This window comes from Sphaeramia orbicularis, chromosome 1 (assembly GCF_902148855.1).
Source record: "Sphaeramia orbicularis chromosome 1, fSphaOr1.1, whole genome shotgun sequence".
Taxonomy (NCBI): Eukaryota; Metazoa; Chordata; class Actinopteri; order Kurtiformes; family Apogonidae; genus Sphaeramia; species Sphaeramia orbicularis.
In genome coordinates this window covers 39,123,519-39,194,572 of record NC_043957.1, presented here as the reverse complement: position 1 = coordinate 39,194,572, position 71,054 = coordinate 39,123,519, and the positions used below count along the sequence as shown (strand labels likewise).

General features: G+C 37.7%; 6 protein-coding genes across 9 annotated transcripts in view; 3 read left to right on the top strand and 3 right to left on the bottom strand.

Moving 5' to 3' along the window:
- Positions 1-12,632, top strand: part of ldlrb (low density lipoprotein receptor b) — a 14,681-nt gene extending 2,049 nt beyond the window's left edge. The window contains exons 2-18 of one of the 2 annotated variants that reach the window (XM_030145393.1): positions 2,111-2,236; positions 2,648-2,770; positions 2,992-3,369; positions 3,872-3,994; positions 4,121-4,243; positions 5,438-5,560; positions 5,690-5,818; positions 5,925-6,096; positions 7,575-7,802; positions 8,003-8,121; positions 8,253-8,392; positions 8,847-8,988; positions 9,083-9,235; positions 10,345-10,557; positions 10,649-10,726; positions 10,861-11,021; positions 11,128-12,632. In XM_030145393.1, coding sequence (XP_030001253.1) covers positions 2,111-2,236; positions 2,648-2,770; positions 2,992-3,369; positions 3,872-3,994; positions 4,121-4,243; positions 5,438-5,560; positions 5,690-5,818; positions 5,925-6,096; positions 7,575-7,802; positions 8,003-8,121; positions 8,253-8,392; positions 8,847-8,988; positions 9,083-9,235; positions 10,345-10,557; positions 10,649-10,726; positions 10,861-11,021; positions 11,128-11,166 — 2,570 coding nt within the window. In that variant the 3' untranslated portion in view covers positions 11,167-12,632. The remainder of the gene's footprint in view (positions 1-2,110; positions 2,237-2,647; positions 2,771-2,991; positions 3,370-3,871; positions 3,995-4,120; positions 4,244-5,437; positions 5,561-5,689; positions 5,819-5,924; positions 6,097-7,574; positions 7,803-8,002; positions 8,122-8,252; positions 8,393-8,846; positions 8,989-9,082; positions 9,236-10,344; positions 10,558-10,648; positions 10,727-10,860; positions 11,022-11,127) is intronic. The other variant, XM_030145400.1, reaches the window with a different exon arrangement.
- Positions 12,633-18,671: 6,039 nt separating this feature from the next.
- On the top strand, positions 18,672-26,608 carry ap1m2 (adaptor related protein complex 1 subunit mu 2). Its single transcript, XM_030146795.1, has 12 exons — positions 18,672-18,900; positions 21,768-21,924; positions 22,137-22,204; positions 22,366-22,496; positions 22,600-22,747; positions 24,273-24,399; positions 24,491-24,633; positions 25,015-25,086; positions 25,322-25,480; positions 25,624-25,749; positions 26,030-26,105; positions 26,221-26,608. Exons 1-12 carry the CDS (start codon positions 18,859-18,861, stop codon positions 26,244-26,246), a joined length of 1,275 nt encoding a protein of 424 aa, XP_030002655.1. The 5' UTR covers positions 18,672-18,858; the 3' UTR covers positions 26,247-26,608.
- A 144-nt stretch (positions 26,609-26,752) lies between these two features.
- Positions 26,753-29,728, top strand: cdkn2d (cyclin-dependent kinase inhibitor 2D (p19, inhibits CDK4)). The gene is made up of 3 exons (XM_030146807.1): positions 26,753-27,021; positions 27,394-27,552; positions 29,065-29,728. The coding sequence occupies exons 2-3, from the start codon at positions 27,412-27,414 to the stop codon at positions 29,416-29,418; spliced, it is 495 nt and encodes a 164-aa protein (XP_030002667.1). The 5' UTR covers positions 26,753-27,021; positions 27,394-27,411; the 3' UTR covers positions 29,419-29,728.
- Positions 29,729-32,761: 3,033 nt separating this feature from the next.
- Positions 32,762-40,404, bottom strand: LOC115421910 (volume-regulated anion channel subunit LRRC8E). Of its 2 annotated transcripts, none has more exons than XM_030137918.1 (3): positions 39,931-40,404; positions 39,191-39,367; positions 32,762-36,345 (listed from the first exon to the last, which is right to left on the bottom strand). In XM_030137918.1, the coding sequence occupies exons 1-3, from the start codon at positions 40,081-40,083 to the stop codon at positions 34,060-34,062; spliced, it is 2,616 nt and encodes an 871-aa protein (XP_029993778.1). In that variant the 5' UTR covers positions 40,084-40,404; the 3' UTR covers positions 32,762-34,059. The 2 variants fall into 2 exon arrangements, with proteins under 2 accessions (XP_029993778.1, XP_029993785.1); XM_030137925.1 differs by having other exon boundaries at positions 39,191-39,349.
- Positions 40,405-43,406: 3,002 nt separating this feature from the next.
- On the bottom strand, positions 43,407-59,803 carry keap1b (kelch-like ECH-associated protein 1b). 2 transcript variants are annotated; one of them, XM_030137935.1, is made up of 7 exons: positions 59,709-59,803; positions 54,864-56,190; positions 52,741-52,986; positions 50,401-51,077; positions 48,154-48,359; positions 47,489-47,665; positions 43,407-45,146 (listed from the first exon to the last, which is right to left on the bottom strand). In XM_030137935.1, exons 2-7 carry the CDS (start codon positions 55,167-55,169, stop codon positions 44,881-44,883), a joined length of 1,878 nt encoding a protein of 625 aa, XP_029993795.1. In that variant the 5' UTR covers positions 55,170-56,190; positions 59,709-59,803; the 3' UTR covers positions 43,407-44,880. The 2 variants fall into 2 exon arrangements, with proteins under 2 accessions (XP_029993795.1, XP_029993804.1); XM_030137944.1 differs by having other exon boundaries at positions 59,705-59,783.
- Positions 59,804-64,391: 4,588 nt separating this feature from the next.
- Positions 64,392-68,824, bottom strand: s1pr5b (sphingosine-1-phosphate receptor 5b). Its single transcript, XM_030142267.1, has 2 exons — positions 68,730-68,824; positions 64,392-67,359 (listed from the first exon to the last, which is right to left on the bottom strand). The coding sequence occupies exon 2, from the start codon at positions 67,131-67,133 to the stop codon at positions 65,916-65,918; it is 1,218 nt and encodes a 405-aa protein (XP_029998127.1). The 5' UTR covers positions 67,134-67,359; positions 68,730-68,824; the 3' UTR covers positions 64,392-65,915.
- Positions 68,825-71,054: the final 2,230 nt, after the last annotated feature.

Sequence of the window (71,054 nt, the reverse complement as noted above, 5' to 3'; positions counted from 1 at the left end):
ATACAGGTCTATTTACCTGCTGGAAAACAGCTTGTTCTGCTGTATTAATTAAAGCCCTTTGTAAAGTAAATAATATCTAAGAAAGACACACAACTATGATAACCATATTGAAGAGGCTTTTAACCATGTCTTGTGACGTTTTGCTACGAAAGATGTTCATACAAAAAAGTTATTGAGCATCAGTTATAATCGACTAACATGACCAACTTAAAAGTTCAGGACAGAACTGAGACTAATCTTAAGTTGAAAAGCTGCACCTAAACATTGCTCCACAGAAACAATCTGGTGCAAAGGATTAGAAGAAATCTCTTCTTGCTGAATAGTTTACTGTACTGTAAAGGCTGACCCACTTGTGGAAGAAGCAGAGACTATGAAAACATTTCTCTGTACAGTTTACAGTTTCCATCCTCAGACACAGGGTCAGGAGTTTGAAGGTCAGAAGGGGCCGGTGTTTGACCTACTTTCTTTGATCCTTCCCATATAAGCAGAATGAATATTTTTCGAGAAAGGAAAGTGAGTGGGAGTTGTAGAAAAAAAAGGCCTTAAATCAGTTGTAAATTTGTCATCACATATCTTTGGAAACAGCTGGAGTATAATTTGGAAACTCTATTCCTGGAACCCACGCTGGCTTCATGCCGGTTTAGTCTGCTCGCCACATGTGTGAGCATTTCTATGTCTCTGTGGTTGCTGTGAAAGCATTAGAGTATAATGTAAAGTATATAAAAGGGTGTTTTCATCAGTTCAAGTTTTTTTCTTTCTTTTTTTTTTTTTTTGACATAGCTGTCCAACGTCAGTTTTAGTTATTAGTCTAAACTATATAGTGTCTCCTTTTCATGTTTTTGGAATTGAAACAATTTTATTTGAAACCTGTAATTCCTGTAATCAGACAGTTTCTTTTTTTCAACTGCCATCACTCATTTTGACATTCAGACTTGCACACTTTGTTGTATTTTGTCTCCGCCTCTGTCTGTGGGTCACTGTGGGGATGCTGTTATGAGGAATGCCACTCAGGGACCAATCAGCAAATGGTGGTGTGATTGTTCAACTCCTCCCATGCTATTGTCTTAAAGGGATAGTCTGACATGTCCCCAACCACAGGAAGAAGTGACAATGTAAAGGTGATGGAGAATGTCACTAAGCTGCTCTTCAGGCTGCCATCTTGTCACCTGAGGAGTATGAATGTGTTACTTTCACATAGAGATTCACTCCTTGGGATATTTCCCCCTCTGCAGATTCACTGTGATGTGATGGTCTGGGGGCAAGACCCTGCATGCTACAGTAAACCAGGGTCAAAATGAGGTCACAAGACTTCAAACGTAACAGTTTTGCCGCTTAGATGAGAAACAGAATTGTTTGAACTGTTTCAGTTTCTGAAAAGTGTTAACCGAAAGTTGCAGAGGTGTGTGTGCTGTGCTACTAAATGGCAGCAGTGAGTGACGAAGCAAAGAGGAAATTACTTGCGAGTATTTCTATTGTATATTAAAACACACAATTAAACTTATTATATGATTTCTTGTAGTTGTAAACATCATTTTCTATCATTATGAGTAGTTTTTCTTATCTTATTTATATCTGTTTTATATCTTGCTGTATTGATTTAATAAGAATCACTTTTAAGCTCTGATGTCGAAGTATGTTATAAAAATACATTTGTGTTCTTGTTTTGAAAAAGGTAAATGAAGTGAACATTAATTTGTGTCTTTGGGAGTTGATAAAAGGCAGGGAAGGCTTTCGCTGGTTCGGCCATTTTACACTGAAGTTTGACTACCTCACTTCTTGTTCCTACATGGGTTGAAAAAACACAAGGTCTCGTTATCTTAATTTGGTAATCTACCAGGTTAAGCAATGACCAAAAGGTGTGGTTTTCACAGTAAATTTCAGAGGCCTTTGATTGTAAGTTTTTCCTATGTGTAATTTTCAGTCAAACATTAACCCTGCAAGGATATCAAGTTTTTCATGTTGACACCAGCTCACCTTCCTATGAGCCATTCATGAGCAGCAAAGTGTGAACGGAGCAGCCAAAGCAGACTGCACATCACTGGACTATCACATGTTGTCATTAAACCTTAACAGACAGTTGTCATCATGCGACACTTTTCATCATTTCCAGATGCAGCATACACATGCAGTCCCCTTCAGTTTGAGTGTGGAAACAAGAGGTGCATCACTCGCAGGTGGATCTGTGATGGAGCCGATGACTGCGGTGATGGAACTGATGAACTGAATACAACCTGTGGTATGGTCATGAACACTCAACACACTCTGGGCCTAATAGCTTAACAGATTAAACTGTGAATTTTCATGTAAAGAATTAATCCTTCTGTGATATTTTTGCTTCCTGGAGCCTCTTGTGACATCCTTAAGTTACTTTGCATCAAATCCTCATGTTTGAGAAGCATCAACAAACCAATATTTGGCTTTTTGCTTGATGAACATTCAGAATAAAAACGATTCATCTAAATGTCAGTCTTCTCATAAACTGATAAATATCAATAACAAATATGTAATAAACACATCAATGTCTTATTGTAAACCTACTGTCTGCAGATAAGAACATTTATTACAATACAATAAATCATTTTATGGTATGGTTCTAGGCTTAACTTCCTTGTCAATGAGTTCCACATCCTTCTTCTTCTGTCCTCAGCTGCTAAAACATGTAGGCAGTCAGACTTCAACTGTGGCCTTCCCATGAACCAGTGTATACCAGGTGGCTGGCACTGTGATGGCAAAGCTGACTGTAACAATGGAGCTGATGAGAAAAACTGCAGTAAGTTAATAACACCTAAACAAGAGTTTATTCCCTTCATTAATAACAATACATTATTTTGCACATACAACTATAAAACTTTCTTTGAATCTGCTTCCTAAATTTAAATGAATTAATGTAGTATAAGTTGAATGATTGCAGTAACTTTACTCCAGTGATGTATTTTTGTTTTGTTTTTTAGCAGTATTACTCTATCTCCTGTGTTTCCTTTCTCAATACAGCTGCCAAAACATGCAAGGATGGCGAGTTTCGTTGTGCGAATGGCCAGTGTATATCCGCCGTCTTTGTTTGTGACGGCGATGATGACTGTTCAGATGGTTCTGATGAGCGCACCTGCCCCAAACCCACCTGCGGCTCTAATTCCTTCCAGTGTAAAAACTTAGTGTGTGTGCCAGCGCTTTGGCGATGTGATGGAGATGCAGATTGTGCAGATGGTTCTGATGAGTCACCTGAGACCTGTGGAGAACAGACGTCGAACAAGAAACAGACACACTGCAGCGCCCATGAGTTCCAGTGTGCAAATGGAGAATGCATCCATGGCAGCTGGAGGTGTGATGGAGGCATAGACTGTCCAGACCGATCAGATGAAGTCAACTGCAGTGAGTTTGCTTCCTTTAAATATTATTCATTTTTGACTGGTTCCATCCTCTAAGCCAGCCAGGGGTGTCCAATTCCGGTCCTCGAGGCCCGGTATCCTACATATTTTAGATGTTTCTCTCTTCCATCACACCTGGAAGCTATTACATCATTACCAGGCTTCTGCAGAGCTGGATGATGAGCTGATCATTAATTGAACCAGGTGTGGCTGGAAGAGGGAAATATCTAAAACATGCAGGATATCGGCCCTCGAGGATCATGTTTGGACACCCCTGCTCTAAACCAAGCTGATCCTTCCTTCTTTCCCTTTTGATTCCTTTTGGGTGTTACATAGAAACCTGAGCTCAGCAGATGCAGTCTATCCATGCACGCACACACACACAAAATAAACACCCACACCTATTCACCAGCTCCCTTCTGTTATCTGATCTCATTTGACTTTCTGTTTCTTCCTGTGTCTCCTTTTCCTCTCTTTGTCCCCCTTCATTCGTCTTCTTTTCCTAGGTCGTCCTACTTGCCGTCCAGATGAGTTCCAGTGTAATGACGGTGTCTGTATCCATGGCAGCCGCCAGTGTGACAGAGAGTACGACTGCAGGGACTTCAGTGATGAGGTTGGCTGCCACAAAGGTGAATTTATTAAAACTCTTTACATCTGTCTGTACTCCTCATTCAGAAACATTCAGACATTTAAGAGGTGATTCATAGTAGTCATATATGATTAGATTACACTGAAACACATATTATTCTTAATAGAAAATGTTTGTGAGGGCCCCACCATGTTCAAGTGCCGTAGTGGGGAGTGTATCAGCATGGAGAAGGTGTGTGACCAACAAAAAGACTGCAGGGACTGGTCAGATGAGCCCATCAAGGAGTGTGGTAAGTGAAATTCCATTCACATATTGGGTTTTTTTCATTATTATTAATAATTTTCATTTTTACTTACAAAATCACAACAAGAACAAGAAACTACAAGTCGCCAGAAGAAAAAAAAAAACAATAGGCAAAAACAAGAAAAAGACAATAGCCACTAAGGAAAAAAAAAACGAAACAAAAAACTGATAGATGACAACAGACAAAAACTAAGACAATAAAGAAAAATCATGATATTCAGATATTGTTTGCCTCATAATGACACTATGTATCTGCCTGTATCTGAGATCTGCGCTTTGTTTGTTATGATGTGCACCTACACTCACCATACAAAATATCATGAGGTTACTCTGGGTATAAAAAAAAATAAAAATAAGGTCCGCACAACCTGTGAGCTCCCAAGAAGATATTTATTAACCACAGTGACGTTTCAGGGATCGGCCCTTCATCAGATATAGGACAGGTCATGACACACAGCTGCTTATATAGAATACTAATTGCAGTATCATGTGACAGGCAATGCAAATAATGTCATGTTAACAGTAACTTTTAATTTAGATGTACGTGTCTTTAAATTCATAATAATTCTTACAAGTACAATGATCGAGTTTCTTTAAATGAATATAAATACAGTGATCAGGTTTCTTTAAGTTCATGCAAATTCAGACAAATACAATGATCAAATTTCTTTGAATTCATGCAAAATTATACAAATACAGTGGTCAAGTGACTTTAAATTCAAACAAATTTATACAAATATAATGAGCAAGTTTCTTTAATTACATATAATTAAATAAACAAGTGTCTTTAAATTCATATAAATTCCTGCATATAAGACTGTCAAGGAGCAATAAATAAAGTACAGTGTTCTGTGTGTGTATTTTTCTGCCCATTTGAGTGTGGTGACAGAACCACAGCAGTAGTGCAATGTTTGCATATTTATAAAATATATGTTTGAAGCAGCGTTGAAGTACGTCCAAATGGATGGGTATACTCTGGGTATACGGACAGCTCCTTTGGTCTAAGAAAAATTTAAAAAAAATTAAACCACATAATAGTTTGGAAAATGTGATTGGGCCAGTTTTCATCGTAGCAGGTTGGCCTACATAGTTTGTGGTTTGAATGAAATAGCGAGGAACCATTAGGAAAATGGTTGCAAAGAAGTGCATTTGTGAGCTTTGTTTATCTTGGTTTCCACAGGCAACAATGAATGTTTGACTGGAAATGGCGGCTGCTCTCACATTTGCAATGATCTAAATTTTGGCTACAACTGCTCCTGTCCAGCTGGATACAGCCTGAAGATGGATAAAAAGACCTGTGAAGGTAAAGAGTCACAGACATTGATAATATCTCCAGTTAAACCTTGAGATATGAGATACTGAGAATCTTTTGTTCTGATATTCATTTTCTGGTTGCTGTGTGTCTTACTTTCTCCCGTTTCTCCATCTGTAGACATTAATGAATGCGCTGATCCAGACATTTGCAGCCAGATATGCATCAACCTGCCAGGCAGCTACAAGTGTGACTGTGAGAAAGGCTATGAAATTGACCCTGTGACCAAGACGTGCAAGGCTGAATCAGGTAATGTTTGGAAGAAAGTCTATCCCTATTCACTGTGACGCACAAGATTTACTGTTCAGTCTGAAAACCAGCCCTTATTGGTTTGTACCACTTGTGCCTCCTCCAGGTTCTGTGCCCACCCTGTACTTCACCAACAGGCATGAGGTGAGGAAGATGACGGTGGACCGCAGCGAGTATGTCCGTCTGATCCCGCTGCTGAAAAATGCAGTGGCTATAGACATGGACATGCCCAATAAGATGATCTTCTGGTCTGACCTCTTCCTGAAGAAAATATACAGGTTAGAAATACTCTGAAGTATAAGCTGTCTCGAGTCAAAAACAGTACATGACATTTGACCTCTAGACATGTTCTTAAGCACTTATTTATTTATTTACTTTGGTGCCCCATTAGTTATTACCAACAGGTATTCTTGCCAGGGTCCACACAAAAATCAAGCAAAACATTCAAACATTATTATTTACAACTGCCAATAAATGAAAAAAGTGTGATACTTAGTTCATCCTGCAACTTATGTCACAAAAAAAACAAAAAAAAAAAACCCCAAGACATTCAAACAGTTCATCATCAACAATAGGCAGTAATAAGTAAACTAACCTAAGAGTGGACAATCTAGTTCATGCACAATTTAGTATCATGTCAAAACAAGCCAAACAATAACTAAATTTAATGATATAATTGATACTAGATGCAGTGTTTACGCACTAAAATCACTTTTCTGCCATGATCATATGAAGCCTAAACTGATTTCATTCTGGCCCACTTTTAATTTCTTTTTGAAGCTGGTCTCACTTTTAATATGAGTTAAATTAGGTCATGGGCTGTTCCAGTTAGCATGGCTCTATAGAGTACTTTTTTCTTTAAAGTAACATAACCAATTTGTCTTGTATGAAGCAAGAAAATTTGCTACTGAAGTACTCTGCTGAGGTACAAATTAAACTAAAATAGAAGACAAAAATGTTGAAAATGGCAAGCAAGGGAAACACAGTTATTTAAAGAGAAAGTTAAGTTGAGAAATTTTATCAGTATTCTCACTTTCTTCTTCTTCTTCTTCCTCTTTTTCTTCGTAGTATTAGTAGCAGTAGTGGTAGTAGTAGTAGGAGTAGTAGTAGTAGTAGTAGTAGTAGTAGTAGTAGTAGTATTTGTACAATAAAACAAAAGAAAAAGATGAGGATTAAAATCACTTATAATCAAGAGGTTCATAGAATGATCTCACCTGAAGAAGGATAAATTAATCTAAGAGGATCACAAATAAGCATTAGGAAATAAAAGACATAATAGATGCAGTGAGTGCTATTTAACACTTAATAGACACACACATATCTATATCTATATCTATATATCTATATATCTATCTATCTATCTATCTATCTATCTATCTATCTATCTCTCTCTCTCTCTCTCTCTCTCTCTCTCTCTCTCTCTCTCTCTCTCTCTCTCTCTCTATATATATATATATATATATATATATATATATATATATATATACATACTATAAAACACAGATGTAGTTTCCAAAAAATTAGAGGATGCTTTAATGAAAAACATGTTTAGCATTATTATTTAAAAAAAAAAAAAGAAAGACAGAACAGAACAGAAAAAAAGAAAAGATAAATTCTTGGTTTTCTGGAAGGCTTTTTTTTTTCTATACTGGAAGTCTTCTTTTGCAGTGTGCTGTTTATTACTGACTAGTGACAGACTGTGAGGCAGACTGACTTATCTCTTCTTCAAATTAAACCCCCGTCTGCCTCCCACCAGCTCCAAGCTCAACGTCGCTGGTAACTCGTCTCACCACACAGTGGTCATTGGCAGTGGGATCGAGGCCCCGGAGGGCATAGCAGTCGACTGGCTTCATGGCAACATTTACTGGACTGACAGTGTTATGAAAACGATCTCCGTTGCTACAACAGATGGAGCCAAGAGGAAGACCCTGATCACAGAAAACCTAGAGAAACCAAGAGCCATCACAGTAGATCCAGTAAATAAGTAAGTGAATGAATGACATGTTATTTTTGGTTACATACATCATACAGTAAACATCATTTCACACTAATGTTCTCACAATCAATACCTGAAAAAAGGAGTAGGCTGAGGCACAAGGCCTATTATTGTCTGTTAGTAATAGCAGAGTGTCAGACAGACTGAACTGCAGCTTGTAGTGACAGTTTTTTTTTTGTTTGTTTTAGCTTCATGTACTGGACAGACTGGGGTGAAGAGGCTAAGATCGAGAAGAGTGGGCTGAATGGAGCTGACCGCATCGCCTTGGTGACAGATAACATCCTGTGGCCAAATGGCATCACTCTGGGTAAGGAGCAGAACCATGTGGATGCATTAAGTAGAAACAGCTGAATCACTCAAGCTGAATCATGAGCAGACCACCATGTTAAAAAATCTGATACCCTTGTCATGGTTGTGTTTCATCCTTTCTCTGGACAGACATGGTTAGCCAGCGGTTGTACTGGGTGGACTCTAAGATGCACACTCTCTCCAGTGTTGATGTCAATGGAGGGACTCGACACACTCTCATTATGAATGAAGAAAAGCTCGCACACCCTCTGTCTTTGACAGTCTTTGAGGTTGGTAATGAAATGATCAAATCAAAATTTCTCATTTCTTATCAATAAAATGTAATTTTATTAATTTGTTTTAAAACAGGCTGCTCAGAAATGTTTAGATAATAAAGTTTTAGATTACAGAATAATTAGAAGGAAATGGACAATATTGAAACCAAGATGAAATGCACTCCTTCCTGGTTTCACAACACATTTTGCAATTTTGGAAAGTTATAATATCTGATTCATTTGTAACTAGTTTGTAATCTAATTGCTGTGTTGTGAGGATTATATACCTGAAAGTGGTTTAAACAACTGAGCTGGATCTTTAACTGCTGCATGTGAACTTTATTTCTCCTAATTTTGGATAAATTGGACTCATCCTTAATCAGTCTACATGATTCATTATCTATTTGTGTATTACGAAACAGCAAATAGAATTAATCAAACACAGTAACTTTGTTGAATTTGTTTCCAGGAAAAAGTGTATTGGACGGACATGAGCAACAACGCTGTTTTTAGTGCAAACCGTCTGATGGGAAATGACATCACAGAGTTGGCAGGGGACTTAAATCAGCCAGAGGACATTGTATTGCACCACAATCTTAAGCAACCCAACGGTACATCAACTACTTCAGATCTGACAAGAAGTATTAAGATCATACACCTTTTTCTTCGGCTGTCTTTGAACTTACATGTCTCCCTCTTTTGTAGGTACCAACTGGTGTGAACAGAGTGGTCATGTAAATGGAGGTTGTGAGTTTCTGTGCCTCCCTGCCCCTGTGATCAACGAACACTCACCTAAATACACCTGTGTTTGTCCTGACAACACCACCATGGGACATGACATGAGGACATGTGTGACAGGTAGTCTCCTGCACCTGCCGCTACTTAAAAAAACAAGCACCTCATGAATAGAACAGTCTGGATTTCATAGTTTTTACATAGTCGTGAAACAGTTTTTAGTAGTGCAAGCAGTAATATTTTTATTCTAAGGAAATCCACTGTTTTTTTTTTTTGTGTGTGTGTGTGTTTTAGAGCTATATTTAGTTCACTTTCATCTATATATACACATTATATATACATTTATATAGAAAAAGTCTGACTCCTGATGGCAAAATGGTAGCAAGAAACACAAAACACACTAGATCAGTGGTTCCTGAACTTCTTTAGCTTGAAAATATATGTCTCTTCTGGACCCAAATCTACAATATTACGTCATCAATTATATGATGAATTCTGTCTGTTATGCCATTTTTATCTTGTATGTTATAGTCGTCTTGTTGTCTACATCAGAGTCCTCTCCATTATATTTCTCACAGCTTTATTAAGGTCAATATTCATTAAATATTTCCACAAAACACTCTTCTTCTAGATCTTAATTAGGAATATGAGTTCCAGTTTCATATTGTTCTCATGTATTTTGCTCGCTAAAAACAGCCTTTTGGGTCCTGATCCTACATTTGGAAAGATAGCACCACATACAAGCAGGACAAAAAATAGAATGATAAGAATAAAAAGAAGAATTAAGGAGAAGTAAAGGAAACAGATCATACCAATAATATCCATAACTCAGATTAATCTACAGAGGTTTATGAAAAGCACCATGTATCTTTCATACCAGTACATATAGTTCCTTTAAAAGTATGCACTTAAAGAAATTGTTCTTCATGTATTGTAACGAAACTGAAAAAGTTTGGAAGAAAGAATGCTCAACATCAAATGTGATTTTCAAAACCAGTGTTTATTAAATGTGAAAAATAGAGAATAGTGCGTGAATGTTGCAGACTCACTTTATTCATACACTCCAGGCCAATGAAAACAAAGCTGATACTATTTCTTTTTAGTTCATGTTGTATTGTCCTAGTTTTAGTTTGTTTTTATTCTAATTTCAGTCACCAAAATGACTACTTTCAGTGTTAACTATAATAACCCAGATCTTTAACTGACTGTGTGTAATTTCATTACTGTTACAGTTCCTGCTGAAAATAAAACGGCTGCACCTGTCCCACCTAAAGTTCCCACCAAACCTCCAGCACCCCAACAGCCTGTAACTACCACAACCACTACTACAGTCAAAACCACCCCCAGAGCTACCAAAAAACCTGCAACTACAGCCTTTGTCCAACCCAGAAAGCCTGAAGACTTTTCTACCCAGATTCTACAGCACCCTCAGGCCACTGCCCAAGGTATAAAAAGGATACGTTTGATGTCTTTTTGGAAATATCAAGAGTAAACCAACAAATAATTATCAATTTATTTTCTAATTATCTTTTTCAGGGAACACTGGTTTGGCATCCATGCCCAGAGACGACCAGCCCTCCCATTCCATCGCTCTCTACATCATTCTGCCCATAAGTAAGATCCGCTTTTCAGCTTCTGCCCCTGTCTGGATCTTTAATCTGCTTTTATTTTCAGCGCTTCCTCTGACGTTTAGCACTTCCTCTGACGTTTCCAAATGACCTTCAACTCTTCTCTCTTTCTCTCTGTAGTGGTTATGTCTCTGCTGGTCTTTGGGGCAGTGTTGCTATGGAGACACTGGCGTCTGAAGAATACCAACACAATCCATTTTGACAATCCTGTGTACCAGAAAACCACCGAAGATGAGGTACATATCTGCAGAAACAGCTCTGAGGGCTACATTTATCCTCAGGTATCACCACATCTGCCACATGCCACATCTCTTTATTATTGTTATTACTCTGATCTTTTATTAAAAACACAAAACGAAGCTGATTCAGTTTTACTGTTTTTTGCAGAGACAAATGCTGAGTATGGAGGACATGGACACTGCATGACCTAAACATGAAGAAGACACTAGATCTATTTGAAGCAATTTTTTTCTGGTGTAAAGTTGAAGAAACAAAGCCATTCTCTTTTACCGCTGCTGCTTGAAAACCTCCTCCCCTCCTCCAGTGACCTCATTTTGTGGCTTATGTTTCTGACCTCAGTACTGTGCCGTCCAAGTCCGAAATAAGAATAAGAATAAGAAAAAAGAAAACCAATCTTTGACAGCCTTGTTTAAAGTAGCAGATCAGAACAGATGAGCGGGAAGTCATTATATAATGAAGGACAGCTTCTGAAGACCATGTTCCTCTAAATCGTACAGCCTCGGCTCTTTTGAAGCAATCTGAAAATATAGTATCAACATGATGCACCTGCCTGCTTACTCTGCTACCAAGCATGTTCTGACTTTGCCCTGGTATGTAGATTTCATCACATAGTCTAGTTTTTGTTCAGCAAGTTTAACTTGAAAATCCTGACCTATAGCCTATCACTGATGTGTGCCTTCCATCCATACGCTGATGTTTGCTGACGTTTATTTTCAGAACATAAATGCCTTATTGACCCTGTTGCCTTCCAAACCAATTTTCATGGTAATTATCACCATGATTATAAATATAATGTGGCCTGCTTTTCTCTTAGATACACAGCATCACATTCTGCTGGGACTGACATCTGAGGAATTTTTTATTTACTATGATTCATCAAAGTAAATAATGTTTAAATCAGTACTTTAATATTTATTCTTTTATGACCAGTCTCCAAATAAGACACCGGGAGTGAGAAATGGTTTACATTGTGAGTGTAATGCTGCTGAATTATCCAAAAACAACCAAAATGAAGAAAATGTTTTTGAGATGAAGATAGTTGAGGTACTGAAGATACTGTGGGTGTGTCATTATTATAATATTGTACATAGTTTGTAAATACTTTGTAAACACTGGTTTGCATTTGTTACCTTTTTACATGTAAATTTTAATCAAGAAATATTGTAAATATAAGAGATTTTTTTTAAAATTTATTTATGAAGGTATATGTCAGGTTTTGGTTGTCATCTGGCTGTAAACATAACACATACATCACTTCCTATTGATGAGTTGTTTTGTTGCAGTCGAGCCAGTCTGACTTTTAGATTGTGCAGCTGTTATTTAACTTAAGTTCAATCAAACCTTGAGTTTTATGCGTTCGAGGTCCTGTATTAGTCCATGCTGCAGGGTTGTGCTTGATATTTGCAAGTGTTTCTAAATATTACAGAGAGAAACTTAATACCTTTACACCATGTTTCATTTTTAGACATAACTTGACACATAATTTATTTAGTTTCTGCCTTTCTGTTATTTTCACTGTCAGATTATTGTCAGAGGCACATAGTGTACAAAGCACAATGCTCTCCATCACATCAGAATGTATGAATACCTGCTTGTTTGTGTTCGCTGTTGCTCTTCTTTATTTTTTTTTTTAAATAAATACTTTAATTGTTTTCCTTTGTCTCTCTCTTCAGTCACTTTTATAGTCAAGGCAAATTATAATGAAGTAGGGCCTAGGGGAATGTGATGTTGGATAAATTACATACATGGCATGTAAATGTGTTTTTGACAAGCTCTGGACTGAAAAAGCTCCTGTGTGCAGATACAATACATGTCCATGAAACCTGTAAATGTTGTATGTTGCCAGGTTACGTTGTCATTATTCTGCAGCTTTAACACAATGCTAGCCTTTTCACAAAGTGAGTGGACAAGTACTCACAGTGCGATCACAATCGTGCTCTTGTCTTTCCTCTTCGCCTTTTGTCCAAGGATTTGTTATCATGTGACTGGAAATTTTACATCCTTGTGCTTTAGCCAACCTAAACAAATCTTCCTCTCATTTGAATACTGCATCGATTTCACTGTGACCTGTTGTTGTAGCTTCAGCACTTTAACACATAAATCAGCTTGCATTTGCTCCCAGTTGCAGTTAATGTTTTACTTAAAGCTTTTCATTTGGAAGTACGTGCCCCATTTCTGCATTCTGGCTGCTTCCATTTTGGTCATGTCATTTTATAGCCTTAGAGTGTACTTCATATCTGTGTTCTCATTTTCTCAAATCAAATAAGGCTGAATGCAGTGCTGTTTGTAGGGATGGTCCGACATGCCTACAAAAGCAAACAACAGCAGTCATCCTCTCACTAATGTAATAAACCTCCTCCATATTTCATGCATCTCTACAGTGAAATCCCCAGCAGAGCTCTGTTTGAGAACATCAGAGAGCAGCCGTATAAATCCATGAGGTGAAACTGTAGCATCTGTACTGTTTAACAACTGTAGCAAATAGGAAGTAATAGACTTATTTATTTAACCAGGTAGCAGAAGTAAAGGAAGGAACATTGATTTTATGTTGTTTTTAATGTACAACCCAGTAAAACAGTGCCCTTCCATAGAGTTACTAAAGATAAAAACAGGTTTCCAAATCATATAAGTAAATTCTTGACTGAAACAAGAGAAAGTGAATTCTCATGCCATTGTTTATTGTAGTTATTCTCACCGAAGAGGTTATGTTTTCACCTGCTTCTATTTATTGGTTTATGAATTATGTTCAGTTCACATCAGTTCAGTTCAGTTCAGTTCAGTTCAGTTCAGTTTAGTTTAGTTTAGTTTAGTTTAGTTACCTCCGCCAAGGACAACAAAACAAACAAAATAATCCAACCTTAGTGCTTTGAAATAAAACACATTTCAAGAAAACATGAAAACTTATAACATGTAAAATTTCATTTGAAAAGAAGTGGGAGGAAGTGTAAAATGCAAATCTACTGAGTTTTCATGAAACTTGACGTAAAGGTAGGGCACAGGTCAATGATGAACCTGTTAATTTTGGAGCTAAGTTTTTTGTTTTTGTTTGTTTTTCTAACAGTACAAAGTAAGTTGTAAGTATTTACTCCACAGAATGATCTCCAAGTTGTATGCATGGATCTGTGTGTGTTTGTGTGTGAGACACATAACATCAGGGACACACTGAACCATCATCGGCTCATTTGAGTGGGAAGCTGTGGTATGTTGTCTGTCAGGAACTGGTAACCACATTCCACTTTAAAAATGAACTCCACACCCAAGAGTATCACATACAGATCAATATCTGTCTTTGTATGCATCCACTTAAAGTTCACTCTGTCAATGACAAATTGAGTATATGGACATTTTTAACCTGTAATGGACCAAACTGTGCAAACTGAAAATACTATGTTTACATCAACACCAGCAACTGCTAATGCCACTACTGTACTTAAAGCAAATTAACCTGAGTAGCATCGTGTGCTAATATATAATACGCATGAGGGAATAGATACACCTGAGGCTCAGGTGACAATTGACACCTGTTCCTTGCAATGCTGTCCACCATTCCCTTCCTCTCCTCACTTAACATTTTCGCCATCATCCCATTGGCCAGATGGCAACCGAAGGGTGGAGTTGTACCTCACACCACTGAAACGTAAGAGAAGAGGAGTGTCCTCAACAATTGTCAGTGGAGAAGAGGAAGGAGGGTGGATGGAGGATAGATATTCCCCTGCCAGGGGCAAAAAGGGCACCAACTGTCCTGATGATAAGGTAACAACGATAGTCTGTTTGGTCTCTGCTTGACAACATGGCAACCAAACAAACAGAACCACAGTATCTCACACTGTAGGAGGAAAGAGGATGCAACTGAAACCTTCCTTAAAGCCAATCACTGCTATTATAAAAAATAAAGCAGTATATTAACACTACACGTGTATAAACAGTGGAGGATCTGTATCAGTAAAAGCTGATGGTGAAATTCAAAAGCATCTCTGTTGGATGTCCTGTATCAGCCTGAAAGAGAGCATCTGTAGTGGTTATCAGGGTATGTTATCTCAAGGAATCTCACTAGTATCTCTTTCACTCTGATGCACCATGCTGTGCTCAACTCCACTGACCCTGACAGTATCTTTTCAGTCTCAGCAGATCAATCATAGAACACAAACTGTAGGAAGATTACTGTAACCAATGACACCGTAACATTGCTCTCACACGGTTTTACATTTTTTTTGTCCTATTATGTTTAACACGTCCAGTTCACCTCATCACCTGAGTAAATTCCCTTCATCCTCCATTTATCCAACGAATCTGGAAACTTCAGTTGTTGATGAATTGGTTTGCCATTGGTTGACCATTTCTGAATATACTTCCTTTAGTCTAGAATCAACTTCTCTTAAACCCCTTCACATTTTCTCACTGGTATGACTTTATATATTGTGTCTATAAAATGTCATACTGCTGTGTCTTCATACCCTTGTTTTGTTTAATCATTAGATATGTATGTAGATAACTTTTCACATATTCTGCAAAAGGTTGTAAAAAGGTGGGGCAAAAATAATAAGACCATAATCTAAATAATTCCCATGTGGTAACTCTTTTGGAAAGGAAATATGTAGTGGCTGATTTACCTATGGTAAGGGGATTTTTTATGCATAAGTTCAGTTATAATCTAATTCAGTTGGAAGTGCAGGGTAAAAGAAAAGAAAAGGCAGTTGTTTTCATCTTGTCTGACTGTGAAGTGTTTCCATATGTTTGAATTGGACCATAGCCGAAACAGGGGAAAGTAGTTTGCCTGCATTTAGCCATGTTCTTGAATGGTGCAGATCACATACACCAAGAAATGAATGAAAAAACAATAATGCAAATATATTAATCTAAATCATTAAGGCTTACTGAAACAAAAGGCTCTGACAAAAAGCATGCTGACAAATTGAGGTAGGAAGCTTTGGCCAAATAAGGTGAAATTGTCAGTGATGAACTTCCCGTCCCTCTGTTTATGATACTTATATCCTCTGTGATCACTAGATGCTTAAGGTGTGTCCTTGTCATTTACAACCCAGACATGGTCATGTATCATTAGATAAACATTCTCTGGATAAGAAGAGCCAAACCTTTATAGATGAAGGAGAGGGATCCTGGAAAACACCGATCTCCATCTGGTCACCAAATACATTCATTCGTATGCCATGTTGTGGCAGGTTTGTTATTCTCTGGCACTGCCTTCTTACACATGGTTGATAAGAAGTAGACAGGAATATGGATGGAGGCTTAGATCAGAGGATAATACCAGAGAGGCCCAAAGGGGCTGCTGGAAATACATGGAGATCATGCAGAGTAAGGCTTATGTCTTAAGAAGTTCATAAAGCATGTGATCAGTCACTGTTCATGTAGCCTGAACTCAGAGTCTGCTGGAGTTAGAAAATATAGAAATATACAAGGAAATATAGAAAGTATTCAGTAAGAAAATATAGTAATATACAGGGAAATATAGAAGGTATTCAGTAAGAAAATATAGAAATATACAAGGAAATATAGAAGGTATTCAGTAAGAAAATATAGTAATATACAAGGAAATACAGAAGGTATTCAGTAAGAAAATATAGAAATATACAAGGAAATATAGAAGGTATTCAGTTAGAAAATATGGAAATATACAAGGAAATATAGAAGGTATTCAGTAAGAAAATATAGAAATATACAAGGAAATATAGAAGGTATTCAGTAAGAAAATATAGAAATATACAAGGAAATATAGAAGGTATTCAGTTAGAAACTATAGAAATATACAAGGAAATATAGAAGGTATTCAGTAAGAAAATATGGAAATATACAAGGAAATATAGAAGGTATTCAGTAAGAGAATATAGAAATATACAAGGAAATATAGAAGGTATTCAGTAAGAAAATATAGAAATATACAAGGAAATATAGAAGGTATTCAGTAAGAAAATATAGAAATATACAAGGAAATATGAAAGGTATTCATGTTTCTGAACTCACGCCATTGTGTAAAGTTTTACCTTTAAATACTAACATAATAATAACCATCATGACATGTTTAAAAAGAAATTTTCTACTGCACTGTTCATCTCAAAAGGAATATATAACACTGATTATAATAACGCATGAGAAACAGTGAAACAAAATGCACTCTTACCCCTTAACTGTTTCAAAGAAGTCGTACCATAAGTCAAGGCTATCACGCTCTAAAAGTCTGTTAAGGTCACTGATATCTTTTTTTTTCTTTTTTAATAAAGATTTGTTTTTATTAACAGAAGCTCTTACAGGATGTTTATGGTGTTTAGCAAACAGTTACAGTTCGTTATAATGAGATAAGGCACATTTTACAGAAGGAACATACATAAAGAAGGTCACTGGTATCTTTAACATATGTGTTTACAAGGTCTTTAACAGTATTCAAACTGATAGATAATGGACATTTCTAGTATTATTCTTTCCTTTATTATAATCCTGTTAAGATCAGACAGTAATTTTAAGTGGTAATTTTCTAATCAGAACACTGTGAACACTATCTAAAAGGTAGGCAACATTGTTTTCCATATTAATTTATTCAGACAGTCAGATAGAGTTGGACTATGAACTGAATATGTGTGTGAAGTCTTCATAGTCATTTGCTTCAAGAATCTGTTACATAAAGTTGTCTTTTATTAGTGTATTCAGGTTTGCTTTATTTTCAACTGAGGATGACTATATTTCATATTTGTGGGATTTGCATCGTAGTTTAAAGGTTAAACTTGAGGATAAATATGTACTTTTTACTCAAAAATTCTCAGAAACCTTAGCAGTGCATTGTGATGAATGTTCCAGCATGAATTACAGATTCTGCTCCTGATTTGTCATGTACGTGACCTGTAGCATTCAGCAGACATTATCTGATGTGTACATGGATATGAATGAAGAACAGGAATCTACTACTCCTTGATAAATGAGCTGAAGTAGATGGTGTGAGACATGTTCACATTTTAACAGCAGGAACTATGGAACCATGTGGGAGATTTTTCACAGTCATATTTTAGAAAGTCAGTTGTGAGATGAATGGAAAGCAAATCCTTGAAAGAGGATTTTGAGTCAATGCACCGAAATGTCACTGAATGTACCCTAGCATGTGTATGTTTTGAATGAAAGTAAAGAGTCTGTTCTATTTCATATATTTTTAATTTTTTTTTATTACTTCTTGCCTTGTGTGTCTAATGTTGGTTGTCTGTTGAAGTGGGTCTGTGTGTTTTTTTGTTGTTACTGCTGTCGTAACCAAATAATTTCCTGCAAAGGATCAATAAAGTATCTATCTGTCTATCTATCTATCTATCTATCTATCTATCTATCTATCTATCTATCTATCTATCTATCTATCTATCTATCTATCTATCTATCTATCTATCTATCTATCTATCTATCTATCTATCTATCTATCTATCTATCTATCCTATTCTATTCTATTCTATTCTATTCTATTCTATGTGAATTTAACTATCCCCTGGTATGTTTCAGAAAGCACCTGAGTGTCCTTGAAAACTAAAACCTGAATGATGTTACAGCCTTTATGAACTAATATTAATACCAGGACCACCAGGGCTCAGTAGACATCCAGTCCATGCTGTAATGTATGCGTCTCTTGCTCCCTCTAGTGGATTATCTGAGTATCACGTCCTCCTCCTGCTCCTCCGTTCAGGTGAGCTGGAGTCTGTGAATGTTTTACCTGGACGTGATGACGTCACGACACCTTCAGGAAAAGAAACGGCGGATCCGCGATCACCTTAGGCTGATGAATATCTGTAGTTTGGATGAAAAGAGTCTAGATATAAGAGCGGAGAGTCCTGAATTTTAAAGTGTTAGATTGTTTTGCACTGGGGACTGGACACTCTGGGTCCAAACATAATGTCTGCCTCCGCTGTTTTTGTGTTGGATCTAAAGGGAAAGGTAAGATCAGCTCAGGAACGCACTCACAGATAATGTCTTCCTTTTATTACCAGGCTTTCACTGCGACACTTCAGAAAGAGGCGCACAAATTCAGCTTTTTTGAGTGGCATGGTTGAATTCTTTAACTGTAGCTTTAACTGTTAAACATTAACAGACCTTGCGTCGTTAAAAATTGATAAGCTTGCGACAGACTCATTCATTGGACTATTTATCTTCTACTTCCGGATGCATGGATATACCACAGGTCCCAAAAAACACTTAAGAAAGGAGACAGAGAGTGTGTTTAGGTATTTTACTAACACTGTGTAGCTTTCAGTCTTCTCATTTTGTTGATCATCCTTTTCTTTCTTTTCTCACTTAAAGACAGAAAAGTAACCTGACACACTAGTCAAGTTGTCGCAGCAGACAAACAGGTGGACACATGGTTTCAGGTGTCTGCTTTGAGATGCAGTGTGTGTTCAAGGGGTGTGTGAGCTGAACATCAACACATGACAGTTTAGAGCAAGTGTCAAACTCATTTGGGTTCAGGGGCCTCATGCAGCCAAACTTGATCTCAAGTGGGTCAGACCAGTGAAATGATATCATAATTTTTGTCTGTTAAATGAGTTAAAGTCAAATTAAAGTATGAGAGTTTTTACATTTACAAACTTTATCCTTTCACAAAAGTGCCTGACAAACCTGAAATTTCTAAAGAAAAGGGGTGCAATATTATGCCTCAAGTTATCATGTATACATTTTGATCACAGGGGATCTACAAAGGTACAAAACATTTAGTAACAGACACAATGTTGTTGGAATTTTGAGTTTAAAAATAAAAATGAGTTTGACACACTTGACTGTGTCATTTTCTTTTGCTCAAATTCATCCTGTGGGTCAGATTGGAACCTTTAGCAGGCCAGTTATGGCCCACAGGCCATATGTTTGTCACCCATGTTTTAGAGCACAGGTGTCAAACATATGACCCACAGGCTACAACCAGCCCACCGAAGGGTCTAATCCAGCCCATGGGATGAATTTGTGAAATGCAAAATTCAGCCCAAGTTGACCTCAAATGGATCAGATCAGTAAAATGCTATCAAAATAACCTATAAATAATGACAACTCCAAATTTCTCTTTTTTTAGTGTTAAAAAAGCACAAGCACATTACATGAAAATGTTTATATTTCACAAAAAATGTGAATAACCTGAAAAAATATGAACAACCTGAAATGTCTTAAGATAAATAAGAGCAATTTTTTTTATAAAATTCTGCCTGTTACTAAATGCTTAGCACCATTGTAGATCCACTGTGATCTGTACGTAATAATGTATGTGTGTAAATAAGAAGCTGAGGCACGATATTGATAAAATTGCACTTTAAAAAAAAGTTTGTTCATGTTATTAGCATTTTTTTAAAGGATAGTTTGTAGACACAAACGTTTTATTGATGTAATTTTGCTTTTTTCACTCTGAAACATTGCGAAAAGTTTTCAGTTGACATTTTTTACATATTATTATGTCATTATTTTACTGCTCTGGCTCACTTCAGACCACACTGTGCTATTTGTGGCCCCTGAGCTAAAATGACTTTGACCCCCTTGTTTTAGAGGATCCAGTCTAACCAAACTGCTGCTTTTGTGACTAGAATCAGATTTGCATCCTGAACAGGTGACATGTGTGGCCCTCATCTACCTTGAAAATCTTATCTTTCTGCTGAAACATAGTGCGTCATTGTTTTTCCAGCAGCACGGATCTGCATACTCCATGTTCCAGGGAAAGAAGGAGCAAAGACACAGTTTTCAACTTTGTTGTGTAACAGTCTGCTATAACCTAAGTATCACTCTTTAGGGAGTATTTTGTCAAACTGAACCTTCATTTTTAATGTGACTGACCATGTCATTTTTAATAGTTTGTTGTGTCTGTGAGCCATATCTATATTGTAATATGTATTGTGTATATATTACATATGTTAAAGTTACACATGTTTTTATTTATTTTTAAATTATTCTGCTTTGCTGATATACTTTGTATTAGTAGAACTTGGCCAATAGTTAATATTAGGCTTCTCAACCAAAATTACTGAGTTTGACGGAAAGCAATGGCTAAAATAAATAAATGGATAGATAAATAAATAATAATTATAAAAATAGAATTACCTCAATTTCTATAGTTGGTTTGACATTTGCTTCTAGATTTATGTATCAGTTATTCTGGGTTTGATGTTCAATGATTCATATTTGTTAATTCTTTAATGTGTATATTGATTCCCTGGACTTACATGTCCATTTCAACAGCTGTCCACTGTAAACTGTTGTCAGTTTTACTTTTCAAGAGTCAGCTACACAACATGGAATAAAATGGGACACATCACATCTATAGCTTGTAGGACTTCCCCTTCCCACTGATTTGTGATATAGTATAAAAAATGTCCATGTCAGTTGTCAATAGTTACAACAACAAATGTCAAATCAGTATTTCTTTTACAGCTAAAGGCCGATTTATCTCCCCAAGTGAGAGTTATTTTTAGTTTAAAATTATTATTTGTGGTCAGAACATGATAAATAGGCCTATTTCATAAATCTAGAGGAAGAACATTGAAAAATACTTAATGATTTAAAAAAGAGGAAGAAAATTCTGTAATAAACTCATACATGTTTACACATACATGACAATGCAAACAAAACAAACCCTAAAAACATGTATTGCAATCTATTTATCATGATGTAAAATAAAATGACATTTGCTCTTTTGTAATGCTATTGGCCCTTAGAAGTTCACAACTGACATTTATTATTTAATTTGTTTTTATTTTATAACCTGAGTGCCGTATTGAGTTTAATATTTCACCATTCAGTCAACATCATTATTATTTATTTGCCTTGTTTAGGTGTTGATTTGTCGGAACTACAAAGGAGATGTGGACATGGCGGAGATTGACCACTTCATGCCTTTACTCATGCAACATGAAGAAGAAGGACTCATCTGTCCTGTGATATCGCATGGAAATGTTCATTTTTTGTGGATCAAACACAGCAACCTTTACTGTATCCTTATTGTTTGTAATGTATGTTAAGTCTGTTAAACTGTTAAACAAGGCCAGCCATTCATGGACATTTACCAACACAGATGTAAGAAATAAATTGGGAAATAGTGATTGAAACAAGATGAAACCCTGAAACGCAAATTAAAGTAAATGTAAGGAAGTAAACAATAGCAGTGATCTCAAGAATATCTCCTTAACCGGATCTCTACTTAGTGGTGGCCATGACAAACAAAAACTCCAATGCTTCACTTGTGTACTCGTTTCTCTACAAACTGGTTGAGGTAAGCATGGCACCTGATGTAATTTCACACCACAATGACTTATTATTCATGTATTTGTTTAGGGATGAAATTTCTACACAAGCAATCTGTGTTGATATAAAAATCAGAGAACAATGACATAAAAAAGAGATAATAGATGTTTGTTGGTGTGTAATTTGTAGGTGTTCACAGAGTACTTCAAAGAGCTCGAGGAGGAGAGCATTCAGGACAATTTTGTGGTTGTGTATGAGCTGCTGGATGAGCTGATGGATTTTGGATTCCCTCAGACCACCGACAGCAAGATCTTACAGGAGTGAGATTCAGCAAAACACACACATGCAAATGTTGACGTGGAGAGTTTTAACGTTAATGAAATTGTGGGTTTGAGTCATCGCATGTCCTCTTATGTTTTACAGATACATTACTCAGGAAGGCGCCAAACTTGAGGTGGCAAAATCCAAAGTGCCGACCACAGTCACCAACGCTGTGTCCTGGAGGTCAGAGGGCATAAAGTACAAAAAGAACGAGGTCTTTATTGATGTCATCGAATCCATCAACGTACTGGTAAGATGTTAAAACAGGAGAAAGCGGACTTAACCTGAGTAGATTTTGAATAGAGACTGAGAAACAGACAGGTGAAGTGGTATTCATTTTGATATTCTCATTCCAATGGGATCTGTCAGTGGGTGGAATATATTAGGCAGGAAGTGAACATGTAGACCTCAGAGTTGATGTGTTAGAAACAGAAAAATGGGCAACAGAAGGATCTGAGCAACTTTGACAAGAGAGAAATTGTGATAGTCAAATCACTGTGTCAGAGCATCTCTAGATTGTGTGGTTCATTCCCAGTGTAAAGTGGTTAGTACCTACCAAAAGTGGTCTATAAAACAACAATCGGATATCAACCAATCAAACATCTAGGGGAGTAGAACACTATTACCACCTGTCTAAGTATTTAGAGTAGTTTTAGACTCTAAACCTAAATTTGACAAACATGTTGAAAAGGTAACAAAGACAGTAAAGAGCAACCTGAACCACTTCAAAATAATTAGTCATCCTAAACCAGTCAAAGCAGCACAGTTGTACATGCATGCGATGATTTTTTCACTCATGCTGGTGTGATTTGTTGGGTTTGGCCTCTGGTTTTTACATCCCTACTTCTGCTCAATGAATTTCATCCTCGGGGGGGAAAACCAACCAACTGAAATAACAGGCAGGTTGCGACTGAGTTTTCTTCCACCTATATCCTACATTACTGGCACTAACGTTCACATGAACCAAACTGTCGGCAGTCTCAGAATTCATGAATGTCCCCATGCACTGGGGCACCGTAAAAAGAGGTGAACGTGACAAATTCATGCAGCCCAGCATGTGTCAGGGGGCCATAGAGCAGTGGAGGGGGTCCAGTGGATAAAGGTTAGAAGTTGTGAACATTTCGTGGAAGATCCGCTGTATAAGAGAGGAATAGAACCGGGAGTTGGACGTTGAAAGCATTAGTTACATTAGTTATGGACCGCATCCCCACGAATATAACTGCCCCCGACAAAAAAAACAAAACAAAACAAAAAAACACAAAAACATCCCCCCAAATTGCACCCTGCACTTATGTGGCACAGTGTGGAGCCAAGCCTCATTGACTGTGGTTCAACCTGTCGCTTCTCTGTATAACCAAGCCTTGAAAATAATGGCTAAAAACCCCAGGAGATGGCACCACTGTTACATACTTTAGCAGTATCATTTGCTCAGTTTTGATAATTTTATAAAATTCTCAAACCTGAAACTCATTTTTAAATGTTTACAGAACTTAGCACCAGAGATTTTATGCAAATTTATCATGAGACAGAATACTGGCAGGAACACCAGAGGTGCAGCCAGTGGTAATTGTCAAATCACACATTGAAAGACCTTCATAGGACAGTCAAGTTTCTCTATAAAAGGCTCTCAAATGTGGAACACGTTGCCGAGAGAAATAAAATTAACACAAGATATAAAAACTTTTAACAAAAGCGTTAAAGGCTGGCTAAAGCAAAATCAGAGATGCAAGCATTTTTCACGATTCTGATTTGTTCACCACTCTGTGTCTGTTCAGGTGAATGCAAATGGCAGTGTGATGAGTAGCGACATCGTGGGCAGCATTAAGCTGAAGACCATGCTGTCTGGGATGCCTGAGCTACGACTGGGCCTCAACGATCGAGTGCTTTTTGCCCTCACAGGACGTAAGAAAGAGACTTCTGTCCTTCCGTGTCTGTCAGAGTTTATTTACTGTTATTTGTATGACTCCCAGGGATGGTTGTGTTGTGTGTTCAGGTGACAAAGGGAAGACAGTGGTGATGGAAGATGTCAAGTTCCACCAGTGTGTCCGTCTGTCACGTTTTGAAAGCGATCGTACAATCTCCTTCATCCCTCCAGACGGCGAGTCTGAACTCATGTCCTACCGCATCAATACTCATGTTAGTTTAATGTATCACTGTCTTTTTATACTAGATGTGTTATTGCTCTCATTTGTTCCATATTTATGCCTCACACTTTACATGTAATGAAGGTTTTGTTTGTTTATAAGTATTGTTGTTGTAGGTCAGAGTATGAAAGCTTCTGATAGTTCCTTTTATGTACTGGAAATGGCACAATTTACATTACTGCAGCTTAACCAGTAGGGAAAAAAGTATTTATTTTAAGTATAATGGCACTCAGAATACCTTAAATGAAAATGTAACACCGTCATTGAAATGAATAGTGATCTGCTTAATGCATATGAATTTATGAATATATGTCAGCTTTATTGTGTGATAATTAATTTGCATGATGAAAACCTCTTTACTCAATTCTTTTAGGTGAAGCCGCTGATATGGATTGAATCAGTCATCGAAAAATTCTCTCACAGTAGAGTGGAAATCATGGTTAAGGTACAGAGAAACCAGCATTTTTACTGTTTTACTGTTTATTTGAATGTATTAGTAAAAGACAAGGAATTTGTTCAGACATAAATGGAAAAGTAAAAGCAGTTTCTGTTTGATTCATGCAGTAACTTGTGTCCCCATAGTTAGATTTTTCATGCCTGGTGGTTGTTGTCTTTAAACAAGAGCAAAGATGAATGCACATTATCCTACCTAATGTTTCAGTGTATTTTTTTTTTTTTAGGCAAAGGGACAATTTAAGAAGCAATCTGTGGCAAATAATGTGGAGGTGAGGGTCCCTGTCCCTAGTGATGCTGACTCACCCAAGTTTAAAACCAGCACAGGACACGCCAAATATGTGCCTGAGAAAAACCTGGTGGTCTGGACCATCAAGTCCTTCCCGGTAAGAAGTTTATAAATCAAAGTTACAATAATTGTTTAAACCGCATTATTCTTTTTTATTTATGTTCTGCTCTAACATTTCAATGTGTGTTGAATATGTCTGTCTGTGTCTGTTTAATTGGTTTGTGTTTCCACCTCTGGCAGGGAGGTAAAGAGTTTCTAATGAGAGCTCACTTTGGTCTGCCCAGCGTGGAGAATGATGAGCTGGAGGGAAAGCCCCCCATTACAGTCAAATTTGAAATCCCATACTTCACAGTCTCAGGAATACAGGTGTGTACATGCATGGTTTTGTGTCCTGATGTGAATGCCAAATATGCCCAAAATATAGCCTGTAGTAATGCAAGTCATTTTGGAGCAACCTGCATGCGAAATTTGTGAAGCTTGTCATAACATGCTTGTCATAATTGGGGGAAAAAGTATATATAAATATTATTCCTTCACCTGCTTTAGGGAGTAAATCAACTTGTCATGAATGATATGATGTGTTTAGACTGGGAAACGAGATTCAATTAGATTTTTTTGCCTCAACAAGTTTCTGCCTTTTCACTAGGTGCGATACATGAAGATCATCGAGAAAAGTGGTTACCAAGCTTTACCATGGGTCCGATACATCACACAGAGTGGAGGTACATCAGTCCATTATCTTTAGATGTCAATATAATTAGTTTTGTATAAGCAGTGCACCAGAAATCCACCGATAACTCAGTCATTTGCCTTTACATCTGTTCTCTTTTTATGTAGATTATCAGCTTCGGACCAATGTGTAACATCTGGAGGTTACTCTACAAAATTGCCACTTCAAGGATTTTTGTGAACATCAAAAGATAACTTTCATGGACTCAAATAATGCATTAATATTTCCCACCTGTTTTATTTAATGCCAGTGATATTACTTGATGAAATCTGTGTGCAACTTTATTTTAATGTGCTGGATGAATTGTCACTGTAAAATATTTAATTGCTTAATCAAGCTTTCTTTAATATTATAACACTTGGGACTGTATTGTGGCAGTTATTTCCTATGAGGATCCATCACCTTATAAGTGCTAGTGTTGTCTTGATATTGTATTAATGCTTGTGCAGTCACAGACACTAAATTCCGCCTAAAATAAAAAAAACTTACACCCGCCTTTTTTCTACTCTTGCCTTGGAGATCTACAACCAAAGGTCAGAAATGTGAATGGACTGCCTTCGAACACATCAACGTATACGAATCGCCCGCTTTCTTCGGTGCGTGCTCTGATTGGTGGACTCCTGCTGTTACCACAGTGATAGTGTAGTAACACAGTTGTAGCCCCGCCTCTATTGCCATATATGGAAGAGCGACACCCTCCAGGGGAGCTGTGATTGGACAACGCGTGTTCTCCCCAATGTTTGTAAATTGTAGTCTGGAGACGCCGCTGTGTGGATCTCAGCGCGCAAATGTATTTTCTAATATTGATAAACTTTCCCTGTTTAGATTTTATTTGAAAGTTACCGGCTTTCAGAAGCAGCGGGCTACGAAATATCGGCAACGTTGTGGATCCTAACAGGGCGAACAAGGTATTATTACAAGCTAACAGTTGGCTCCGTTTTGATGCTAGCAGTTAGCATGGCTGCTCATTTTCTGTAGCATTCAGTTGACGCAGCCAGTTTCTGTCTGAAAAAGTAGAAACTGTATTTCCTCGGAGTTCCTTGTTTGAATATACCGACGGACTGACATAACATTGCGCTAGCACAGTCTGTTAACATGGCGTCAACAAAACTGTGGTTAACGTTAGCTGGATGCTTTCGTAGTTAGCTATAGCCAGAGTTTTTCTTCCTGAATCCCGGTGTTCCTTCTTCGCTGCTAATCGTAACGTTCATTGTTATTGTTAGCGTGAGATGCCGGACTTCTGGTTTCGCTTCAACTATTGTGCGTTTCTCACTGAACAGGTTGAAGTAAAGACTAGGATGGTCCTAAGGCAGATGGATGCCGGCAAAGCTTTGACGGCGGCAGCAGCCAAAGGGAGTACCAGCGAGGTGCAGCGGATCCTGGAGGAATGCCGGGTGCATCCAGATACTCTTAATGAGTTTGGCAGGACTGCGCTACAGGTGAGGACGAATCCGCACAGATGTTGACATATAATACACATAATCAGCTTCTCTCTCGGATATGAAAAGCTTTCTATAAACACCTCTCGAATACTTGTACATAATGTTTTTTTTTTTTTACTAACCATGACAAATCCTAGCATCTGAAATTGATATATTCGTAAAGTAACTCACTACCAATGAATAAAAACAGGTTATACTGGATTCATGAGCTACCAAGTGGCCATCTTATTTAAGAATGCAGTACTGTACTATAGACTTGCTATAAATCCCAGGTTCATGATATAGTTTTAGGTGATTCAGTTTTACAGAGCAGTGAATTCACTTTTACTGAATTTTGAAACTGCATAACACTAACAAGTCTGACCCAGTTTTCTTTACTGTATTAAGGTTAAGCCAGGTTTTTTTATTGACTCATCTGTTTACTTTGTGTGTCATTTATTAAACATTTAATCAATAAAGTGTCAGAAAATAGTATTGAGTATAATGAGTATTAACTATACTCCAAATCACATGTTGTTCTAGGACAGGGGTGTCAAACATAAGGCCCATGGGCTAAAACTGGCCCACCAACTGGTCCAATCCAGCAGGATGAATTTGCAAAGTGCAAAATTATACCAAAAATATTAACAGTCAAGGATGTTCAGGGGTCACAAACAGCTCAATGTGATATGAAGTAAAATAACATAACCTATAAATAATGACCACTCTCATTTTTATCCTTGGTTTAATGTGAAAAAATTAAAGTTACATTATGAAAATATTTACATTTATAAACTATCTTGTCATAATAAAATGTGAATAACCTGAACAAATGTAAATAACATAAAATTTCTCAAGAAAAATAAGTGCAATTTTAATAATATAATGCTTATGTTCCTCATTTTAGATCCATTGTCATCTGTAAACTTAATAAACTGAGGTGTAGTATTGTTGAAATTGCACTTATGTTTTTTCATAGATATTTCAGGGTGTACATGGTTGTTCAGGTTATTCACATTTTCATAATGTAATTTAACTTTTACACTAAAACTAAGGGAGAATTTTGGATTATTATTCGTAGGTTATTATGTTATTATTTTAATCTAAAAATTGCCCATAGATGTTAATGTGAGAGTGATTGGTTGTTCGTCTCTATATGTCAACCTTGCGATGAACTGGCGACTCGTCCAGGGTGTACAGCGCCTTTGCCCATAGGAAGCTGGGATAGGCTCCAGCACCCCCCATGACCCTAGTGAAGATAAAGCAGGTTGAGAGGATGAATGAATGCTATTATTTTACTGGTCTGGCCCACTTGAGATCAAATTGAGCTGAATGTGGCCCCTGAACTAAAATGAGTTTGACACCCCTGTTCTAGAAGATTAATATTGACTGAGGATTATTTGTCTCAACACAGATCCCTGACTTGAAACTTGAAATCCTTTGTAAATATGAGAATACACAGAATAATTTACACAGAAGTGATGAATGCAGTGTGTGGTCTCTTCACCTCTATTTTAATTTCACCTACAGGTGATGATGATGGGGAACTCCAAAGTTGCCAGTTTACTGTTGGAAAAAGGAGCGGATCCCAACGTCCAGGACAAACATGGAATAGCGCCTGTTCATGATGCAGCCCGTACAGGATTCCTCGACACTGTGCAGGTTCTGGTGGAGTATGGCGCTGCAGTCAACATCCCAGACCAGACTGGTGCCCTGCCGATCCACATTGCCATCCGGGAAGGGCACAGGGACGTTGTGGAGTTCTTAGCACCGAGGTCTGACCTGAAGCACGCCAACATCAGCGGTCAGACAGCGATAGACGTGGCCAGAGCTTCATGTGTGCCTGATATGATTGATTTGCTTTTCGCTCACATTCATAGTTAATGGGAGTTGTAGGTGCTGGGTGCCTCCCGGTAACTCAAACCTAACATTTTCTGCTTCAGACCTGGTGACTTGAATTCATTGCTGTGTAAAGGATTTTTTTTGTTGATAGTGGCTCTGCATTAATATGTGAAACAGAACATATTGTCTTGGCAGCTTATTTTCAGTGGATGGGTGTCTATATACAGTAGACACCTCTTTTGCACAGTGCAATTTAGGCACCTTATCTGTTTTCCCTACTAATTGGGAGTGCACATTTGTAGATAGGTTTATCCCCCAGTGTTTTGTAATTATTACATTATTTTCTTTGTGTAAGTAACAGTTGATCCATTGTATGTGTTTTTAAAAATTTGACAAAACTTGACATGGTGCACCCTGATTGCTTTGCATAGTTGTGTTTCTCTTAATTAGATGTACTTAGACTTGGAATTTACACTTATTTATTGTTGGAATAGACTGAATATTCCTGTAAATAGCAACATTTATTGTGATTTGTTGAAATGTTATTTATACAAATACTTTTAAAACAAAAGTGAAATTATTCACTTAACTATTTGAAGATAAAAACACAAAATAAAGTGTTAAATGTTTTGTGAATTGGTGAAGTCTTCATTTTGGGTTTGAGTGGTGTATTATATTCACTTACAAAGAGGTTGGTTGTATTCATGGCTGCAGGGGCTAATGAGGACACAGGAGGGTTACTTAGCATTGTAATGAGAATTAACTAGATTCCTATTCACATTTTGTTCTGGGAGCTTAATATTGTCAGGATTATTTATCTCAGTGCAGATCCTTGACATGAAACTTATAATGCCTGTGAAAATATGACAATACTAAGTCATTTTATTAATTGCTTTTTTAAGGGATTGTTGACTAGGAGTTTGCTCAGTTACACAAATAACATTATCACTTCATTTTTAGAGATAGAGGTAAAACATTTGGGGGTATAAAAACAAGGGATATCTTTATATGCCTACAGTCTCAACTATTTCATGTTAAAGTTTTAGAAACTGAGTTCTGATGACGCACTAATTTAATAGTTTCAATTGCCTGGTGATTATGTACACTGGTTTGGCTAAAGTCACAACAGTATTTTCCTTAAGATTCATATATTTATCAATATTACAAATAACTTCAATATTACCTTACACACACACATATATATACTGAGAGCTCTAAACATACAAATACCTAAATATACATATAACTCTAAGAACACAATATAATAAAAACACTATTAGAACAAGACTTGACATGATGCTTAGAAACTGTTGTATATAATGCCTAAAGTGACAGATCAGTTTGGTTTGTGGGCTTCTGTGTCAAATACATGTTACGTTTATCACTCCACCAAGGTGATTCATCAAGGACATTCATAATGACTCCAGAGTGGAATGCACTACACAGCAAAAAGTGCCTGAAAGGTCAAGCAGATAGCTGGATTGAAACTGAAAATGAATAAGAGCCCTGTTTTCTTGAGGCTTGTAGGTAACAGTGGCACAGTTTGCTCATGTTTGTGCTCAGGGCTCTTACGGCACAATGGGTATTTTGTCTGCTTGTGTGCCACAGGCCAATTTCAGAAGAAAGGAAAGGAGATACAGTTCAACTACTGTGCCACCAGTTCACTGTGTGGAGACTTCTGCAGTCACAAAAAGACACAAATGCTACATCGTGTTTCAGGAAAGTCAACAAAAATATATTTTGAATTAAGATTTCTTTATTGGTCACAGAAACTTTTATTTTACTATTCTTAATGTACAAATCGCTAGTTAACCCTTTAAGCACCAAAGTTGCAATATTGTAACAAGCAACATAACAGAATGAGACCGCTTATTGAAATCTTGATATCAAAAGTGAATATTAAAAAAAAACCCTCTGGCATATAAAGGCTTAACAACCTCTATTTATGGGTGTATGTTGTTTCAACTTTTATATTTCAGATTAATACAGTCCCCCTTTCAAGCATCTTCTGGGAGCTGCAATTTTGCCATATTAACAGGAACCACCCAAGGTCAAATGCCTCCTTCAAGGGTGCCTCAAGCCTAACTATTTAGCAGAGGATAGTTATTCAGTTTCCTCTCAAATATTTTATGAGTCTCAAGTTTTGAAACTAAAACCTTCCGGTCAGAGGTCTGCTTCTCTATCTTTTTGCTACCACTCCCTTGACTTGTGCAATAAAGACACAGATGAAAATTCATGTTTAGTTTTTCACTCTACCAACTATACAAGCCACAAAAGACTTGTAAGCATGACAGTTCAAAAATGCAGCACCAGAAGGACCTTCAGTCAACCACTAGGTTGAGCTCAATGACTTCCCAACACACAAATGTGGGTGTGTTGCTCACTGTGCAAATACTCCCTTGATAAACACTTGTCAAGACATAGCATGAGCTGACAAAGCAAACAGTATAAGGTTACTACTCCCCTACCCACAAAAAGAAGTAAACATATGATATCTGTGAATTTACAAGAATTAATATTGTATGAGTCAATTGTGAGATTTAAAAATAGCAAATCCATGAACACACTCTTTACATATTTACAGCTTTTTTTTAGCCACATCAGTGTTCTTAATGCATTGGGCAACTTGTCAGAAATCTCAGGCTGGACTTAAATGTGGTACCTTTACATGTTTAGTGTTGAACCCTTGAGATAAACAGATAGCTTATGTCTTTAAAAAAAAAAAAAAAAAATTATGACCTTTAAAGACAAATCACTTCCATTTGATGGACTATCAAAAGAGCATTCTACAACAATCAAAAAAATATTTCCATCATGATAACTTGTGTTATCATGATGTAAATGCAAGATATCATGATAAATTGATATCATGTATAAACTCTGATAACAGTCTACGGTGCACACAGGAGGAACTTGTAGAAGGATTCTTATAATCTCAAAACAATGTTCCTTGTACAACAGGATTTACAGTAGTAAATCTCTATGGACTTTGATACCATTTTGCCGTTTGTCATACCGATAAATTGTGAAATCACTGTGATGATTCACAGTAAACTGTCAGCCATCTGACTTATTTAACCAGAAGCAGCTATGGTTTGTCCACAGAGGAAGTGAATCCTAAAGTTGAATAGTAGGAAATCCGATTCCCACAGTGAATTCCTTACTCCAAAGTAAAGATATCATCAGGACAAACAGGTCTAGTGTCATACAGAGATAAAACCCACAGCATGTTAAGGCTGTTGAGGCTATCAACAGGACACAACAGGCTGCTAGTTATGTCCAACCAGCCCTTTGCCACCCTCATGCATTTGCATCGGTTTTGGTTAATGCTGATGACACACCTGAGTGGCACTCTCTGTAAAAGGATGAAGCACAAGACACTGAATACAATTGTAAATGTGCCTTTGGAATTTTCCACAGCACCTTTTCCCTGTTTATTAGTGTTTGACATTTGTAGCCATGCAAGCCAGGGCATGACTGCACCGTCATGCAGGAAGAAAAGTGGTAGGACTAAAATATACAGCTGTGCGCTTGTATGTGGAGGGAACAGAGAGGAAGACATAGAAAAAACATTTATAGTATTTGTTTGTACATCATAATGAATCCATCCATGTTAAAAGTATTTTTTAATACCTTGCTGCAAAAACAAAACAAAAGCGAATGCCACTTCCAGAATTCCTTGTGAATTTTTTTCAAAAGGCACTTTTACAGCTTTGTGTTTAAAATTTACAAAGATAAAATGTCAGAAAAACAAGATATTTGCATGTCTCACAACATTACTAAACTGAATTCTGTAACACAGCCAGTTTTCCCCTAAATAACATTAAACTGTGCTGATGAGGTAGTAAAATAAGATAAGACAGGTTATATTTAACCTTTGCAATTACTAATTTGTTGAAACAATAAGAAAATGTCCCACACCATTCAGTGCATCTGAAAGGCAACAGACAGTGGTTTTATAGTCCATTCTTGTGTTGAGTGATTAATCATTGTCTGCTTTTACAGCGCCTGAATTTGTTGACTTGAGTTTCATAACACCATGCATGAAGTGAGTGTTTTCTCCATTTAGCTCAATATGTAAAGAGAGAGATATCCAACCATAATACTGCAACTGAAAGGCTTTGTCTCCCTTCATTTGTTTCGTGCCTCAAAGGGAGCAACATGAGCCAGTGCACTGTGGGAAACCCTTCTTCATTCTGTATAAACCTGTCCAACAGGTTACAATGCAGGTTAAAGTCCCCAGACCTATGATGTGATAAATCAACAAAATGTTCAGTAAACCAACACCAATCTAAATAAAAATGTTTTAAAAATATTAATTTAAGTATCAAGCCTTGTTCTTGTCCCCATCAGCGACACTGATAAGAGACATTTAACATTGATTTCATTCCTTTCATGACAAGGTCAACAGAATGGGAGGATCTGTCTTTTACAACCTGCTCCAGAGAAATCTGTATTTGTAAAAAATAAATATATCTAGGGTATTCACAGAACACATGTTAATATATGAAAATATAGATGAAAAAGGACTATAAAAAATTACAAATGGTTTTACATAGTAATAAACATATTTCAGAATGAGAGATTTGGTCATCCTTTTGTGGTCAGCTATAGTTCTCATTATATACTGTTTTAAATTAAAGTAAATGTTGTCAGTAAAGCTGCACTGAGAACAGATAAGCCTCAGCTATCATTCAGCCTGTTTCGTACATCTGATGACAGCTGATCCAGGAGGTTGTCTTCTGCTATGATGCCACTGAGAGTCAGCAAGGGGCAGTCACCAATCTCCACAGGAAGAGACTCAAAACGGTTCCCTTTAATCTCCAGTCGGACCAGCTGTGCCAGATTAGCAACTCTGGGGCTAAGAAACGACAAACAGTTGTTTCCAACAGCTAGCGTTTTCAGTCTTTTGCAGGAGAAAAGCTCCTCTGGCAGAGACTCTAAAGAGTTGAAAGCAGCAGAGAAGACCTGTAGACCCTGAAGAATGCCCACCTCAGGAGGCAGTGAGGTGAGCTGGTTGTGAGACACATCGAGGTGCCTGAGTTTGGTGCAGTAGAAAAGGCGAGAGGGAAGCTTTCGTAATTTGTTCCAGCTAAGGTCCAGTGTCTCCAGGGAGTGCAGTTTACTGATGTGATCAGGGATGTAAGTGATTTTGTTGTGCCACAGTCTGAGTGTTGCTAAACGCTGGCAGTGCTGCAAGCTCAAAATCTCCTCCACAGTTGTAAGCTTGTTTTCTCTAAGGTCCAACTCAAGGAGATTGTTCAAGCTGAAGATAGCACTTGGGATCCGTTCCAACTCACAGCCCACCAACTCCAGTGAGACTAAACTTGTCAACTTTTTCAGGCTGCTGAAAGCTTGAAGCTTGCCACCTTCATTATAGATGCATAAACGATGTAGCTGCAAAGCAACGTCTCCTACACTGGTTGGGATCTTGGAAAGGTTGGAACGGAGTGTGAGGACTCTCAGAGCTTTAAGCTCTCTGAGAGACTCTAGAGAGGTGCTTCGGGACACCTCATTGGTTAATGGACCATTTAGATGTAACTCTTCTAGTCCATGCAAAGAATACATCCACAAAGGCACTTCTTCCAAACTTTCAAAAGCTAAACGTAAGACCTTTAAATGCTCCTTGAGGTGGCTCAGGGCAGCCACCTGGAGTTTAGCGGGGCAGTAAATCAGTGACAACTCCTGAAGTGATTCCAGCTTTGCCACACTAGGTGGGATTGTGACGTTATTTACTTGCTCGAGTTTGAGTGATTCCACTTCAGTAACATCAAAAACTGTGTCAGGAAGCCCAGGCAGCATTAACAGGTGGAGCTCAAGCCGGTTACTGGGGTTTCTGGAAAGACGGCTGCGCAGCTTCTTGGCCGTCCACTCATGGTTGAGGTTGAGCTGGTGTAGACGGCTCTCACTGACCTCAGACAGAAACACAGCAAATCTTTTAGAGTAAAGAGGGTCATACTGGTCAACGAGGTGCAGCAGGAATGCAAAGTCATTTTTCACATCGGGTATGTCATTTATACCAGTCTCAAGTCTGACTTGCTCAAATGAGTACTCCTTCAGTGGGCGGTGAAACAGCCAATAGAGGGTGTAGATGCACAAAAGGCCGTATACTCCTACAAACGAAATATAGCAATAGGCCAGCTTAGAGAAAAGATGTGCTTTATTGTGGTTACAGCAGTAAATGTCAAACCCAGTCAGTTCAGGGGGAACCAAACATCGCACCACAATCTCAATGTTCGGAGCCAGGACTGCAGTGTAGATAATGATTAGAAGGAACTTCAAGACTTTCAGTGACGTTTGTAACACATACATGACATTCAAGATATCGGCCTCCTCTACATGAGTCCTAAACTTCTTCACTTTTTCAAACAGAGCTTTGGCCTGTTCTCCTTCCTTCTTATCCAGGAGTGAGGGGGTTGACTGAGGCTCCTGTGTCTTCTTTTCTGTGTTAGACTTGACGGACGAGGACCGAAGGAGTCCAACAGTCTCCTCTTCATCTGCTCGTGCTGTGGGATCTTTGGACATGGTGTTTCTCCTCAGACTCACCAATTTCTCCTCCCCTCTTTCCTCAGAAACTTCACTCAGAGCTCTTGTGGTCCATGGGGAGTCAAAGCACTTCCCGAGGATGGTGACAAACAGGTCGATTTTTGAAGAAGTGCCAGGGAACTTAAACCAGAAGCTGCTCGCCACCATGAAGATCATTGTGTGGATGACAACAAGGTAGGGGAAATACTTAGCATACCAGTGAACAAACCTCTCATAGCAGTAGTGGTTGACAAACACATACTGGTGGATGTCCAGGTTATTCTTGCGGCCAAACACCTCCCGAATGACAGGGTTCACAGGTTTGACAAGTGTTCGCTCCCACGTTTCATTCTCAGCATAATTCCTGATGTGGCTGCAGTCGATGGCCTCTGGTGTCGGGCTGGTGAAGTGGCTGGGCAGACACGCGATCTTGTCTTGGGTGAGCTGTGGGAAAAGAAAGAAATCAATGAGTGAATAAACAGAGAAAAAAAGAATAGCTACTAAAAAATTGCAATGTGTGAGAATGCGTTTTAATAAAATGTACTAAGTTTTAGAGTTAGAGTTTTATTACTTTGTGAAAGCATGACAAATTAATAAAAAATAAACTTTACAAAAGGAAAAATACTAAAAAAATAAGTTACACAATTTAAAAAAAAATAAAACCAAATAAATACAGTGTACATTACATATGTACCTCTGTGTTCCTTTTACATTCTTAATGTGCATTATAAGTGTTATACCGACAAGAGGTAAAAACATGAATGAATGAGCGAAGAAAACAAAACAAATGCAGATGTTTAGATATTCAAACTCTAGACACAAATTAGACATAAATTCAAGTGTCTTATTCACCATAACAGCAGAATGTTAAGTGCACAGCGTAGTACACAATTATTCACATTTTTTGGGCCAAGTATTATTGAGGAAAAAAAGTGTAATTGGGTGTTGGATGAACAGATCATTTGTAAACAGCATCAATACTGTCACCAGTCACCAGTGTCTGCTCCTGGAGGATTCTGTTGGGTTTCTATAAATTGGCTTGAGAGTCTGGTTTCGACCGGCTCGATATGTAAAGTGTCATGAGATAACTTTTGTTATGATTTGATGCTATATAAATAAAATTTGATTGATTGACTGATTGATTGAATACATTGTTAGTTTTGGTCTTTTGTCAGTAGCTTAATCAATCAGTTGATTGATTATCCAGAAAATACATGTACACATTTTTTAAAAAAAATGACATTCCAAACTCATAGTCTTAGACAAAAATTGATTACCTGTCATGACCTGTCAGATCTGCTTAATTATACTCATGGATGTGATCTGACTCACACAAATTCAATGTTCCACATGCTCAGTCTGAATTTGATAAATCTGCTTTTAATTTTAGTGCACCTGCATCATGGAACAAAATACAAGGTAAAATAACACTTTTACCCATTTTAATATCTGATCTCAAACCTCCGCTCCTTTACTTGTAATGATTTTATATAAAAGTATTCTGTATTTTATTTATTTATTAATCTATTTTAACTCTATTTTACACTCTTATCGTTTTGTACAATTCCTTGTTTGTGTGATGCATCATTGTTTTATTGTGACTCGATATTATTGCAAATTATGGTTACCCCTCAAGTATGAATAAATTGTTGTTAATGATGATATCACAATACACGGTAATATCATGACATAATACTGTACAGCTCTGGAAAAAAATAAGAGACCACTGCCATGTGTTTGAGTAAAATTAACATTTTTGTTTAATTCTCTAAACTACCAACAACATTTCTCCCAAACTCCAAATAAAAATATTATTTAGAGCATGTATTTACAGAACACAACACATGATCAAAATAACCAAAAGAGGCAGTGTTTTCAAATAATGCAATGAAAACAAGTTCATACTCATTTCTAAACAACACAATAGTAACTTGGGTTGTTTAGTTGTAACTTGGGAAAAGTTCAGACATCAATATTTGGTGGTATTACCCTGATTTTCAGTGACAGCTTTCACATGTCTTAGCTCTCCATCTTTGCTGTTGGATGACTTTATGCAGCTCCTGGCTTAAAAATTCAAGAAGCTCAGTGATGTTTGATGGCTTGTGACCACCCATCTACCTCCAGAAGTTTTCAGAGTGGGTTTAGGTCTGGAGATTGCACTGACCATGACAGGGTCTTCATCTGGTAGTCTGTCATCCATACCTTTATTGACCTAGCTGAGGCCAGGGGCATTATCCTGATAGAAAAACCAGTCCTCAGAGTTTGGGAACATTGTCAGAACAGAAGTTCAGTAGTTTTCAAGTTATTTTTGGATTCCAATTACTTTTGTGGTACTAATAGCACTGTTTTTGCCACCCAGCTAGTCCTACTGCAAGAACACAGTGATGGCCACAGTAGTGGTTTTTACTTCTCCTTCTTAAATAAGACATGGATCAGGTGTTTATTAGGTGTGCTTGTGTTGGAATTCAACAGACACAGGAATGGAATGGCTGTCATACATGTAGACATGATGATTTCAGAGGAAATTGCAGTGGTCTCTTTGGGGAGGATTGTATCCACAGTTGCCCATTTCTACACAGTTAAAAAAAATCCAAAGGACTGATTTATAACATTTTCTCAGAAACACCAGCACAGGGAAACAAGGAAAAGTGACCCTATAATTTCATTGAGAGTAATCTTTGTATTTTATTTTAGCATCATCTGTGGTTGTTGTGAAACCTTCCTGTTAATGTCTCATGGTTCAAATGATTTCTTTTGTTTGTGTTGTCTGTCTTGCTAACAATGTACTGTTCATACAGTATATTTGTTCTATAACAAACCATGCATAAACCTTTTCTCACAAAAAAAAAAAAAAAAGACGGTAACAAAATTAACTAGGTTTACGTTAACTTGCTTTTGTTCTGCACTATTTTAATATGACACAGAAATGATAATCAGGTGGTGAGAGACACATTAAGCTGCATGTTACTGATCTGATTCTGCAGTAAGTGGGTCAGGAGAGACAACTTAGTTCAGTTACGTTGTCTGTGTTTTCATCTGACTTGCAGGGTCAGACAATGTGGTGGCTGTTGTGATACAAGCCATCAAACAGAAAGGAGGTGTGAGTCAACACAACATTGTGATATGCCACAGCAGACACAAAGGATGCAAATGTTGGAATTCCGTCAGGGAGGTTTGGTTAGAGCAGGTTAGTAACAATCATGATGCTAAATCCGTTTGCACCCATATGTTGACATTTAAGGATTTACAAGCTTATGTTCACAATGAGGCTGGTTTGTAGACGTCTCACCTGTAAGGTGCATCCAAAGACTCCAAGCATGAGCATAGCAACGCACAGGTACTCTGAGAAAACATCCCACCATGGTTTCAGGACCCGAAACTTGGAGTTCTGTTCTGTGCCGAGGTTTCTGAATTCTCCCACAGGGATCATACTGACTGCTGCTCCACACTGAAGGAAGAAGAGCCACTGTGAGCAAGGGGAGATGACTGAGGCTAAAATAGGCTTTCAACTCAGTGTAGCCTCTGGAGAACATCCTGTCAAAGGTTTTAAAGTTACATGACACCTGGTGTGACGCAACTACACAGAAAACATTTATAAACACTGTTTTGGTTTCTTCATCCTTACAGTGACTACACACTCCAGGTATCTGTGTGCCTCAGTGAATGAACTGCTCTGTAGGTGGATTCAAAGTGGACAAACTAGTTTGACAACAATGACTGGCAGAAAAGTAACTCTTATAGACAAGGACTGATGATCTTTAGACTTATAAAACAAAAGAAAAAACAGTAATAACACAAATGCAGCCATATTGAATGACTGACCTTTTCATTTATGGTGGAAATTGTTCAAAAGTGACTTTCAGCACAGGTAAACAAATAACCCAGGGAACTAACTGTTGCTGCTTTGTGAGTCAAGACCCATTCCACCGCCTCATCATTCCAAGTAAAGACAAAGTACAGATCTACAAACAGTGTCCTGTGTGAGTATCATGGACACAAAGCTTAGTCACTGAGTTTGGTGTGACTCACCTGCGTTCGCGGAGGATCCACTGGTGTGTGGAGTCTAAAGGATCCCAGATCAGACACCAACTCACCGGTGTCAAGTGACAACTGAGCACGGCAAACCACCCGGAAGAGCTTTTCAAAATAAAACCACCCACAACAAACCGGTTTACAACACATCTGAACGCGAACTTTACGAACAGAGAAAAAAAGAATGGGATTTCTTTAACACACTCCAGATTTTTGGTTCGTATTAGTTCCTTTTTCTGCTCTGGTTTCAGTCCTGTTTGTCATGAAAACGCACCAGAAGTTGATAGATTCATAGGTAGGTAGAATGTTTTTCCCTGTTCTTAAGAAATGATTGGCAATGTGATTTATTTATGCTTGATAAATTGCAGTAATTGTACCTGGTCGAAGGTGATTTATGTGTTTAACCCTTTCATGCACACTGGTCACTACAGTGGACAGCTATTCTACAGCTGTTCTCTTGTATATTCATGGATTTTGTTGTTCTTTTTGTTGTTGTTGTTTTTTTACACATATCTTTATTAAAGTTTTAAGACACTACATATCTTTTCTGGCATGAATTGGTAACATTATGTTGATCTCTCCTGAGCATAAAGCCCCAGAATCACAAGCCCTCCCCATAGTTTTCACACAATTTATCAGTAAATACATATTTCTGTGTCAAAAATTAAACGTGTGGTGTCCAGCTGAGTGGACATTTTTACAACTTCATGAAAAATAGGTTCATAAGATTTTTTTTTTTTTTTTTTTTTCATTTTTTTTTTTTAATGTATTTTTAAAAAAAAATATTATTGCTATTTTTAAAATTATTATTATTTATTTTTCAGAAGAAAATTTTTAATCGCATTTTTTTTTCATGCCTAAAGAGGAATAAAAACACTCAGGAAAAAATTTTGATTAAGGTTCTCTTAATTCGCGCATGAAAGGGTTAAATAGGAATAAAAAGAGGAATGCGTCTGAAAACAGAATTATTTCAACTTTATAGGCAACACTGCAGATAGAAGTCACGATTTCTCTATCTCTTCATTTATTTGTTGTTTGCTGCACTTTATTCTGCCCTGCATAGACATGCTGTTGCAACGATGCACATTTGTCCATTACAGCTGTAGTTCAGGAGCAGGTCCTCCAGTAGCTGAAGGGCTGGTGGTTCGAATCCCGCTCTGCCCTAGACATATGTCATGTCCTTTGGGCAAGACACTTCATCCACCTTGCCTCCAGTGTAATTGGGTATGAATATGTGGTGGTGGTGTGGCTACAGATGTAGTTAACCACCACCACTGTGCATGAATTATGGATTTATCGTAAAGTGCTTTGGATGTTATAACCTCCTGAGACTGAGCAAGGCATTTTTGTCCCCTGTAGGAGACAAAAGTTTGACAGTTTTACTTCAAAAATGCTGTCCATTGCAAAGGACATTCCATTAAAAAATAAATTAATACATACAAATAATTTTAAAAATGTATCTGAAAAAACTGTTGCATTTTGCAGTTTCCAATCAAGACAATTGTTTAATGTAACAAAAAAAAAAAAAAAAAAAAAAAAAAAAAAAGCCAAAAATTTCACTTTCCTGGGTCTCAGGAGGATAAAAATCCAATTCATTATTTTTGCTGGACAAAACAGACATATCGTTCCTTTTGAGCGGTCTAAGATTAGCTATTTACATTCTGTATTTAATGTTGCGGTGGTGTGACTGTTTCTGTAGAGCAGTGACCACATTTTGAATTTCCCCTTGGGGATTAGTAAAGTAAAGTAAAGTAAAGTAAAGTAAAGTAAAGTAAAGTAAAGTCTATCTATCTATCTATCTATCTATCTATCTATCTATCTATCTATCTATCTATCTATCTATCTATCTATCTATCTATCTATCTATCTATCTATCTATCTATCTATCTATCTATCTATCTATCCATCCATCCATCCATCCATCCATCCATCCATCCATCCATCCATCCTGATGTTTGAGCCCAGGCAACGTAATTATAATTTAAGGGGAACTGAAATCTACAGGAAAATTAAGTGTAGAACAAACATAAAAAACCAGTGTATCTCTGTTACAGGGGTACATCTGTGGAATAATCTGGAGCAAAACTTAAAAATGTCTTCTTCAATCTGTGCATTTAAAAGGATGTATAAATTCACTATAATAACAAAATATAGAACATTAGAAGTACGCATAAAATAAGATATTATAGTTAATTGGTTATCATGATAAGAAGATACTATCATATTTATTGATCATTGTATTTGGAGTAAATATTTAAAGTGGATATATATATTATAGTTTAGATTAAAAATGGTCAATTATTGCAAATCTGATTGTGTATGAGGTGACTAAAAAAAGTGTATATGAATGGTTTTTATGGATGTTTTGTGTTATTGTAAAAAAATATACAGAGGAAAATGAGTGTTAACAAAGCAAAGGAAGCAGATCTAGTTTGATTATTAGTTTGTAAAAAAGGGGGTGGGGGTCAGTAAATTATACTTCTTCCCACTCCTTTTCGAGCGCAAAAAAAAAAAGTATTTGTTTTGACCATGTTGTATGATTCTTTGTTATCTGATGATTCTATGTGCTCGAAATAAACTACTACTACTACTACTATCTATCTATCATCATTGAGGTAACAAACTTCTGACCCTGTGTTTCTGATGTAATGAAACCTAATGTTATAACCTCACTAATTTCCTTCCTAGTTAGCTGCTAAACTCACTTTTGATCATCAGTAAATGGGTGATTTCTCTGTACACCTTTGGTTTTATTTTTTCCCTCCAATATACAGCTCTATAAATCTGTACCATTGAGGGTCCACTCTCCTTTAATTCTATGCTTGGCTCATGCGGGTGTTTCCTGGAGAATTTAATGTCTGACTACTATAACAATAATTGACCAAGCTATTCAATTTAAGGACAGCATTAGTTTTTCCTCCAGGGTAGCTTTAGGATAATTTATAACCTGAAGGCCTTTCCTTTAAGGCCACTGCAGCCTCTCTCCGTCTGACTGGATTATACCTTGATACTCTTATAAGGCCACATTATCTGGGAAGTTCTCCTGTTGGACGACATAATAATGGTCTATCACAACCACCTGCCAGCAAGGAAATGGCAACTGCTGGCAATTATCATGGGTGGTCTGATACAGTGAGAAGCTGCCCTTGAATGTTTGAACCCTAAAACCTTAATACAGGTACATTTCTTTTACTTGAGCTTTTAGCGTCTTTGTTTAAACAATCATTTTAAAGTTTAATTGATGTTGAACTTGAGATAGAACAGGTAAACAAAAGGTCTTTAGCTCCATCAAGTGGACATTCCTGCTTTGTACATTCACTCAGATTAAAACACATATTTACAGTAAAATAAACACCCCTGTGGTTGTGAGACGCAGCAGTTTCCTTAATGATTTAACAAAAGAAAAACTCAACAGTAACAAAAGAAGTGTGCTGTTCATTGGATTTAGCAAAGGTGAATCATACCATGACTACAGCGATACAATAAACATATATTTTACTTTACAATGTATTATTGTACATGGTATTTTTTGCTGACAAAAAAAATTTACAAAGCAAAACTTAAATACTCTAATTTCCATTCCAACTACTGATGGAGAGGAAAAAAAGTCCCTTTTAACTTTAAGCAATTATACAAACATCCAAAATTAGCATCAACAGGCATTCCTAGTTAGTTACAACGCATGCTAATTATTCAAAAACACATCACCAGAGTCCAAGTCCATACAAAGCTGATGTCAGTTTTGAGGAACGAGAAAACCCAAGATCTGAACAAATAAATAAAAAAGTGAGCTCTTAAATTCTGTACAAGGCTTCTTAGAATATCAGTGTACAAAACATCACGTAAAAACCTTTGTAGCTTAAACTGCTGTTACAAATACACTTCTTTAAGCAAGTTTTTCATTAGCATACAATATGTGAACACTAATGCACAAACATGGTCACTTGTTGTTTGAGGTCTGGTGGAAGTGAGGGTCAAAGGTCGGCGGTGTGGGGGGCTTCTCAATTACATCAGTCAATTAGTGTTTTTAGAAAACACATTCAGTGAGATATTTAAATGCTACTGTTTTGTTTCCTCTAAATGCATTCCCCCTCCGCCTGTTGGCACTCCACATACCTATTACACCACCAAGACAGCCTTAGATGAAGATAAAGCTGGATATTTTCCATTTCTTTAATTTCACATTTTATGAATCTACCAGTAGCTATGAGTTACAGGACACATTGTTTACAAAGCTCTCAAGGTCCTGCTTCTCCTGTACCAACACTCGTAGATATCGTCATGACCAAGCATCATACTGTAACTCTGCAAGTGTAATGAATGCCACAGTGACATATGCATCTCTAAACAATATACTGACGATAGGAAAGCCCACAGGCATTGTAATGGCACTTTGAAGTTGACTGCCTATACTGACAAATGCTACTTTCTATATAATGGGGTCATTTATATCACTTAAAGTTTCCTCTCAGGTTGAAATTTTGCTCAAGTTTAACCACAAAGAGCATGTGATGACTCATTGAGCAAATACATGGCCCTTTTTGTAATCAGCCCTTTTCTCCCATGTATCAAACATGGGAGATGATGGTCCGACTGAGGACTTCAAATGCCACAAACGGGCCATCGTGTTTGTCACAACTCACAACAGATTAGTCAAACTCCAGTTCTTCAAACCGGCAATGAAGGATTAGGGTACAGGTTTGTACTGTATAATCTAATGCTCACACTGAACTAACTTGCACATCTACAGTTAAGTATGAACACTGGACTTCACTTTATTTGTATTTCACATCAAGCGCCATCTCTTGAATCACTGAGGCAACAAGTGGTGTTACGTCTCAACACTGACGCTACCCAGTTTAAAAGGATTCTTATCTTGATTTGGGAAGACAGCATTGGGTTTTTGGGTGTATGCCTGTGTTTGTATGTGATGTCTTGTGGTGAGTCTCATGTGCCTTTGCCGAAGGGCCCGTTGTGCCGCTGACTGTGATGGGAACCGTAACTGGAACTGCTGGACTGGTGACCCTGTGGTGATGTGGTGCCACACTCCTCAGACTTCTGACATGGACCCAAGTCTTTCTGGCAGGGCTCCATGGTGACGGCAACACCTACACCGCTTCGCCCTGATGTCATGTGTGTCACCTCTGACCACGTGTCCCTCTCTGGATCGTAACACTCCACGCTATCCAGAAAGGTGTTGCCATCATAACCTCCTGTAAAAAATACACAAGCATATTTAGAATATGATCTTATTTATGAACAATCTTATTATTGGACATTAAATTATTTTAAAAATGCATGAGTCATAACATTAAAGCTACAGCAGGCAGAAATCAGGAAAAGAAAACACCAGACTGAAGATACATTCAGTATATACTGTACATGAAGATGGACAAAGTGATGCTACTATGACACTATGGAAAAGTGAAGCTAAAAAGTGTATTGGTTTTGGAACTGCTGGATAACTGCTGTGGTATATTAGAGAATTATGTGTGAATTATTGTGATTTTTTTGGTAAATATTCAATCTAAGAGCCCTTCAACATGGGCAGGTTTGTTTAAAATCAAATGTTAGCTAAATGCTTTTGTAAAAGAGGGGCTGGTTTTAATGAACAATAACTCCAGTCTGTGTCACATGGAGAAAATAATACTGAGTTTACTGATCAGTGACTGTTTCTGATGAATCAAACACATGCGAGGGGCTAGACACAGATGCTTCAGTGTGTTGTTTCTGCACTGTGGGTCTTATGTAATGCAATTTTAATCCCTGTATGTATGGCACATATGGCTTAATTGATAATAAAGCAGACTTTGACTTATTCAGTGCATTGTCTCATGCAGTGGTCCAGTGTGTATCCAGTCCAGTCCAACTGGTACAGCTTTAATGTCTGTAATTAACTTGAAAAAGTGTATTCAAGAATGATAGTCTATAAAATTGAATATCATCTTTATGTTATCCCAATTCTGACATCCAACAGCATAATACGGCATTTTTATTCCTATTTTCATGCATCTCCCCCATTAGCTTTCATTTGTATCTCTGTGTTAGTAAGAAACTAAGGTGTTTGTATTTTGGGATTTATTGTTGCTTTGTCTGTATTTTACTGTATTGTACCATAAACTGTGACCCAAAAACTGAGTTACATACTGAACCATGATTTTTGTGTACCATGACACCCCTAGATAACAGAAACATTTTTGTGACATCAAAATCACTACTTGTTATTATTTTTATAATCAGCTACATATATAGATAAATACACAGTTACTATATCTAAGAAAATTGGAAGTAATTTACAGCTCTACAAAGAGAAGATAATTGTGTGATAATCAGAGGTTGGTAATCCCAGGTTCATCAAGTCAAAGTCCTGCCATGTATTGGTTCCTACCTGTTCACTCAACATGGGTGATTCCACCAGAGACTTCGATATATATCAGAGTCATGACACTTCCATAGACTCCCACTGTAAAAAATGGTGGACGAAATATGGACCTACTTCCAGGTTCTGCAGGGGCTGGTAGTTCCTACATTGAGTGTAACGCTGTCAGCGCACATTCATTTCTGTTGCAGCGCTAAGTTAATAAGATATTGTCATCTTTCAAATTAGCGAGTGTATTTCTTGTATTAGCGGACATTTGTGTTGTAAATTCTGTTTTCTTTGGTATGTGTTAACGTTTGTATAAATTTATATCTTAAACTGTTATGTTGGATTTTCAGCTGTAGCCCTATAGTTTGCTATCTTGACTTGGCCAGCTGTTGAGATTTAACCACTATAACCACAAATTAGGGAGTTTTTAAGATAAGGTAGTGTTAGTACAAATGTTATCAGTGGCTTTTATTTTAGTTGTTTTGCTGAACCTGGTGGTGTTTGGTTAAGTTTGTCATTTGAGGTAATGTGCTAATTAGGGGGAGAGTTGCTGTAGAGCTGAGCTCTGCCAATAAAAGTTCATTAAAGTAAAAAAGGGTTAGGGTTAGGACTTTGACTTGATGAGCCTGGGATTATCCACCTCTGGTGATAATGTAGAGAAAACTTAACAAAGAGTCCCTTTATGGAGACTTACAATAAGGGAAACATCAATTATAATAATAACAAAAAAAAAAATGCAGCTCCACAAGATCCACAAAGAAAGAGGCAGAAAATGCAATTCAACATCCCGTCAGTCTGGTCCCATCATAAAGATGCTTCTGATAGAGCACTGGCAGGGACCAATCATAACAAGTGTCAATCACTTGATTTTATCTCCCTTCCACATACTGGTGCAGACCTGACCACCTGAACAGCAATATGCTGAAAAGTTATTATGGATGGAACTATTGCCCAAAGATACCTAAATAAGACCAATATCCTTATTACTGTAATTTGTTTCATAATAATCCTTAATCTGGCCCCTGAGGGATTTTTTAATCTCCATACACAAACTAAAATGCTCTTAAATCCTTTGTTGTCGTCCTTGTTGTATGCTGCCCTGATTGTGTATACATTTGAGAGTAAAATGCTATTGTCTATTTATTATAAAATTCAAGAACTCAAAATATCAAACGTGCTGCTACCTACCCAACACATAGATGCGTCCATGTAGTGCAGTGACTCCCAGGGCACTGCGCCTGTGCCTCATGGAGGCAGCAAAGCTCCATGTGTCTGTTTCCACATCATAGCGCTCCACCGTGTTCAGCTGATTAGTGCCATCGTAGCCTCCCATCACAAAGATATGATTTCCAAGTGCACACACACCTGAAAGTTAAGTTTATTCAGCTATTAGTTTCTTTATCTAGGGATGGCCAAAGAGTAGAAATAAATTTGTCTCTGAATACAGTACATCACACTGCACAAACACAAAATCATACATGGTTGAAGTATAAACTAAGTGTAAACTGTATGGGTACACAAATGTTCTCAAAGTGTATGTAAAGAAACATTATTTGCTCGTAACAGAGTTAAGAGGATGTTCATGCATAAATGTGAAGCACCAGTATATCTACAAAATAATCAGTATTGAATGCAGGCATATCTACTTTGTAGATAAGATGATCAAAAATCTAATTCTATCTAGTTGTTTTGTTAGAAAATATTGATTACCAACCTGGTTTGAGCTCCCTAGCACAAACCATAGATGCAAAACTGCATGTACAGTCAATAGTAATTTTCTAACTTTCAAAACCAACTGTTTTTCTGTAGAAATATGTTTTTATTACAAAGAATGTTTCTCATTTTCCTCTCACCAGCTCCAGAGCGGACAGTGTTCATGGAGGCCATGGTCCTCCACTCGTCCCTCTCAGGGTAGTAGCATTCACAGGAGCTGAGCCGGTTGGCACCGTCAAACCCCCCTACGGCATAAAGTAGCCGGTTGATGACAGCCACACCCACCCCGATACGGCGCGTCAGCATGGGGGCCACCAGTTGCCATTGGTCTTTTTCTGGATCATATCTGCCAAGAAAAACCACAGATATATTTTATTCTTACTGATGCTTTATCTGCAATTGTCATTTACATTAAGAAGCCCCATTCACAGATATGCTTGTATCACTGTACATTCAGCAACTGACATGATGAAACAGACAGGCTTGGGCTACAGCCATCACATAAAGCACTGCCAACAAATATGCATTAGTGTGAATAGATAAGTCTAGTCTTATTTTAATTCCTCACTGTTTAGACACCAAGCAGATGGAGCAACAAGGACAAGAAAGTCCCATAATGTTTACTGGCTTTGAAGACCCTAAAACCAAATGTACAGAAATAAATCAAGTCTGAAGAGGTTAGAGGTACAGTTAGAGTTTGGCCTTAGACTTGTGTATTGTTGCATGCTATTACCCTGCCCCCCAAACGGAAGGCAAGAGGTGCTGTTTTTGGTTCGGTTTGTTTGTTTAACACTTTAGCAGCAAATCTATTGGTTCAATTCATACCAAATATTACTGATTACCAGTGACCCAGAATAGATGTTATTACATTTTGGGAAAGGTGGGTCAAAGTTCCAATATTTTCTATAATTTGTTTTTTTTTTGTTTGGTTTTTTAAAAATCTTCCCATCTACTTATAATGGGCGAAATACATGTGAGGAGGAAGGGTTTGTTGTGCCTGGCAACACATGTTACATATTTTTTCATTATGGGGGCATTCAGAAAGATTAGCCATGTTCCTTTCTCACAATCAATGTTTGCCTGGTTAATATTTGTCACTTGACTGCTCCCTACCTGCGTCATCTGAGGACTACAAACAAACTGTAGGTAAAGCTGTAACTGAATTAAGTCATTTGCATAATTCACTTGAGAGTTTAGGGATTGTTCTCTTCCAATCAAGTGTAGATCACAGTGATTATGCACCATAAACCCTTGCGAGGTTTTGAATCATGTCTCCACAGCAGAATTAACTATTAAATACTTGTTACTGGGACATGACGGTGGGTTGGATACTTATCATTCAGACACTGTCTGTTGAATAAAATTTATGTTGCGAGTCGGTGACCAGCTTAAAAATAAAAACTTTCATCAGTCCACTTTCTTGTCAGCCATCATTCCACAACCCCAAAAAAATAAAATAAATACAACTTCCTTGTTGAAAGTCTTGGGGAACTATAAATGTATTACAGGAAGTGAGGCAAAGCTATTATAAAGCTCATTTCTTTCCAGGAAGAAATAGGTTTCCGCATTGACTAAATAAACGGAATCAAAATGTCTGAGTGTAAGCCTGTTTGTTCTCTTCTGGACTTTAGTCACTCGTGCTTTTGCTTACTTATAATTAAATCAATACACTATGCCAGTCCACAGGCTTTAAAAGCAGGCTGGCACAGTTACAGCTCACTGAATGCTTCTCCATCTGCTGATAGTCAAAAGGACAGGGCTTGTGGTTTATTTCCTACTATTATCAACATCAAATCAGACTGTGGCTGTACACACAATATGTTAGTGGTTTAAATTTACAGTTGCAATGGTCTGGTGAGAGGAATTATTTGTGATGCTAAAACTAAAAAATACCCCAAAACCTGGGTCTAGGCATAGGGTTAGGGTATGATGATATAAGACCTTCTAAATGACACAGTTACTGCTGCAACAGAAATCACCAAATCACACTGCAGGTAAGGACTGTGTGGATGTCATCATTTTTATGTGTACAAGTGGTGTCAACTTGTGAATAAAACCCACAGTCCTTCTGTGAGAGATGTGAAAGTTGTCTGGTAAATGGTTTGGCAACCTAAAAGCGTTAGCAAACAAACCATCTCTAGTGAGAACAGCCAGACAGAAAACGGACATTATTGTGGTAAAAAACAAAATATACTGATAATTTGAAAAAAAAAAAAAACAACATTAAGACTGAACAAAAAAGACATGGTTGATTCTGTTCCAGTCCAACGTAATGCCTCCCCTCGTTCAGTGTCATTCATTTTTAGGGTGTTCTCAGACTTCATAAACCTCAACAAAGGCCCTGAAAATACTGTCAGCTTTATTCGTTTAGACTTCCAGTGTCTTACCTTTCAACACTATTGTGATGGATACACCCATGTGATCCTCCAACTGCATATATCATGCCATCGATGACACCGACTCCTATTCGGTTCCTGGGTACGCTCATCGGTGCACATGGTAGCCAGCAGTTGTTCATGGGATTGTAGCAATCCAGCGCATTTGAGTCCATGTTGCCATCAGGAGCATTATTTCTTCCACCAACAGCATAGAATAGCCCACTGATCACACACGCTGCCAGCCCGCTCCGGGGAACCTGTAGGTCAGCAAGTCTCAGCCATGCTCCAGTACAGGGGTTATACGCCTCCAGGTAGCTGAGGGACTGACGGAAATAGCCCCCTGCTGTGTAGATTAGCTGTGGCACCTTGGGTGTTCGGCAAGAGATGACTTTGGTGGGTTTGTGGAGGGTAAGGTCTTGGAAGATCTGAGCCAGGTAGTCTTTACACTGAGGATCCCAGTCTAGAGACTGGAGCTGGGCCTGCAGGAAGTTGGGGGTAAGGGAATGGCAGCGGACGGCCTGTAGTAAGGCCTGGACATACGGTCTCCTGTTCTCTCGGTCGTAGCGAACCCATGCCACACAGGCCTGGAACACTTCGGACTCACAGCGCACATTGAGCTCATCGCGACTGATGAGGGTCACCAGCTGGCAGTGGGACAAGTTGAAGAACTCCTCATGGGTTGACACCTGAGAATACGAGCACAGTAGAAAATAAAAGGTTTTAATGAATTTAAAGTTTTTTAAATAGACACTATACTACCACTAAAACAAACACATGTAAACTATTTCAAGGAACTGATAGTTGAAGCATACAAGCATTTCCCTCTTGTCTAAGGGAAAAAACCAAAACTAACCACAAAAGTAAAACACACAATCAACTGAAACTGCTGTCAATAAAATCCAACCCTTAAACAAAGGGCATCAGACCTATTATCTGCAGTACAAGACCACACAGAATCACAGTCTATACTCTACTTTTCTTAAGAATACGATAGAAGTTTAAGATTTACTGAGCCTGTTCTAAACCCTTTATTGTATTAACTGACACATCACACACTCAGAAAGAGACTTCATCACCTCTGCCTGATGAATGTCTCAGGAATCAGAATCAGGTGACCTTTTCCTTGTAGCCATCCTTTGCAGTCAGGTGTGCACCTGCTACAGGCTAACCCACACACTAATACTCATGACTCACAGCTTACACATGTAACTATTCTCTCACAAAGGCAACAGCCAATTGTTTGCTGGCCTGAAGCGGAAAGACAGAAACCACAATGGAACAAATGAAACAGCATTTGTTTAAGTGAGTGCTAAGCAGAGGCAATGTTTCTGACTGATTAAGCAAAGACAAAAAGTCTATCCAGGATAAATCTGAATAAAACTTCAACTTGATTTATTTATAATACATACTCAAAATGTAAAATATCTGTTCTTTCACAGGACAGAATAGAGTATGTCATCCAGGGCATCTCAGTGGCACCACTTTGGTTGTCATGATAATGAAATATTATTATATTTGTCTTTTTCTGCTCATTTTATGCCTGTAAAATAAATCTAAAAATAGTATATCTAATGGAGAAGAAGAACAATTTATCAAAATTACCTTTGTTTGCCTATTAGATAGTGTAAACAAAAACTTTCTGGGCAGATTTTACATGAATAACTTCAGTTAACAGATTCTGTTCATAAAAAACATACAGAAATAATAATGATCAATCCTTTTTCTGTATTTAACCTTTATTTAACCACGTAAGTTAGTTGAGAACTGATTCTCATTTCCAATAATGACCTGGCCAAGAGGCAGCACACAAACAAAATAAACAACTTTACTAATAGAAGTTACATGAAAAGAGTGTTAGAGAGTGTCAGCCAATCTAAAAAAAGTATATAAAACAATAACAATAATAATAATAATAATAATAATAATAATAATAATAAAAATAAAATGTTGAAATCCTGGTCAAAACCCAATTGGAGCCACTTTAAAAAACAATTATGTAATAATTATGACATACACTGGTATGTTGTCATAAATTTAACCTTAAAAAAACTGTAACTCCTGCATTTGGATGTTGCTATTCATGATGTTGTGATTTCAATATGTCCATTTCAACCCTACACCTATTTATTCTAAATAAATCAGTAAACCTACAGTATCATAATAAGAAATAGCCATAAATAGCACCAGCTCATTTGCCAGACAATAACAGTGTTAAAAGGAGAACATCCTACTTTCATATGCACTGATGCTACATCTGATAACAATGAGCTACTGAGCTAAGTTTTATATCAAGTCTGCATGGCTTTACTGTAGGCAAAGCTTTTATGAGAAACAAATCTGAAGCTTTACCTGGCTGAAATTCATGTAGATGTATTCACGAGCCTTCTGATGAAGCTCTGTGCAGCCAATCTGCTCAGCAAAGTTAGCAATGCCAATAGCGTTGCTAGGATCAAGCTGCTGTACCAGGAAATCACAGCAGGCCTTGACCACACAGTCAATCTGGTACATGACAGCACCGTTCATCACGTGGATCACACACTTCTCACCCACAGAGATGCTGGCTGTGTAGGCAAACTCAATCAGTCTGTCCATGACCTGAAGGGCAGGAGAGAAACAAAGACCAATGGAAAGATTAAATAAGGACAGACAAATGTGTAAGAGGAGGGAATCTGTGCTCCCATTTTACCCTCTGAGGAAGAAGCTGACAAAGTAACATCTGGTTTTGTATGTTCTTATGCAAATGTACCCGGAGTTTTCAATCAAATATCTGAAATAAACATGGTATTTCTTTTGATATACACGGGGTCATCTAAAACAACGTGAACTTGGACAATGCAACTACAAGCCTTGATCTGATCTGTAGGCATGGATTTAGCTCCATCTGAGGGAATAATGGTCTCTGTTTGATTAGTCTGTGACAATACCCTTTTTTCTTGCTTTTAAGCGTGTGAAAAGTTCTCATTTATTCATTCACCACATATTTTTACTTGGAAGATAAGCTCAAGTGAATGCCTCATCTACAGTATAACTGAACTAACTGATAAAACCTTAAGAATAACAAGTCATTAAACTACAGGATGAATAAAAATCACTAATGCACAAACAGATGAACTGGTGGTAACCCATGGTTAACAGTGGACTTGTTAACTGAAAGTACTGACTTTAAGGAACAAAAAAACTGCTTGAAAAAAACCACTCACATCTGGATTTTTTTTACAGTCAGTTTGATGTTCACTTCCACATTTTTGTTTAATTAACTTGTGGTGGATATTCAGCAACCCAATGTTATAATTTAACAAAAAAATTAAAAATGATTACTGACTTAACCCATAAAGACCCAGTGCTACTTTTATGGCAACTCCCAAATAATTTCTTTTTCTCTCCATTTAACCTTTTCCTAAGTGATTTGTCACCATTTATTATATTATCTTCTGTATTTTGCATTTTTCAGTGTAAATTGCCTATTTTCATATATTTAATTGACTGATTGTGTAAATGTTCATTAAAGCCCAGGGTAAATTCAGAGGTTATTATATCAAATCAGAAAAAAACTGAAGAAAAGGTGACCTTTTCAGCAAAGTATACCAACAACTGAACATAAAAGCAAGTATTTACAACATTTATATTTATCAAACTCTATGGGTTTCACTGGTGAATCAATGTTGTAGAAGATGACAGTGTTCCCTCGATACCTAAGGAGCCTCTGAACGTCCAAATGGATCATATCTGATGACCATGATTTTACACAAATTATTTACATGTATTGATATGATTAGTGGATCAGCAGTTATTAGACATTTTTGATCAGCGGATGCTTTTGGTCACAGTGGCTGTTTGGGTCTTTATGGGTTAAATATTCTTTCCAACAGTTGTCCATTGCAGTGAGAGTAACTTCAATTGACACACTGATATTGTCCTTTATTAATTTTCTATCTTCTTTTATTATATGTAACTACACACTATATTTTATCCTTTGTATAGCACAAAAAATGCTTGTTTGTTTTGTCATTATTTACTGTTGTAATAACATCTGTTGCTCTCTTGGACAAGTCCCACTTGAAGTTTTTTTTTTTTAAATGTAAATGAGTATAGCTGTTGGCTATTTCCTGATCCAAACCAATGTCATTACATTGGCCTCTAACAATACAGTACTGGTCGACCTCAATAACAGAGGTAAAACATGATAAAATCAAAGATTTAAACACTGAGAGGCATGGTAATTGACTTGCAAGTTCACACCTTAAAAGCCCATTTGTACTAGGGATAGGTGTCCTTATCATACAACTCGGTGAGTATTATAATAATTAAGTCAGTGTTAAATGCAACACTGGATCTAATCTTTTATAATCATTACTTTGATATCTACAGTTTATTACTGAAATTATTACAGGTATCTAATGATGTCTGGTGCAACACACCCAAAAAACCTTTTGTGTGTGTGAACATGATGCTAAATTACATTTCAGACTCACCTTAGGATGGATCCCCTCAATGGGCACCAGCTCCATACCACACTCCTTCAGGCCGTTGGTGAACATGGCCCTGAAGACAGGAGAGGAGGATGCCAACACCACTTTATGAGCCACGAAGTCCACGGCTTCCAGGTCTTTGTAACGAACACGCAGCGTCACATCGCACAGCTGTCGCTCCAGCCGCAGCTCGTTCATGATGCTGAAGGCGGCTGCCGTGTGACTCTCCAGAGTGTAGCTGAAAACGCGGTGGCCGTTGCGCGTGGATGGAGTCACCAGCGCTTTGCATTCTGTCAGGCACTGTGTCATTTCCTACCCTTTCCCCTCCGCCTTAGTTATACCTCAAGAACAGTGAGCAGTGTTACAGGTCATCCTTGTACCATGCGCTGGCATGGCTAAAACCAAAGAGGAGATTTAACTGAAGAACTTGGCAGATGTTGACACAGGAAGTTCAGACTCTCCTGGAAGTGTCTAATTCTCTTTGTTAAAGAGTCACCAATCAAACTTAACTTATGTGGACAGGAGGACTTCCTTGTTCTGTTCAGTGCCTGAGTCCAGTCACATTGCTCATTATGGCATCACTAAAGATGTCTATTCCAGTTTCCAGTCATGGCTGGCTGCACTTTTACATGTTTCAGTTCCAACATTGTCAGAATGCTGAGTCAGAATTCCCTTGGCTTTGTCCAAGTGTTAACTTTGCAAAACCTGGAGCAACAAGCACAGCGTTTTAACTAAACAGGTACAGCAAGACTAAATTCTTTGTTCATAATGGCAACAGATGTTTTTTTTTCCTTTTTCTGTGGGGGCTAACACAAACTTGTAAATCACTGTAAACAAAGAATCCTGGCTCTTGCAGTGTCTCTTATTATGTCTGAACAATGATCTTTTTCAGTTTCCCTAAATTGCTCAAATGTTTTCAATAAAGCATTTGATCAAAGATCCACTGAGTCAGCAATGAAGATATGTGGAGATACACTTAAATGCTTACAAGAGTCCCTCACTGGAGAAGTTGAGCTTGCATTTTGATTGCTCCAGAAAAGGGTGAGACAAAAAGAGGTTTGATTTACTGCTTCATGTTAAAGAGATAATAATTCAATCTCACTTCAGAGGGCTACACTCTCTGCTAAGAGCTGCAGCATCAGACACTGTAGATGAGGCAGTGGAAGGCTTGTTGACTTGCTTGGCGGAAAAAAAAACAGGGTCGAGTGCCAGGAGTATCCCAAGTGGAACGTTGAGCCTTTGGGAATGAGACGCCTTCCTCGAGGTTACCCAGCTAAGGAATTTGTTTGCACCACTGTGTTTACTAGGAGGTGGATGGCTCAGCTGACAACTGGAAAAAGAGAAAGAGAGGGAGAAACTGAGCTTCTATATTAAGCATTCCATAGTAATAGAGTTCAACAAAAACAGTTTCGATAAAACAATTTCAAATTAATTCTATACACCACAACAACTATTTCACTTTATTTTCTGTCCACCGACTTTTAGACAGACTGGATGAAATGAAACATAATTCAGTATTTTTATTTTTTAAAGGTATGCAATGTAAATGGCCAAAAAAAAAAAAAAAAAAAAAAAATCGCACATGCAATATTTCACTGCACCACCTTTGGTATTGATTACAGGAGACATTCACTGGATTTAACGAAGCCAATAATTCCGATCCTTCCATGGGTAAGTACTGTAGTGGTTAATAAGGTTTCAGCTGTAACAGGTTATTTAACTAACTGATGCAGTAAGTAGCGTCTCATGTCTTTAAAGTCAAAAAGATTGGACAATGCTAGGATTGATCAGGGTCATCAGGTTTGTGACAGAATAGTTCAGGGAGAATGAGACATCATTTACACACATATCTTAGCCTCCATATAGTCCAAACTCTAATTTAGGATGTGATAAAGACTTCATGCAGTGGTCCAATTCTCCATCATCAATGATCAAAAACTAATGCAACTATGGATGGAAAAATTTTATGAACCTTACTGTAACACTACATAAGCAGTATGTGGCAAAAAAGATGTCACAGTGAACGTCTCCTGTAATCAAAACCAAAGGTGGTGCAGTGAAATATTGTATGTGCAACTTTTTTTTTTTTGGCCAGGCAGTGTATATATAATAACAAGCACACATGTTGTCTATGTTTAGAATTTTTGTTGCATAAAGAAGCTGCTCTGATTTTGTGATTTCTTGTGAATCTCAGTTAATCGAATGAATGTGATACACAGCATTGTCCAGCTCTAGCTTTTACATTACAATTGTTGCATAAAAATATCAGCCGCTATTTAAAAATACTAACAAGTTCACAACCAATTTTTCTGTGACAGCTAACAAGTTTCTCTCTGCATTTTATCTGTGTTGTGTCAGCACACTTTTCACCACCACTGTCTTCTCTTTGTGGTGCAGAACACCACAGAGTAGGTTTTTTATTTTCATAATGAATATCTTCATGGTATAGCTGCTTTGAAAAAGCTCTTTTCCTCTTCTATTCTTTGTTGTTACATTTGAGCAGACTGAGGTCAACCTGATTAAGACTTCAATCTGAGGATTTTAGCATTAAACAAAGAACTAAATAACAGCCATGGTGTAGTGTGTTTTGATAGATGAAGGAGTGACTTAAATTAGGCCCGAATTTAGCTGGCCAGCATGACTGAGTATTTTTTACTCTGTCCTGTGACTGATCCAGCTAGAGGCTGTAGCAAAGGGAACAGTTTGTGCAACAGCCGGCAAAATCCAATCACAAAGTCACAGACTCTCACTAAAAACAGATGCAGGCAAAAGGGACTGAATTGAAAACATTTAACTGCAATTCAGCCAGATTAAAATGTTTATCCACTATATCATGGTCTAACACCATTAGAGAAATCTGCTGCAGCGAATGAAAGTGAATAAACAGAATCTGCAGAGAGGAGCTATGCAGAGTGATTCAGAAATTAATACTTCTTTTGGGAATAACTGGGCTCACTTCCATGGAGGTAACATTCACATCACTGCACCATGTGAAAATGGGCTACAACCATTTTCATCAGAACCCCTTTTTAAAACTTGACCTGCCTGTTGCAGCAACATGCACAATGGGCACTAGTTGACTGTCTGGTACTCCCTGATCAGGAAAAGTCACAGTTACTCAGCAACAATACTGCTGAAAAAGTTCACAATTACATAACAAAGTGAACATACATCTGCCTTGCACACAGTAATCATTACCTCAGGTGGTGATAACGGAGGGTACTGTGCTGGCAAAGTTATATAGCCTTGTGGCTTCAATTTTTGCATGTGTTCTACTCATTGAATTAGTGAAGATGAAGTAAAACTAAACACTACTGCTGGGATTTTTGCATCAGATGGTGATGTCTGTGGTTATCAGCCCTCTGTTAAACCCGCTGTAATATGAAACACACTGACATTTCGATTTACTGCTGTGCTTTTATCACTCCAGGTTTCTGAGTAAAATTCTTTCAGAGAGAACATATTGCACAACTTTCCCCTTAAGAGTCAGAAACTGCCTAGTGACAACAGCCTCTGATAATCTGAGTATATTGCAGTGCATTTCTGCTATGTAACTGTGTTATTTCCTGCAAATTATAAATATAGGAACTGTTCATAAAGAGCTTTAACGCCCAGTTCAGAGAAGAAGCTACTTCTAGAGCTGGTGTTCCTTTTTTTTAATGCCAAGTTGAATGGACAGGCACTGTAGCACAATGTTGAAGCCTGATTAAAGCTAGAAGTACATGACAGTTAATCTCAAGTCACATTTATGGAGTTGAATTACAGAAATTCCCCCTGAATGTTCCAGTTTCAGCATCTCGTGTGAAAAATCTGTTGCTCTGTCTCATGTTGTATGATAAATCTGAAGCCAGCACTTCAGGATCTGTGAAAGAATGCATTTCAGATTCCTCATGCATCAAATGATTAACAGTCAGTAATAAAATAACCCTTAGCTGCAGAGCAAAATATGATTAACTGTAAAATGGTAGCGCACAATAACCCATCTTCATGCTTTCATACAAATGTTGGGATCATGTGAGACCATACTCTGCAACACCTCATAGGACCCTAAAGTAGACCTCCTACCCCAGTTTGTGCAACAATGATTCAGGCCTGCAGATGTTGGACATCATTCAACTAGAATTGCACAATAAAAACAAACTTTGCTCGGTAGTTTAACGCGCGTCACAGAAAGTCAATTTTTATAGCTTTACAAAGGTGTCAGCTGTTTTAAAGCTGCTGAGCAAACAATAAAGATCGGTCCCTAGTGAAACAAAAAGGAAGGTAAAACATGTCCGTGAGCATTTTGACAAGAAGCTACACTCGGTGACTCATCCTGAACTCGTCAACGAGCAAACAGTGGAACTAGAAGTCCCAAAACATGACCCAGAACTGAAGCCAGTCCTTACATAACCCTAGATGAACATGGATTTCCGCGCTCTTTTCCAACATTTCACATAAACAATGCTCCAGCCCTTTGACTGAACATTTATTTCTACGCTTGTTTTGATCTAAATAATATGTAGCGTTGGCGTGCAGGGAAAATGAGAGTATTTCAGGTGAAGCTGTCTCGATTCCAGCCCGAGGTCTGCGACGAAATAGGACTCGATGTATCCATGACAAACAAGAGACGACACCGCAAATAACAAGTTAAACGTTTCGGAAACAGAGCTGACAGCAAAACAGGCTCCTAATAATAGACAGTAGCGTAACGGCTGAGGACCGAGCCGAGCACAAAAATGCTAACAAAGCAATATCTAGCTAAACATGTTCCTATCGGTAGACGCCACCATAAGGCTACAACTACTACACATTATAGCTAACTGTAAACAACACTGGTAGCTTAAATCTGGAACAAAAGACACTCACGTAATCTAGTTCAATTCCTCCATCGCAGTCTGCCGAGCTGTCCGCCACAGAGGAAGGAGGGGGGCAAAGCTGTAACTCACCGTGACTAAGCATTGTACCGGCCTCCTCTGGCTTTCACAATAAGAGTCCGACACTACTGAGCAGTTGGGTTATAACGACAACAAACCGTGTCCCGAAGGCGTGGAGCTCTTATTGCGAAGGAGTCCTCAAAACGGAGGAAAGACGGGCCTTTTCACAGCACCGAGCCAAAAAAAAAAAAAAAAAAAAAAAAAAAAAAAAAAAAAAAAAACTACAGCTTTAACGTCAATCAAATCTGTCACAAATACTATTAATGACACCATAACGTAAACTGCTGCACCTGCCGTAAACACGCAAGTTTTTTTTTTTTGTTTTTTTTTTTTTAAACAAACTAATAAGCAAATCTATGCCATATGGTGTTACAGAGTAAAGAAGCGAACTGAGATATTTGGTTAAATTTGTTCAAATATTAACTACATTAATCACAATCAACAGTTACGACAAACGAATATCCACGACAAATAAGACAAATTACGGCAAACAGTATCACAAATCATAGTCACATAAAGCCAAAGGATATCAAAAAAGTGATCAAATAAATGTAAGAAGCTTGATTGGATAGTGATATTACATAGATACACGATAATAAAAGTAAGTTGTAACATTCCCAAATGACATTAATCGTTGCATATTATGAACATTAAGTGTAATGTTCACTGTTACCTGTACACTACTTAATCTAAATTCTTCTTCCTTTCCTTACAGCCCACTTGAAGAATTTACTCTCCATATCCATGTTTGTGAATGGCTCCTTCAGTACAGCAGATTAAAAATTTCTCCTTGCTCCAGGTAGATGCTGACACAACAGTACTTTTTTTTCTCCTTTGGAAAATACGTAATTCAGGTCAATTGAGACTAGAGCTGTATTGTGATTTACAGTCACAAGGTGGCACCATTAGCCAACTCTGAGACTGCAAAGAGCTCTCATATATTAAACCTGTTCACCTCAAAAATAGTTGCTGATATAGATAATATACGTGAATTAACTTATTAACTGTTTGTCCAAGTGACTTATGCTAAGTTTGAATCATAGTTTTAAGTTCAGATGATTTTCAGAGCTATTGCCATTGGAAAAAACAGCCATTTTTCTCCACATTACTTCCTTGTGATTGACATAGGGAACATCATAAACTGTTCAGAATAGTGATTGTACAGGGTGGGGAAGCAAAATTTACAATATTTTGAGGCAGGGATTGAAAGACAGTGTATGACCAATTAGTTTATTGAAAGTCATGAGAATTTATTTGCCACAAGAAAATTTACATCATAGAAAATGTTTTTATTCTATGTGTCCTTCTTTCTCAATAACTGCCTTCACACGCTTCCTGAAACTTCTGCAAGTGTTCCTCAAATATTCGGGTGACAACTTCTCCCATTCTTCTTTAATAGTATCTTCCATACTTTCTCGTAATAGTTTTGCTCATAGTCATTCTCTTCTTTACATTATAAACAGTCTTTATGGACACTCCAACTATTTTTGAAATCTCCTTTGGTGTGACGAGTGCATTCAGCAAATCACACACTCTTTGACGTTTGCTTTCCTGATTACTCATATGGGCAAAAGTTTCTGAAAAGGTATGGATAATAGTGTTAGGTATGATTATGACATCAATATATGTTTGGTTTCAAAACAATTGATGTAGTGCCTGCTGAGAAAAAACAACTAAATGTTCATTGTAAATTTTGCTTCCCCACCCTGTACATGGTCTTTTGCTAGATCTTTTACATATGTTATGTAGTTTTAAAACAAAAATGATGTCTTCAGATATTTCATAAAAAACATGCTGGTTTGATTGCTTCATTGTTGAACCCATTTTTCACCATATCTGACTTAGAGGTGAGTGGTGTGGTGGTGAGTCCACTTTTTGCATTTGCAGTCCCTTCAACAGTATTTCTTGAAACAGCTACAGAGTTTAAGGATGAACTGCTTGTTCCTGTAGAGCTGACCACAGCAGTCTCTAATGACTTGATCCATCCAAGCCCCGAACCCTTTTGTGGATGACGTATTCAGTGCAACCTCACATGCTTGTGCCCTTGCAGTAACTTCTTTGTTACACTGCTCTTTTGAGGTTCTGCATCAGTGCATCCAATCATAGTGGAGTCTTGCAAACCACTCCACAATGGAAATGACTCTCCTGAAATGCTTTGTGGAGACTCTGATGGAGCCATGAAAGCCTCAGTTGGCACATCATCATCTTTCTAGGTATCCCATTCTGTTTTCTTGTGCCCACCTGCAAATGCAGACATTCTCTCATAGCCATGGAAGGTATAGAAAACAAGGTCTTGGGTTAATCAACCCCCCCTCAGCCAGGATTCACAGCTGATTTAACCAATTGATTGAAGCCAGGTTTAAATGTCCTCTGGCTTAAGCATGGTGAATTTGATGATGAAGCATTAAAAGCAATGGCAAGCCCTTGATATGATGTGACAAGCCTTGAATCAGCCTTCACTTACAATTTTTCAGCTGAGAAATGCCTTTGCCCTCAGTCTGTGTATGATTTCAATTGGAGGAATCTTCACATAAAAAAAAAAAAAAAAGACTGGAAACTGCTTCTTCCAGCTGAGGAACATTTCATAGCTGAGAACATTGGTGTCAAAGGTAGAACTAGAGATGATTATTCATGCTTTTATTTCTGTCCGCCTAGACTACTGTAACAGCGTTTGTATTTGTCTAAACCAGAAAGATCTTCAACATAATATCCCCCTCCTCCCTCACACACCCACCCTCACCTACACAGGACTGATCCAGTGTGCAATATTCAGTGCTTGAGAACCATAGTCTTTTATACTGATACATTGTTCTTTTATTTTCTATATTATTTATTCTATCTACTATATTCTATAGTTTTTTATATGCATATTTATTCTGTTTTGTTTATATTATCCTGTATATATAGTGCCTGTTTGTAGTTATTGCTATTATTGAGCTGCTGAGCCAACTGCATCGAAATTTAATTTTTGATGTAAAATCTGGAATGACAAATAAAGTCTCTCTAAGTCTAAGTCTCCAGGCTGTTCAGAACTCAGCTGCAAGACTTTTAACCCACACACCAGCAAAGGAGCACACATTACACAGATTTTAGCAGACTTACACTGCCTCCCAGTTCTTTTTAGGATAAATTTTAATATTTTAGTTCTTACTTTTAAAGCTTTAAATGGCCACGCCCCTACTTATATTTTAGAGTTGCTAAAATTGCACAACAATCCATGGGCTCCTAGATCATCGAACCAGTGCCAGATGGTCATCCCACACATTCACTTCAAAAGTAGAGGGGATCGAGCCTTCCAAGCTGTGGCCAGGAGACTTTGGAATATCCTGCCACACGCACTTTGCACCTTAACCTCGATTGAGTCTTTTAAAAAGAAACTTAAGACCTCCATGTTTAGACTGGCTTTTAGTTAAGGGTGTGTTTTATGACTATTTGATTTTACATTTTTATGCCTGTGTCTGTGTATGTAACTGTGTGTTTTTACTGCCTATGTATCTCACTTCTGATTTTATTGTAAAGCACTTTGTGAAATATTTCTGCAAAAAGTGCTACATAAATTTTATTATTATTATTATTATTAAAGCATGGATGCAGAAAAAAGACCCAAGCAGTCTATATATTCATCGCAAGTTTATTGTTTCCGTGAAAACAAATGCAATCATCTCAGTCAAAGCCATTTTTGTTATAAAGGTACTAGCAAACCTTATGGTAAGTATGTAAGTCAGAGTCTCTTGATTTTGACAAGAGATGATAATATCATAACCTCTGCGTGTCCAGTTTTATACATGATTTCAGCAGCTGACAGAAAATGCCGGCAGGGGAGAGGTTCTTTGCCTTGTTAACCTCTGTCAGCAGGCACAGTGCTGGTAGATACAGCCAACATCTGGAGAGACACCTGCAAATCATATCAAAAGCATCCTAGTGTCCTGTGGTGCATTTTTTTTTGTGTTTCTTTGAGCGCATGAAGGTTAAATCAAATGCAATACAACCATGTAGTTAACCAGCATGTGTGTATATTTAACTTTGCGTGAAGTGTGTCCTGTTTAGAGGCTTTGTGCAAAAAAGTTCCTCTTAAAGGGTGAAAAGTCTATGTATCTCTAAATCGCTATACTACATATGATGCGTAAGAATAAAAATGATTGCAGACACACACACATTTTATTCAACATCATTAATTAACAGTATGTTTACTTTGTTCTATTTATATGAAGCTCAACTCTTATGGAGAACATTAAAAATTAAACCCACCTGTGTATGATCCATTTCTATTTCAGTCATGTGTGGACAACAGGTCAGAGAGGGGTTATGGCTGATGTTACCCACAGGTTGACAGAATACGAAAAAGGAGGATTGAGTATTCAAGGTTTTAATCAAAGGCTCATTGTGTGGTGCCTAAGCCATCATGAGCCATACAGAGTTTGTAGAAGAGCACTGTATATAGGCCAATGCCATTACCAGATGTGAGACAAGGAGGCTGACTTCCTGTGGTGTGTCTTCGTAAACTGTTCTTCCACTCACACAACCTCAGCCCCAAAGAGAAATACACAGAGACACACTTACATGCATGCATAGTTCTAGTGCATACACAATGAAAATAAACCAGAAACTCAGCAGAATCATTCAAGAGAGAATTTTTATTTCTTTTACGAAAAGAAAAATAAAGTTGCTGCTGCTATAATTTATAACACAAATGAAACAAAAAGTCTTCAGAAATACAAAAATACAAAGTTCACTACATGAATTACAGTACAAATAATTACACTGCCTCATTTGTCAATGTCCATACAAATTGTTATAAAAGTATTTGTATAAAAAGTCTGATGCCAAACCCCAAAAATGTATTTAGTACCATAAACCATAAACTAAAATGTTGTTTCTACTTAATAGTTACCACTGAATTTAATAACTGTACAGTGGCAAATATTTCCTGATTCATCAGCACTTAGTTTACAAGTACAGGCACATCTAAAACCTCTGATGCAGCTCCGTAACAATGATTTATTGGAGTCCCTCACATCATTAGAAGTTGCTTAACCAATATCTGATGGAGGAGTTTAATTGGTGAATATATACAACACAGGTGATAGAAGTGTTGATCTGGTTCAGTCTGGATCCAACAATCTGCATGTATGTTAAAAAAAAACAAAAAAAACCACGTCAGTTACATCTGGTAGTTACAGTCCCAATACATATTGACATTTTGCTGTTGTTTTTCTTTTTGGGCACTCTGATGTGACATTTAAAAGGAAAAAAAAAACAACAACCCAATTTTCCACACAGCATCTAATCAAGTAACCATCTGTCATTTCAAAAGAGTGGGGGATTTCAATTTCCCGTCTAACTCCCTCCTGCAACTACATCTCTGCATTCTTCACCAGGCAAAAGTTCCTGTGTTATAGAGTAGGTGCCAAATCTATCTTCTCTGTTGTCTTTCAGTCTCAACTCTTTCCTTCAGTTATGTGTAGGTGTATTCCGTGCAATATAATCACAATAAATCTAGCAAAGACTAGGTCTTCGAACCAGCAAAACCCAGGTGTCTACAGATGTTCAGATTACACCATGCACATGCTAGAGGAGTGCATGCTTGGCTAAGGCACTTCAAAAAATAAACTGCAAAAAGGGGGAACATAGCCACACTCTGGTTCACCAGTGAGCCAGCAAGTCTCGGTGACAATGTACCATCTGTAGTTCACTCAATAAAAGGACATTTGTGTTTAAAGAAGAATGTTCTTCCAAGCTTAGAAAAGATTAGCAACAGACCTTAACTGAGTTCAATGCTATTTTTCCACTCTTCGTGACAATTCAGTGCAAAATCGATAAACAAGAGTTTATATATACATGTACAAAAGATACATATTCACATTTGAGTTGCATCCACTTAGTCTTTGTTTTGTAATCATTTTCACATTGAAGTGTTTTGTTATGGTTGTGTAGTTAAAACTAATCCACTCCAGACTTGTCGAAGTGAAACATTTGCCTCATGAGTCTCTTTCAACCTGTAGTGGTGGTGAATTCCTTTACAATATTTCATACACCATCTGTTCTAGATTTGAAAGATCTGTTTGCTTACTTTGTGTAAATGGTGTGCTACATGTTATCTGTGGGAAACTCATTCATGCATTACGACACTTTAGTCCATTTATGACTTGAAGAGTTTAGGGTAGAGAGTCTTTATTGGAGATGGAGTCGTGACAACATTTCCAGAGGAGATGGTTGTCTCCTGTCCAGGCTCTAACTTCTGCGTGGCCACCTCAGTTTTACTGAAACTGCACTCCAGGAATGGCATCCCAATCTTCTTCACTTGGCCATCTCTGGTCATGAGACACGGCCGACAGAGGAGCCTCAGAATGGCTCTTCTCATGTCTTTACTGGTCAAAGTGTAGATGATGGGGTTGAGGAGTGAGTTGACTATGGCTACTCCCAGGAAGTAATCAGCTTTGTAGAGCAGTCTGCAGCTGCCGGTGGGACAGAAAAAATCAAGAAGGAGTAGGATGAATAGTGGCATCCAGCAGGCGATGAAGACACCCAGTACAATGGTGACTGTTTTGAGGAGAGCGATGTACTTTTGTGACTTCCTTGCTAAGCCTTTCCTCATGCTGCCTGATAGGGTCAGCCGCTGACGCTGTGTGTTGTTGCGGACGATGCGGAAAACCCGTGCATAGAGAACCACTATGGCCAGTAACACTGCACTGAACACAGATACACAGCAGAGGATGTAGCTCTTGGCATAAAGTGGGAGAACTGTGGAGCACTTGTCTAGTCTGTACATGCAGTTCCATCCCAAAATTGGTAGGACCCCCAGAAGACCCGACAGGGCCCAACTTGCACCAATCAGTGCCAACATCCGTCCTTTTTTTGCTCCGTGATATGGCCTCATGGTCACCATAGTAACATGCCGTTCAATCGCTATAGCCAGCAGACTAATGATAGAGGCAGCCAGTGTGATGAAGACCCCTCCTTCCCGGAGAAACCAGAGCAGTGGTGTCAGTTTTAACGTATTAGGTCCAGACATGATAATGTTTGCCATGTAAGTTATCCCAGCTAATAGATCAGATAGAGTCAGGTTTCCTAGGAGGTAATACATGGGCAGGTGAAACTTTTTGTTCCTCCAAATGGTGATGAGAACCACAGCGTTCTCCAAGACGATGAGGAGACACACCACCAAGAATGCAATACTCTCTGGTTTAAGGCCCTCCTCCCGGTTTTTCAGCTTACCAGTATAGTTATAATGCTCCACAATAACAGAATTGTCTAAGTATTTCAAGAAGAACTGCAGGCAGCTGGGAGCAGTGGTATCAGGGTAGATGGGTAATGTGGGTGTTGTATGCTCTGCATGAGCAGAGCTTAAAGCTTCCATGCTTGATATTTCTTTTCTTGTATTCTATTTACAATGAACAACTAGGAAGTCATCTTCTTGTCAGGCTTTTGTCCATTAAACTGTGAAAAAAAAATAATCCAAATTTAAAAGAATCACAAAAACCAGTTGAGCTCCTTCGGTGAATGAAGAGAGTACATGAAGATGAGAAAGTGTAATCCACCAAAATGATGTGTTCTTTTTTGCCAGAGGACGGTGCTCTTGAGCTCTGTAGCAAGACACAAGAAAAGCATTAAAATGGAGAGGAGATGAATTTGTTTGAGGTGAAGAAACAGAATTTCTTAATAAAAGTTAATACTGATGTGTCATGAGAGTAAAGGTAACATTACACTGACATTTAAGGCATTCGGCCACAAAAAGTGCAATGAGTCAACACGTACTTTCACTAATTGCTGTTTCCCAGAGAAGGGCTGGTATTGCTCAAAGTGAAAATATCTAAGCCTGCAATGAAATATAAAATGTACTGCTGGTAAATACATCAAATGTGCAAACTCTCTTTTTGTTGCAAATTGTTTCAATGTGAAATTATAAACCACAGTCATCACCTCATAACATTTGTGTAAAAGTGACTATTGCTACTAATCTTTGAAAATTTGCAGAAATTGATACTAAAGAATTCCCCAAAAGGACAGGGGGATTACTTTAATGGCAAACAGCTATATAGTCTATCTAATGATGTTTAAAGTCATTTTAGGGTTCCTTTTAGACAAGAACCTTAACATGTGCAGTTAATTTGGCATGCATACAGCTGTAGTCCACTTTGCAGTATACATCAAGTGTTTTTGAACTGTCTCAATACGCTAACACACTATAAACATGCAACTCTAAATAAAACCTTAATGTAGATTACATACACAGCTTACATTACATACATACTTTGCTTACACTGTTAATGCTGAAACCCATCAGGGGTGATTAGAGGTGCATTCCTCTGAGTCTTTGTCGTGTGGGGAAATGTGTTTCTCACTTCTTGAGTCATATGTTAACATTTAACAAAAGGTCTGGAGACTTTAACCCATTCAGCCTGATGCTAGGAATTTGGGAAATTACTCTAAGGTGTCCATATTGGCACAAACAGCTGAGCCTAAAGTCCCCTGATAGTATGAATATGGTTGGAGTCAAAAATCTGAATGGAAGTCTTGACTGAGGTGGATAGTTCAGTGACAAATTCTTCAGGAGCATTGTAATTGTGATAATTTGAACATTATGATTTCTCAATACATATGTTTACATCTGTGTTGCCACAGATTAGTATTTACATCAAAACATATGCCAGACTTTCAAGTAACTGATGTTTCTCTTGAGTTGCATTTGTGCCTAACATCATTTGTTTTTAGTTAATTTCACAATATCAAAAAACTCTAATTTCCATCGTTGTTAATGCTATTACAAAATAATAGGATTAAAGACTAAAATCTGCTTATCTTTGTAATTCCCAAACAATCCTAAAATACTCAAGGTAAGCGTTTCTCATCTAATGCTGTTTTACCCCAATACTGCACAAAACATCTGAAAATGTCCTAAATTAAATTTTACACAATATCATTGCATTGCAGTGGGCAATGACAGAGAACTTACCTTTAAACTGGTTTTGCGTTGTTCTTATCCTGAACTTCATCTGGTTTTCAGTGACGAGAATCCAAACATGAGCAGCAAGTGACTCCCGGTCAAACTGACAAGGCAGAAGGAGTGCAGTAAGAACTTAGTTGAAACATGCAACCGCTAAGGGGGCTGGTCTTAATGCAGTCTCTCCCACTCACATACTCTCTCTTCCCCTCTGTCTGTCTTTTGCTATAGATCAATGCAGATACTTGTGGTCATGCACTCACAGATAAATGTTATTCATCTTGCTCACTGTAAAGTTCTTAAAAGCTACGAGGAGGAAATGGACACCGAGGTCTTATTGATGCTTGAGTGTTCAAAGGTTCTGATTACAAAGTCACATCTTAAAGTTCACATTTAGCAAACAATCTATTGGCTAAATCAGTCATGATATACACACAATATGTTTGATATAATCCTCTTTTTTACAAACAGTGTGACATAAATTAAGCAATTTATCTTCCTTGCCTTTTTTTACTCAAACTACGCACATAAATGAGATGAGGTTCTTATTGTCATGTGGAATATGAGAAAATGCACTTACTAATCGTACACATGCTACAAAATAACTAATTTGGTGTTTTAGTTTTTCTTAATTTGGTTTAATTTAGTTTGAATAATTCTTTGCTGATTACTATGCAGGTTGTGTTTCCCTTTTATTTTTGGACATAATAGCTTTCAGTTTTCAGGTTGTCTAAGCCTTTAAGGAAATAAAAGTGGACATTTTGTCGTTATTTGGCTGGAGGAACCAGTTTTGACAAGAAATGGCTCAGTAACAAAACCCCAGAACTATTTGAGCAAAATGACAGGTATTCACAAAGGGTTTGTTTTTCTTTAGAATTTGGATTTATTGCTCCCACCGCTATCATTTTTACAACACCTACGAATAGAGCCAAGGAAGTAATGGGAATCTGATTCTCATGGTTTATGTAGTAATCATGGCATCCTAATTCCCAGAGCCTGTCAGCATGCTTTGACACGCTTTAGCAGCTCACCTGCGAAGCCTCCCTTCAGGGCCTGTAGAGGGCTTATCAGGATGAAACAAGCAGGGGAGAGGTGAGTGGGGCTCTTTATAGACCTTAACTACAGCTTTTATAGGCTTGTTGTGTGATTTAAGTAGGGCCTGTGTGAGTCTATCCTATGCATTCTGCAGAAATACGCAAAAGGAATATCCATTATAGGTTCCTTTTTGCTCTCTACGACCAACTTTTTTTTTTTTTGTGCCCACAGTGTTTTGACAGTTGGAAATCCTGCTCTTTATCCGTTTGCTCCCATGTTTCTTTTCAAACACAGACATCCTTCAGTAAAACCTGTTTGTTGAAGGATTACCTGCTTTAGCTTAAGTATCCTCTGGCTTCTCTTTGTATGTCTTTGTGGAAGTCTGGATAATGCACCACGTTATTTCTGTTTTCATTTTCTTTTTGACTTGCTCTCTCTTTATCCAGATTTTATGTTTGTGTCTGACAAGGTCAAGTGTCTCCATTCCGAGCTCCTGATAATTCCAGTTAAGTGTAACTGCTGACACACTGACACACATCAGTGACTGAATAGCTCAAATAGTTACAATACTCTTAGCCAATGTATGAAAACACCTGTTTATTTAGTGTTTTGTATTAAAACAGCAGTTGGAATGGGTTTAGTCCAAGGTATTTCTAAGATAAAACATGAAGAACTGCTGCCTATTTACATCACAAGGAAACAAAAAGGCAACAATCCCATTTTGAGAATTGTATCCCATAATAATTGTATGATATATGCATGTATACAGTTTGTGATCCAAACTACTTCGACAGCTGTGCTACTCCGTGTTTCTGTGTTTGAGTGTATAACATCGGGGAAACATGCAGTGATAAATAGTCCATGTTTCACCCACACTCCCTGCTGTCTGTACTGCTGCATGTAAAGGGGAAGCCCTATCAGGAGATCATTAAAGAGTAATATCCTGCCACAGTGAATGCAGAGGCCTCACTTCAAAGCCTCAGAGAGAAACAGGGGTCTGACACAGGGGATGAGTGGTCTACCAGACTTACAAGACACACTACTCTGCACAGGAAGGAAAAGTTGTCCTCTTTCATGTCTTCTTCTTGATCATTTGTGCTTTACTTAGTCTTATCTGTCTGTTTTCCTGCTACTGTTTCATCTCATATTTTATCACACGTTTCCTGTTTTTTTTCTCTTCTATCCCAGCTGACTTATTTTCATCATCTGTTTCTGTCTTTACTCTCCTTTTGGTGCATCAACATGTGGATGTAAGGTCGACCTTGATGGAACACTTGCATGATGACTTGAACCTGTTTGTGG

Bases quoted from the DNA above. Each gene is read 5' to 3' on its own strand.
- s1pr5b (XM_030142267.1), bottom strand. From the start codon at position 67,133: ATGGAAGCTTTAAGCTCTGCTCATGCAGAGCATACAACACCCACATTA.
- keap1b (XM_030137935.1), bottom strand. From the start codon at position 55,169: ATGACACAGTGCCTGACAGAATGCAAAGCGCTGGTGACTCCATCCACG. The intron at 52,987-54,863 runs GTGAGTCTGAAA...CCTGCCCTTCAG, and splicing joins TTGAGGGGATCCATCCTAAG to GTCATGGACAGACTGATTGA. The intron at 47,666-48,153 runs GTGAGAGGAAAA...CTTAACTTTCAG, and splicing joins CACTGTCCGCTCTGGAGCTG to GTGTGTGTGCACTTGGAAAT.
- ap1m2 (XM_030146795.1), top strand. From the start codon at position 18,859: ATGTCTGCCTCCGCTGTTTTTGTGTTGGATCTAAAGGGAAAG. The intron at 22,497-22,599 runs GTGAGATTCAGC...TATGTTTTACAG, and splicing joins GACAGCAAGATCTTACAGGA to ATACATTACTCAGGAAGGCG. The intron at 22,748-24,272 runs GTAAGATGTTAA...GTGTCTGTTCAG, and splicing joins TCGAATCCATCAACGTACTG to GTGAATGCAAATGGCAGTGT.
- LOC115421910 (XM_030137918.1), bottom strand. From the start codon at position 40,083: ATGTGTTGTAAACCGGTTTGTTGTGGGTGGTTTTATTTTGAAAAGCTC. The intron at 39,368-39,930 runs GTGAGTCACACC...CCTTGCTCACAG, and splicing joins TGGATCCTCCGCGAACGCAG to TGGCTCTTCTTCCTTCAGTG. The intron at 36,346-39,190 runs GTGAGACGTCTA...CTTTTCCCACAG, and splicing joins TCTTTGGATGCACCTTACAG to CTCACCCAAGACAAGATCGC.
- cdkn2d (XM_030146807.1), top strand. From the start codon at position 27,412: ATGGTCCTAAGGCAGATGGATGCCGGCAAAGCTTTGACGGCGGCAGCA. The intron at 27,553-29,064 runs GTGAGGACGAAT...TTTCACCTACAG, and splicing joins TTGGCAGGACTGCGCTACAG to GTGATGATGATGGGGAACTC.